Source organism: Saccostrea cucullata, unplaced genomic scaffold (assembly GCF_032062105.1).
Source record: "Saccostrea cucullata isolate Sc308-1 unplaced genomic scaffold, CSIRO_AGI_Scuc_v1 ctg3761, whole genome shotgun sequence".
Lineage (NCBI taxonomy): Eukaryota > Metazoa > Mollusca > Bivalvia > Ostreida > Ostreidae > Saccostrea > Saccostrea cuccullata.
Window position 1 is genome coordinate 1 of NW_026939680.1, and position 72,089 is coordinate 72,089.

The window sequence follows — 72,089 nt, forward strand, 5'->3', positions numbered from 1 at the left end:
ACACACATCACAGCTTCCTTTCATGTCTTGTAAAACCTAAGATTGAACAATTTTGCTTAAATTTCATTATAATTTAAAAGCATGTAAACATATAAAAAAGAAATAAATATATTTATTCTTCTTTGGTTTGCATGCTTTTATCCTTGCTGTGGAAAGGTTCTAAGGAAAAGTCTTAAGATATGACTTGCACATTGGCAACGTTTCTGACTTTCGTATAGAATTTTTTCAAAAAATATTGAACAGGTTTAATGGTATCAAAGATGTTTAATTCAGGTTCTTTTGCCCATCAAACCAGCCTTCTTTTATAGATTTTGTCGAATCAATATTTTTACAATTCTCAATGCATTTCCTTTGTAAAATGCTGATAAAATGGACCTTTATTATTTTAACCATAAGTTTTCTCTAAAGCCCATTTATTACATAAAGTTTAAAAATAAAATACGTTGTTGTATCTTCATTTCCGATGGCATGCATATACTTTGAAAATGCAAACATAGAAAAAAGACACAGAAATATCAGCACCTTTCTTTAATTTGGAGTTACTTCCCTTAACAACGTATTAAACAGTTGCTAGTGACAAAAGTTAACGTGTTCTTCTTTGGTCCACGAAAGGAGATATAGTTACCAAATAAACTTACACTTGCACGGGTAATGTAAAGTCAGGTATACACGGTAAGATTGGTATTATAATATTCGTTATAATATTATAATATTTGTTCTTGCTTTATAACTAATATTCCTGTGAAATTGTCATATATCTCGATTTTATGTATCTGCATTTTCACTAGCCAAGGGTTTTTGATACGCTTCCTTGCCATATGGTGCTCTGAAAAGAAGGGATTGTTTTCGTCATATGATCCCAAATTTCAACAGGTACGCACAAATTGCATCATCAACAGAAATAAATAATGTATTCAAGTCATGAAAGATTTAAAAAGAAAAATCAAGAAGAATGTATTGAGTTTTCAAAATTTTTTATACAAAGTGCAAATCTACATCTTCAATATAAATTCTTAATCATATCTTGCACATATTTTGGTTGACACCATATCAATTCATAGAATAGCGTGTGATTGTTGTTGACGCGTTTTTCATTCCCTAGAGTGAAGAGTCAAAAAAGTAACGCAGATTTCGTTATTTACACAAAAAAGGAAAAAAAAAATCCCATCTTTTTTAACACCGTATACCAAGAGTTTATGAAGAGTGAAGCGAAAGAAAACCCCCTAGGCTAGCAAAGATGATATATTTTCGGATCATTCGATTCTAATCTGTTTTCTTCTAAATTTACAAATCACCCATTTTTTTTTAAATTCCGTAATTCGATTTAAATTTATTCTCTAATATATGCCTTAGAAGATTTGAAGCATTTTAAAGATGCATGGAAACAGATTCGAAGTTAATATTTTCTGTATAATATTACGACTTATATATTTTAAAAGCATTTTACACAAAAATAAATTAAAAATCTTTTTTCATCAAAAAATTATTAAAACTTCAAAATTTTAGACGGGTTTGATTGACACATCATTGCACTTTTACAACTTTTAATTTTATTTTAATGCTTGGGAAAAGTGAAAATCTTGTGTATAAGAGAAAAATATTAAAATATAATCCAGAAAATTCAGAGTAGAAATGTCCGACAGCAAAACATACACACAGTATATTGTCAGTACATATCCTTCCCACGAAATTTAATGATTATTCCCATGTACCGCTCTACCCCCAGGGGTCTTGATTTGAACAGATTTGAATCTACACTACCCGATTATGCCTCTATATATTAACTAACCAATCAGAACTTTACAGTTGATACCCCATTGTGGCCCACTCTACCCAGGGGATCATAATTTGAACAAACTTGAATTGCTTCCACATAAGTTTCATCTTTCCTAGTCCACTGGTTCTTGAGAAGAAGATTTTTAAAAGATATCACTAATTCTCACTAATTCATAATTATTTCCCCTTTGAACAAACTTAATTCCCTTCACCCAAGAATACTTTATGGCAAGTTTGGTTGAAATTAGCCCAGTGCCCGTGGTTCTTGAGAAGAAGATGAAAATGTGAAAAGTTTGCAACAACAACGACGACGACAACAACGACAACGACGACAACAACGACGACAGACAACGGACACAATTTGATCAGAAAGCTCACTTGAACCTTCGGCTTTGGTGAACTTAAAGCAGTGATGGTTTTTTTTGTACATTTTGTTAAATGGAATACGGTCAGCAGGTCGTCATTTACGGTAGCTGCTCAGTATGCTGGGATGGGGAATGGTGGAGGGTGCATTGAAAGGTTGGAAACTGGTAGCTACAAATCTGAAGTTCGCTGATCTGAAAAAATTGGGATAAAACTGGATAAGAACGGTTCTTTAGCTCATGTGAAAGAGGCATCATTTAGTAAACGAATGAATAAAATATAATAATTAGATACCGAAATGTTTTTTGACAATTTGTTTCCATTGAAATAAATTACATGTCAGAAGCAAAGAACAAATCTCTTGACAACAAGAACAAACATTCAGAAAATATTGCATAAGCAATACATTTCCTCTTTCTCTTCAGGATGTCATTTAATTAGATCCTGTATGAAAAAGTGCCCAAAAATTTGAATATATTGATAATCACTTGTTTATGAATAGATAATCTACAGTTTGTCACTTAGAATATTATTACTGTGCTTTGAAAAAGATCTCACCACAAGCAGTTAGAATTCCTCCTATCATAAGAATGAGAATAGCTTCAAATTGATTTTGATTGATATAAAAGAATTTGCCTTAAAATTTTCTACCAAATTAAGTAATTAAAAATTCTGAAGTTGTTTATGTTTCAACTTTTAAAAAATCTAAATAAAGACGATATTTCATCTTATTTTTTCAACGTCTTTTTCTCACTTCAAATTTGCACAGCATGTTGACATTCGGAACCAGTATGCACTGAGTTAGAGTTATCTCTTTTTCCCCTCGCTAGATTGCCAATTCACAGAATGCATTCCATCGTTAAAACGAGTCTGTATCATTATAACGATAGAGCATTCTATCTAGTTCATAACTATAAAACTATCACGCAAGTTTCAAATAAATAATTTTAACATGATAATATCGTTTGTAATATTAATTTAGTACAGCACGAACCCGATCTGAAACCATAAATTAATGAAGCGGAACGATATACAATCTTGATCTGTAACTCACCAAGATACAGTCACGATAGGAAATTTAACAAATGTGCAGATTTGCAGAATTTTCTGCTAAATATCCTTCCACCATACAAAAATAGTCCCTCATAAATCTGGCTTCTTTGTAGGTTTTTGAGCAGTGTTTTCGTTGAATATTTGAAAATTTACATTGTTAGGTTTAAATTTGTTATAAAAATTGAATTTCAACAAACAGTTTCGAAAAAAGAGGTTCTGCGCGAATTTTTCTAAAAAGTTGACGAGTGACATACCTTAAGGGGAGTTACTCAAAATGAAAGAACAATGCGGGTATTTTTTTTCTTGTTTTTTTTTTTTTTTTTTTTTTTTTTCATTTTTAGCCACAATATCTTAATGTCACCGGAAATAAGGGTACAACAATTAGGGAATAACTGTCTTGTAGTTTGGTATTTGCAATCGTTAATGCTGATTTAACGGGCACAAACTCCGACGCGTAAACGGAGCCAGTAAAACGGATGTTTACGACCGTTAAATCAGCTTTAATGGTCGCAAAAACCAAATAAGAAGACAGTTATTCTCATTCTAATGCAATTATTGCATTCTGTTTGTTGTTTATGTCTTATTTTGTTGCGTTTTGTTATATGAAATACGTCGCAAAGCATTGTGTTTTTGCGTCGCTCTATTATGACGTCACAATGAAAAGCTTTCAATCTCGTTAATTGTCATTTTACTGCTTCCAACATCAGCGCATTAGCCATTGAAAGTTTTTTTTTAAATAAATGGGTTTTAGAGAAATATAATGGTAAAACAATGTAGGAGGTTTAATTAACTACATTTTCTATTGGAAAGCACTGATATTGGTAAAAATATCGATTTGACAATCTAGAAAAGGAAGGCTGGATTGGCGGGTAAAAGAACAAGAATTGAACATGTTAAGCACCATTAAATCTTGTCAAAGATAACATTAATTAGTATATCGAAATACAAAAATATATCACAAACAATATAAGTTTTCATAAAATCGTTAATTTGTTGCATCGAATTCAAAAAGTTCCTAAATTGGCTTTTATTACTTTTATTTGCTTCATCTAGCATTTTGATAACTTCATGTTAAAGTTGAACAAATGAAATAGTGTTTACACAAGGTTTTATTTTTTGAGGAGTCCTTGCCTCTGTGAAGGGAGTCGACAAATCTTCTTCATCTGTCAGGGACGGCTTTATCATCGAAAGTAAAAAAGGAAAATAATCAATGATCAAAATAATCATTAATTCATTAAGTGGAAAATCTGAAAAATCATTAATTTGATTTGTTTTTCATTGAGGAAAATTCAAATATACCAACCAGATTTCTTTCATTAGGCTTATTATACCCCGTTTCCTTTGTACAGCCGGTTTTCTGATTGCGATTCTGCAATGTTTTAAGCATGAATAAATTAATCGTTGTTTATAATGATTAGTGTACGTAATAATTAGAATTGAGCACATTTTTGTCTAACTTTGTGGCTCCCATGTCTCATTATTGCAGAAAATGTGTAAATGAGTGGATTCAGCGCCGAGTTTATTGGAAGTACAGCGACAATAATCCACGCATAAACTTGAACAGTTACATCGATACCCATAAACGTCAGAAGCCCTTAATATTAAAAAATTGCAAGATATAGCAACATAAATAAAAACAAACCGAAAATAATGTACATTTAAATCTAACATTATCTCATGTGAAATATTTCTTACCAATAGCTCCAATTGGAATCCAACAAAACATATCTGTAACTGCAACTGTGATTAGAGTCTTTGCTATGCCCACTTCTCGTTTTCTTTGTCGATTTACGGAATGCAAAGCCGTCTTCTTCCCCATTCGAACAACATCCATAAATATTACAATTTGTCCGATGAGTGTTGCAATAAAGATTAAAAAGTTTGCTCCAACGAATATAATCATAGAGTATTCCCATCCCGCTTTTCGTAGAACAGACAAAGGCAAATAAATACACACTCCGGAACTTGAATAGTAGTCATCGAAATATTCACTTCCGGTAAGGGGTATTACAGACAAAAAGAGAGCGATAGTCCATACCAAGCTGGAATTGAGTTTTGATACCCTGATCCTTTTCTTGAGCGTTGAAAACGGATATCGCACTACAAGTATTCTGTCAATGGTGATCAAAAGTACAAATAAAGCAGATGCCTCACTAGAAAGAGTAGCCAGGACACCAGCAAAGATACAATAAGGACTGTGTCTCCATGAGAAATCTTCAAAACCATAACGACCACTAAACGCTATGTTAGCCCCGGCTATGATGTAAAGATAAACACCCATAAAGAAGTCTGCCAGACCCAGATTTAAAGAATAAATGTCAAATGTTGTGACTGGTTTCTTCTTAACACAGTAAAGTCTGTAAAATATAGCAGACATATTCCCAAACAGAGCAAGGAGAGCAATATACCAAATAATTATTCTCAGAATATGTAAATGTATCAAATTGTGGCAAGATGATATTTCATTCAATGGAGCTACACACTGAATCTTGCCGACGGCTTTAGGCTGTGCACAACAAAGCGTGTAGGAGTCCACCTGAAGATAAAGGATATTCATAAGACTGTCAAACATTCCCTCCACCACTTTAACATCGTTATTCTGCAGGTTGAGATATTGCAATCTTGACAGATACATGAAATGGAAGCGGTTAAGATTTCGTAGATTATTATTTGACAAATCTAAATGAATAAGCTTAGTTAATTTATCAAAAGCTTTCTCTTGGATATGTGTCAAACGATTTTCATGAAAAATAAGATACAGAAGATTTGGTAGATCCTCCAAATCTTCATTATTAATACTGATAATCTTGTTGTAAGAGAGATCTAAATACTGCAAGCGAGCCTCTGACTGTCTGTCATAAAGAGTGTGGTTCAATGATGTGATCGAATTATGATGCAAATAGAGCTTTTTTGTGTATGATACCAGTTTCCACGTGATTAAGAAGTTGTAACTTAAATCAATTGTAATGACATTATACATGTGATTGATCAAGTAGATATTAGATATAGAATCACTAAACTTTTGTTCTTTCAGATTACAAAAACTGTAATTAGCAACCCAACAACGCAGGAAATCTGCAATTCCGTAGAAACTTTCAGACTCTGATAATCTAAGGTGGGTCACATAGAGTTTCCAAATACGTGTATTTTGATCAACAACTACAGAGCTTTTATGAACATAAAATTCTTCAATATCATAAACGTTACCTATCATTTGAAAGTCAATCCTTTGAAACGAACTCTCAAGTATATGAAAATATTGTATCACATATGTATTATAATAAAAGAAAGAAAGATGGTCAATTTTGCTTTTTTTGATTGAAATGCTCTCAATCTTCGGATAATTTCCAATTTTGATAAATCTAAAGGTACAATTAAAAATGTTAATCGTCTTCATATTGGGAAACCTTTCCTTGGTTATTTCCAAGTTTTCTTGAACAATACTTTGCCAGGTTATAAAAGTAGCATAGGAGGGAACGTTGTCAGAAGAACACGTTACAGACAGACCATTGCAGAAGCAGTCACGTGGACAATATAAAGAACAAGTATCAGAAGAATTCGATAGGCACTGGTCTTCTTTTTCACATAGATTGGAAAGAAGAATGAATTGTCTCAATGAATCATTTTCACGAATCCTTTCATATGTCTTTCTTTGAAGACTGTTCTGTATTTGAGGCAAAGTTTTATTTAATAGATTTGAACTTTCATTTATCCTGCATGACGATCTAATAACATCCCAGTCTGGAAAATAATCATTGCTAAATCGTGAAAACATTTCATATATTTGATCATTTAATGTTCTGATTGTCATCATTTCGGATTAAATTGTGCAAATCAATTTTGCAGATTTACTTTAAAATCTTTAAAATATTGACGTTATCTAACTTGAAAATTGTAACTTGAAATTTAAAAAAAATATTCTTTTTTTCATAAATCCTGTCCTTATGTTTAAAAAACTTACTGTTAAATAAATATTTAAAAATTATTTTGTATTTTTGAAATAATCTATAACAATGTTAACGAATAAATAAATGAACACTATATGATACGTATGGACATATACATACTGCAACTTTTTTCATCTTCTCCTCCAATACAATCGGGTTCAAGATCACACACCTTGTTCAATGGAATACACTCATCACTTACATCACTACATTTGAATTCACTAGTACCACACTTTTCTGGAATTAAACAGAGACAATAAATAAATTACATCGCGTCGATATATTATTTAACTATGAAAAGTTTGTTTCCTTTCACACATTTAATTGTTAAAAAATTTGTAAATTGATTCCAAGTTATTTTAAATGTTGATTTGTAAAGTATTATCAGCATTTTATAGTTTATTTACCACATTCTCCGTCAGTGATTGTTACGTTATCGATAAGAAGAAATCCATAGGTGGATTTTTGAAATATTCCACGGAAAACCACCTTAAATAATAAAAATAACAGAGTTTACAAGAGTTTTAAATTAAGCAAAAATTTATGTATTGTTAATGCAGAGGATGCATAATAATAAAGCTTAACCTTGAATTTTACTCCAGTAGGAAGATTGACAGATGCACTGTTGAATTTGCCCTCAAGTGACCCGTGAAAACGTAAATCCTCTGTCAGATCATATGGATTGAAGTCATCTTTTATATACCCAACTGTAAGGGTGTTTGATTCAAACACAAAAAAGTTATAGCGGAGGCAGCGGTGATCCATTGACATAGTGATTTCTGGAGTGACTACGTCAGTGATTTGTAAAATGATTTCATCGTCAAGGTAATTTCTGGCAGCGGCAAGAACATAGTTTTCGTCAAAGTCACGAAGTATTTCAAGAACAGAGTGAGGAATCTTAGCTCCGAGCGCTATAAGATAAAAAAGAAAATCAAATAAGTGTGGTAGTTGTACTTTTTATATTTTTAGGATATGTATTTTAAAATTGTACACATTACTCTCATTCTTTATTTTATTCAATCATTCATTCATTCATTCAGCGCTGCGCAATGCGATTTACTAGCACTTTATGTTGTCTTGTTCAGTGTCTGTTATAAACCTTCACACCCGTATTTAGTTATGTGTTGTATTCCAGGTAGACTACCAGGTAATGTATTGAATGGGTTATTCCATTATTTAGTGCTACATTGATTTCTATTGGTCAGTGTGGTTAAATGGTTCTTAAGTAGAATTGGCGGGAACTACTGTCATAATTTCCCTTATTCTGAGAACTGGTTTTTGAAAAGTGTATGCCTGTATATTGAGATAAAACATAATTCATAGTGTTGGAAACACCACCCTTATTCATGTAAGTTATTTAATAAATAATTAAACTACTAAATATGTATCTAAATAATTTATTAATGAATGAGAAATCTAAATGATTCATTTTAATCAAAACTTTCTAAATAAAGTGTGAGTTTGTTCAAGGAATCTATACAAAGATTGATAAATAACTATAAGAGAAGGTTAACTATTTTAAATCTATTCTTGCTTCCTAAATAAGGGGTTTGAGAGCTTGTTATAATTTTTACATATTGTTAATTAGGTAAGATATCTGAAGTGAAGTCAGATTGGTTTAGCTAGGAGTTAGGAATTCACCTTATTCCATAAATGGGTAAGTGTTGATGTAAATTACAAAGGTGTATGTATTGATCAGATTGATTAATGTAAATATTGTTTATTAGTTATTTCTATAAATTAGAAGCAAAGTATATTGGTTAAAAGATAATCAAATTGAGTGAAATGTGAACTACCTATTTTAAACGCTATAAATGTTAACGGACTATAAATGATTGTATTAAAGATGTGATTATCTTTTTGTATTGTCTTTGTATTGTGGCGGTCAGCCGGGTTCGATCGCCGGTGGCCAGATGGCTCAGTTGGTAGAGCACCTGACCGGGGTTTCAGGGGGGCCTGGTTCGAATCCCGCTCTGGTCCGCTGCATTTTCTCCTCTCCCGTTACATTTGGTGCCGTCCCATGACCTGGAACTGACAGGTGAGAGGCCTGCCAGGAATGAGCCTGGGTTGGGGTCTTTGGAGGGCCAAAGACCTTTAAGGAGGGAGGAATGTGGCGGTCAGCCGGTGGCCAGATAGCTCAGTTGGTAGAGCACCTGACCGGAGTTTCAGGGGGCCCGAGTTCGAATCCGCTGCATTTTTCCCTCTCCTGTTACACTATTGTTTTGTGTGTGTGCTTATATGTTACTGTTATTGTAGGGTAGATCTTAATCCGACCCTATCGTACACCATAATAAATTTGGATCCACACCCTGAACTATCTTAAAGCTGACATGAATTCTTAAAAACGCAACTTTTTCATCTATGTACGACTTGTTTCATACCAACTATAGCCGTATTCCGCCATATTTCTTTCAGATACCTTGTCTTATTGTAACGATATATACCCCAATACCCTCGTTACACTTGAATGATTTTTTGGCTTGGCTATCGACTTGTGCACATCTCCGATGGTAAAACATTTGAAAACATATGGGTTGATCAAGACATTTCAAACCACACAACATAATAATCATATTTCTGAATAATTAAAGATTTGAATCAAATGTTATAAAAAAGAAAGAAAATGCAAGTTTGAAAGAAAGAGTTAGTTGCACGAGTACGCATTTTTACACTGCGCCAATTTATGCAGAATAAACATGAAATAAAAAGCACTAAAACCCGTAAACACACTTTGAAATTATTATCATTTGAATGGAACAAAACAATCAGCGTCTTTGATTTGCATGTTTTATGCAGACTTTGATGCATGTCGAGAAAACGCGTCGAACGCTGTAAACGTACCCATACCTGGTAATAAGATCACTGCATCGGTTCGAAGATGTGCACAAGTCAAGTGATATACACCTTGAATTCCATTTATTGAAATATGCATCACAAAAAAGAAATAAACTCCATAAAAACTCAATAAACACACTGTATCTACTCCGTACAGTCTAGCGCGTCGATACACTTAGTCCGTGCTGATCAGATTTTGGTCAGGGAAAATACCACAAGTGGAAAAGAGTGGTATTTGCGCGGCTGAAATGGGGGGGGGGGGGGTCTAAAGTATAATTATAACGGCTTTATAAGGTATAACTGAAAATTGTCTATCTAGTTCTAATAAGCATTCTTTATATAGTCTGCAATTGTTTTGCATCGCAAAATTCATTTGTCAATTACAACTGATTATTTTAGTACTAATCTCAAATCTAAACCAAATAATTTGATATACGGTAAATATTTAGTTCAAGACTTAAAAACATTTCACCAGAATATAAAAGTTTATGTGTACATCTGTACGTTCTTTAACATACCGCGGAAAAAAAAATCCCCGTTTAGACTGATATTGAGGCATTCGTATTTTTAGAGGGGGGGGGGGGCAGAAATAATTACATGGCCGTTACCTAAATATTCTTGGAAGACAGACATTTCTGCCAAATCCATTTTTGAAGATTTTTTATTGTCTCACTCCGACCACAAAGTATGTACAGTTTTGCGGAATGTGGCTGTTTTATAATTATTACAGGAAGTCTTTCGAGATTTCAGTATCCCTGTCTGACAGTCTAGTTTTTTTTTTGAAAATAAAAATAATTTCTGTCGCAATATTTGGGAGATACTTTTAAAAACTTGGGTAGGGATACTTGAAACCTGGTTGAATACAGATAATTTTTAATTACTCTTTTATTCATTGAACTCTCTCGCTCTCTCTCCTCCTGTAACCATCTGTAAGCGCAATAATAGATATAAAATCATATGTATTTTGTGCTGTACCATTTATTAGATCTTGGGACAGATCAAAGATTTTTTTTCAGGAGGGGATGTCGAAACTTGTTCAAAAATTGAAATAATAATTTTACTTTTGACAAAAAAATAAACCTAAACGCCGAAATTGAAAGGAAAATTCATGTAAACGTGAAGTCTACACATCATAGAAATGGGAACATTGGGAACTTTCTCAAATACATGTACCTTCTCAGGTAAGGAATCTGGACAAAAATTATGTAGACAAGAGGTATAAAAAAGCTAATTTTTGGTAGAATGTGGAACTCTCATCGGCAGTTTGCTTTCCCTTCCTATTTGCTTCGACTATTAATAATTTATATCCAACCCAGATATTTCTTGACATGCAAAATACCCCGTAAACTCGCCCAAACTTCAAAAACTATTTCGGGGGGGGGGGGGGGGGGGGGGCGTGTAGCCGATGACTTTTAATGCTTCAAACCTTACACTTTTCGTACCAATTTAACACAAATTCGCGTTTACCAGGGAGTCTACGTTTTCCGAGGGGGTTCCAACGTAACTTTTTTTTCTAGCTTTTGTATATAAATTTAATAACCTTGCAAATCCCAGGAGGGGGTGTCCTAACCCCCTCTAGATCCGCGCATGGCACTCATGCATAGAATCACAACACAGCCACTTCAATTTATATTGATGGGGGACCTCCAAAATCAGTTGACAAGCAAAAAAAAAACCAAAAAAACAAACAAACAAAAAACAAAACAAACACAAAAAACAAAACAAAAAAATCTATGCACCACACTCTATGCAATCCTTTTTTGTAGGGGATAAAGGAGGCTTCCTGTAACTTTTCTGTTCGGTACATTACTTTTACATGCTTGAATCTGCGTATTTTCCTGCAAACAAAAAATGTGGAGAGAGCTTCCAAATCAAAATTTTAATTTATTTAAAACTGCAGCAAAGATTATCCACAGAAAAAGTGAGCCCCCTCCCCTCTTCATCTGCATACTACGGGAACATTTTAAACCTTTATCTTTAACGAATCGAAATATTGCATGCATACTTCTTAAAGTTAGTTACTTCTAAAAATGGTCCAAAATGGTAAAAAAGTTAGCTGGAATCTTCCTTGCATGCTACTTGTGGGTGGTCGAAGCCCTTAGCCAGGGTTACCAAGACAAGATAGAATTTGTCCCCATTGTAATTTAAAAGAACTCGGAGATGAGTTTCATTACATACTAAAGTGCAGCTCGCTACTTTCAGAAAGAATGCTATGCTTAACAGAAAAAAAGCATAAAATTTCAGAAAGTGATTAATTTTAAACACATAATGAATAACGATAAACACTGTTTTCTGAGAAAATTGTGCTCGTTTATAAAGAAAAAAAAAATAACAAAATATGCCCACCGCCTAAATTCCCATACTTCACATTCATAGCAACGTACAATTTTTTTTGTTTAGTTTCTTATTCACGCATGCTTTATAGATCTACTGTTATGTATAAAATCACCTATATATTTTTGTGATTTTTGTATACTGTTGTAAAATGGTGAAAGATTCAAATAAGATTGAAAAATGATTGAAGGCACGCAGAGGAAAGCAAATCCGCGAAAATTACAGATTTAGAGAACTGAAAGGACAGAGATTTTTTTTATGTCTTCAAATTATTCATATTATTAGACGTGTAAATATTTATATATTACAGAAAAAACATTCTCTCTCTCTCTCTCTCTCTCTCTCTCTCTCTCTTTCTCTCTCTCTCTCTCTCTCTGTATGTGTGTACAAAAATAAAGGCCGGGGGTTCCAATCCCTGGAACCCCACTCCACCTCTGGATCCGCCAATGAATTCTATTTTGATTATTCATGTACCACAGAATCAAACTCGTTTATTGTTTATAAAATTATTTAAAAAAAAAAAAAAAAAAAAAAAAAAAAAAAAGTTTAAATCAAAGTTATATAAGGTCTTTATTTAAAAAAAAAAAAATAAATAAAGCCAATACACATTATTTATAATGAAAATATATGATCGTAATAAAATCCGATCTTTTTCAGAGAGCGTTATGCATTCCCCCCCCCCCCCATTTCACGGGAGAATCTCGTCAAAGGATGAATGATTCGTAATGTTGCATGCTTTAAAATAAATTTAATGTAATTAAGCCATGTTTGTAAATTTTGTTTACATTTACATATACAGACAAGAGTAATATTTATTTTTGAAAAAAAAATGCACTTTTTCAGTCAGATTTCCACCTTTGAAATTTCCCCTGACCAAATAGACTGATCGTCGTGGACCACGTGTGTCCAAGTGCTATGTGGTGACAATTTTTTACTGTTCAGTTAGCAATGGATTACATGACTTCTGAGATGCATATTTCAATAAAAGTAAAATAGGATATTTCTTTCGACATGTGCACATCCCTGTAGCGATAGCAGTAGTCAGGTAAATATCTTTATCACTGCGTTCGATGCGTACTCTCGACCTGGATGCGTGCATATCCAAACGGCTTTTGCTGTTTTCTGTATTATTTTTTCTAAATTGCAGCAAATGCATTCAAAAATAATTTACTTCTCAGTATAGTTCTAGTTTTTTTTTTGGAGTTTAACTTTTAAAACATGTATTTGGTCAGTTTATGGATTTATGACAGCTATGCTTTCGGAGATGTGTACATGTCGACAGCCAGGCTAGAAAATCACTCAAGTGAAACAAATGCACGAGGCTTTATATAACAGGTACAGGTGGCCAAAAATTTTCGAGTAAATATGGCGGAATCGAAGAAATATGGCGGACAGGAAAGGCGTACAGATGAAAAAATAAGAGTTCATGTCAGCTTTAATGTTTTATTCAAAACAAGAACCGATTACAAAAAATCGATGTCACTAAAGATGGAAAAATGATGCCTTTTAAAAATGTAGATCAAATACCAAAGTAATTTTCTTCGGTCAACATTCAACATTGAAATATTTTTGTCTTGTGTGTTTATTAAAAGTTCGCTTGCTTGCTGCGATCATTCATTAGTCACTCATTATTAGTATTAGGTAGGATATTACATACATAGAATTAAGATTGTTTAAAGTAGTTTTTTCTGCTAAGTTCAATACTTCAGCAAAAGTGCAGTAGAATTATATTAGCAGAGACACTTCAAGTGATGGACCTTAGGTAAGAAACACTGAGAGAAGTTTGTCTGTGGTTATCCGTATTTTGTTTATTTATTTCCCCAGAGTTTGTAAACTCACAGTTTAGATTCCTTCTTCCTCTTACAAATATTTTGCTTGACATTCCAGTTCAAAATTTAATATCAGACTTTAAAAAAAAATCTTTCATTTTCAGTTGTTTTCGTGTCGGTTTCTTTATAACAGCAGTAGTACGTGTCGGTTTCTTATGTTTTTCAGCGTGTCGGTTTCTTAAGGTATACCTTTACTCAGATAACTAAAAATTCCACTGATAAGAACGAAAAACGACCTATTGCACATTGTCCACCTACGATTCTAGTGCTAAATTGCAATTTCAAATAACTAGGTCAATGACCCCGTTTTCATGCTGGGGGCCCCGGAGTATTTCTCGGGAAATACCTCAATTTTTCACACGATGACCATATTTTTCTTCACTCACAAAATATTACAAGCAATAAAACTCTTTAAATAATGAAATATCATAGCAATGGAACAGAGTTGCGCCTTATAAAGAAATGAGTAGAGTTTGGGCTATAAACGTGATAATTATTACAGTCCGAATTTCCTCTGTCATATTTATGTTTTTTCTCTATTTTTAATCAAATATGGCAAAAAACTGACTGATAAGAACTCTAAATTATTTATAGCCTCAGGTTACTTTTGTTACCCTCATTCCCATGGTATAAACATTATATGGGGTCAATGATCAAATTATTGAGATATGTTGACTGCAGTGATTTTTGTACATGTTTTTGAATTTCTTTATTTCATAGCATTCATTTATTTGAAATAATTTATGAGCTTAAACACATTTAAAATTTGCTAAGTGATTAATATTGCAAGAAATAAAAATTTTGACAAAAATGAAAAATTAAAAATTTAGTCCGAATTTCCTCTGCATAGCCATACATTGAGTTTTATTCCTGTGTATTTTCTTCAAGTACTTACATATAAATTTTTTAAATTGATATTGTGATAAAACTTAGTTATTTTATCCATTTAGAACAATTTTTGATTTAATTTATTATACTTTATAAAATTTTCTCGCCTATTTCTGAAACCTGAGTAAACGTCATCCTTAAATTCAACTGTAAGTTTAATTCATTAAGACTCATAGTTACTTAGTCTTATTTGGTCACTTAGTATGAATTGGTTCCTTAATAAGTTGCTTAATTAGTCTTAGAAGTTAATTAGAATTTTTTTTAATTTCACTTAGAATTTTGCTCACATTTTATTTTATTTGTTCATACATAAATAATTAATTACTGAAATTATTTATTGACATTTGCATTTCAGGAACTTCTTTTTCATTATAATTTTGATAATTTTTATTTTACAGATGTTTTTTTCAGATTACATAGCAACTTTGATTAGTATATTTTGATAGTATTTATTTATTCTTCAAATCCTTTTGCAGGTTAATTTTAGAGATTAATTAGATGTAGAGATTAATTATATTACAGCAATTAATAAGTGATCATTAGATAGTTTTGTTAGAAATTTAGGATACATTAGAGTTTGATAGTTACTCTTGATCAACAACAGAAATAGATATCTTTGGCTAACTATAGCAACCCCATTTCTAAAAAAAAAAAAACGTGTTATTGATGTAACAATTGAAAGAGCAATCAAATTACAATATAGTACATTATTATGACATTTATTAATGCTACCGTTTTTGTTGTCTTCAAAAATACCATTTTTATTTGCATAACTAATGACAGTACAGCTTTGGTTATTAACAAGAGAAATGGATTGATTTATTGATTATTATTGTTAAACGCCGAATATTACATACATAGATCTTTGAGAACTTAAAAAAGAGCAGAGTATCACGGAGAAAAAACATCTGCTGTCGGCCTGTAACACTTATTTGTCTCTTAAATTCATTGTTTACCTGATGCATATAAAGAGTTCACGGCGGATGTTAAAGCCGCTTGGTCCGATTCTAATCGCTAAAAAAATATATTCGTTTTTCTTCTTGAAAAATAATTGTCCATCAATTATTTCAACTTTTGTCAAATTATATCCCCAGTCTTTTTATTTTTAAAGATATCAAAATTCAAAAGTTAAAAAAATAATTTTTGTTAGGTCACACAAAAAATAATCCTTTGTTTACATTGCGTGAAATCACCTTCGAAAAATTAAATTTATCGCTTACATGTATAACTTATGAAGAACAAACCCGAGCATTTTTTCCACAACAAAGTGTACACGGGCAATATTCTAGCCCTCGTTACTAAACTCCCTTTTTAAAAAATATTTTAAAATATCTGATTTTCCTTCATTCTGTAAATATGCATATTAATATAAAAATAACTATGGATTATATTCAGTTAATTTCTTAATTTTTATAAATCATGCCTTAGGATTCTATTAATGGAAAAAAAATACTCGGGTTTGAAATCTCTTCATAATTAGATATAACCGATAAAAGTATTTTTTTCAAAGGTGACTTCAAAACAGATCTTCAGGAACTGCTGTTTGTCAACAAGGTTTTTGATTTATGTTTTCCTTGTAAGGATTGTTGTAATAAACTATTAAATCAATCTTATAATTAATTTTTATATATTATCTATTTAATGACATACTTTTATTGTTTGAGATAATATGTACCTGTTTCGGGTGAAGCGGCTTTAAAGGTCATCGTTTGACTATACTGAAAGGAAAAAGAAATGCAGGGTAACATAACGTACGAAATGTTACAAACATTGGTGAGGTGAGAATCATGGTTACTATGCACTAACATATGTGTTCAGAATTACGCAACTGTGAAATGTATGACGCCAAGTCGGAAAAGTCTTAAAAAGCCAAAAACACATGCAACTTGATTACGCTAAATTCGTCAACGATCTTTTTGTACTATTTCATGCACTTAAGGTATACACATTTATTTTCAATATTTTTAGACGAAATGCATTCTTGTAACAATTGAAGAAAGTTTCATGGAGTCTGGCTTTTACATTGCCTAAGTAAGGACAAAGACAACAGTGGCTTAATTTGCAGTCGTTAGTAAATTTTTCCCCACAGAAGATCTTAACTGTCGTCAGAGAGGGCCTTGGATGGTTTTCAATCATCCAAGACGATGACGTTGACACGTAACAGAGCCAAGTCGATATCGGGTTATTCGTCCTGCCACCTGTTTAATCGCCATTTTTCTACCACAAAACTGCTATTAATAGAGTATGTTTTCATAATCATTACATTCACCATAAAACTGAAATAAACCGATTGAGTTATTTGGATTTTTGAGCTGGTCAACTTTACGTTGGGATTCCTCTCAATACATAGTTCGCATTTCACAAAACTTGAATGAAACTATATTCGTATATTATGTGGATGTTTAATAATCGTTATTTATAGTTTTTGGTCTTAAACTATAGATAATTTCATCTATACCCATAAACTATTAATATCTAAGAGAAGTAAGCTGCAATTAACATTATTTCGTAAACTGAAGTTTTGATAGTCAAAATGTTGATTTTTCATGTTTGTCACTCAAAATTTAGACAAAAATTTAGTTCAATTCTTAAATTTAAAATTTCGTCACATAAATTCTTAAAGTGAAGTTTAAAGTCAATTAACATTAACATTGGCTCATTTTTCTTTTTGTGAATTTAATATATTTTGATGCTAAAAACAATTATATGATATTCATTCTTCTACTACTATCAAGCTGGTAACTTACACTTTAGATATGATTCCAGTAATGCAGTATTTATTCTTTGCCATCCTACTGCATTTTGAAAATTGCCATGGAGTGAGCAAAATTTAGAAAATCTTTTCTCCCATCTTTGCAATCCACAAAGAGAAACATTTGTCGGTAATTGTACAGGAGTCGTATGTGATATCCAACCACAATTGTCTATTTCAAAACCACATGCCACTGTTTGTAAAGAAAACATCTTGCAATTGAGAGAATTTCACTTCAATTCATTTTAACAAGTTAAAGAAAAAAAAATCACATCTTAATAATACAATAAGTTGAACGAGTATCATGCATTTAGCTAAGTAAATAATAATTGTTTTGAATAGAAAAAATATTTTCAACATTCCATAGACTATAGTCTGCAAAATTCTTTTGAAACATTTACTCTTTGCATTGATTTGAAAAGAAGAAAAGAAATGTATGATTGCATTGTCATTTCAAAAAATATATTGTTAAAATATTGTATAAAATGTGGTAAGAAAATTACACGTTTAAAAATTAATTTGATAATAAAATAAACAAACCGGTGTGTTCATCTAAGTTCGCCTTTGCACCTTTCCACAACACAAGGACAAAGCAATGATAACTAAATGGTTGATTGTTGGTCTTCTAATCATTTTCTCTATCCTGCTTCAGAATTGTATGAGAAAGAATCAATAAGTTACCTAAGTTATATTCACGAAGTATGTAGATCTCTTCCTTTCTATCAATAAAAAGCTATATAGAATCCAATAAAGACAATTTGAATACTATAATATTAAAATGTTTTAAAAACTGGAGCAACTGTGACCAGGCCCCAAGACCATAAACTAAGAACAGACTTTAGTAAAAATTTCAAATCAATATAACTTTGGAAATGATTTTCATAATAAAATGAAATTTTCGTCATATGTTTGAATTGACATGTTTTGAAAAATTGCAAAATTTTAGGCTAATACATTGGATGAAATTTAAGATATTAAAAATCAAATATTTGACTTAAGTCTGTTCTCAGTTTACTGTCTTGGGGCCAGTTTTAACATTTGTTTTCTTTTCTCAACATTACTTATAAAGATTAGGCTTATTATGTCTAATGATATTCTAAATTTAGGATTTGTGTGTCAGCTGTACAAGTTTTTGTATTTAAGTTAAATTTTGGTATCTTATGAAATATATTTATTCTGAAAATTTCACATTATCAAACTTAAGTCCGCACTTAAGTAATTACCGAAATGTCCACATCAAGGGGCATTTTTTCATAGACAGGGTATTATAAAATGACATGTTAAAGGAAAGGGGAACCCGGTAGGAAATATGTATTGCTTTAGCAATCTCAGAGTGCTTCTTAATATCCTTGTTTCAATAGTAGTTCTCTAAAATATGGTAACAGCACATTTCTGAAGTTTCTCCTCCACTACTGAAGGAGAGAGCTTGGCAGAACATCCACTATGGTAATTTAAATTCAATTTGATAGTTGAAGTGTACATAAACAAAGAGCTTCTGAAAAATCTCTCCCTTTTCAAAGGACAAAAATTAATATAAATTTGATTTCCACCGGCAAAATTAAATCTTAAGTCCTATACATGCAGTTATAATAATGAACCTTTTAAGCAAGGACAAATACATGTTCATATAATTATCTTGACTACAGTTATAAAAATGATCTATTTCATTTTACTTGTTACCAATTGTAATTTGTTTCGGAATACTGTATCAATAACGCTTATAGTTTTCATTGTACAGATAACACATGGAAAACGGTGAGGGCTATCAAACAATCAAGATTTTTCATTTTTGGTGATATCATTTAATTATAACACTGAGATATTCAAATAACATTTCCATTACCAAATTGTACTATATGCAGAATCAAAGAAAATGTAAATATATCTTATTATAAAACTTATGAAGCAAATCATATAAATAAGGAAGGGAAGAAAGATTAATTTGTCGAAAGGCATAAAGTTAAAAAAATCTGTAAAAATTATCCTCATCCTGTTTTACCTTTAAAAGGGGAAACTATTAATAAAAGAATCACGAGGAACTTATTAAAGTGCAATTATCATCTAGATTTAAAAATTACATTTTTCTTGTCTTTAATCATGTTTATTGTCGTGAAAACATTGCCTCTTTGAAATTTTCGTATGCAATAAGGAAAATTTATCCAAAGAAAGTGCTCATGCGTGTTGAATGATCTGGGATTTACATGGATAAACGCCAGGTGCTCATAGTATAGGAGGATTGTCCAAAAAATTCCTGGACAATGAGGTTTTTGTCAGAATGAATGGTTCAAGATATACTTATTGTATACCGATTATTATATGATTGAATAATTTCTATCTCTCTAATTGGCAGAGATCCAACTATGTTTGAAAAATACTACATTGTATTGACCTGTATGTGACGATCCAGGTGAATACAAGGATTTATTTCCTCTACATTGATCTAAAAATAGATCAGGTATTCCAAATTGATACAAGTTGTTTTGGATGGCTATTAATACAACTATGGCTTTATTTTTTTTTTTAGATGTGAACAAAACATAAGCGAATATATATTTTTTGGGTGAGGGTTGTAAGAGGGGATGCAGGAAACCCCTCCAACACTTTTACTGAACAACATATTTTACTTTTTGGCAGTCAGTTTTCCCTGATAATATTCTTTCCTTTCAAAATCTATCCTATAAAAACAACTCACATTATATATTTTTTTTCATGGCAACTAAAATTGGTAATATGTACATTTCAAATTGATACGACTGGTAAAGTTTATTTACATTTTAATTCTGCTTCTCTCTTGTATTTGCCTATAGGACTTAATTAAATGCAAACTAGTAATGAGCTGTATCATTTTATTAGTGAATCATATAATTACACAATTATTACTGTTTTTTGAGGTCAATACAATGATGAAACAATCTGAGAAGTACAATATTCACCGAGCCCGAAGGTATTGTATAATATTAGTTATGAAAATCCAACTCAGAATAGATTGGTTTTTATTGTTTGATTTAATATTTTTTAAGAATTTCGGTCACTATAAAGGTCGCTTGTAGTGGGCTATGCCCAAGGCTATAATGTCATAGACATTTAATGAAGAGTTTTAATTAAAATTTTCATTTTCGATGTAAAACAAATCAAAGATGATAAAAATTAAATCAAAACTACTAAACTAATGCTTAATGACAATATATTTCTGGAATTAGAGAAACCTGTAGGCACCTTTCATTTACCAGACCTTGACCTTAATTAAGTTGACAAATGCAAGACTATTTTGTGTAATGAAATTACAATGTATACAACTTACTGTAATATTGTGAATGGTGTGTAGCCATTTTGAAGGAATGCAAAAATCCTTAGAAATCTCTAGTAGCCGACTCTTGATGAAATGCGTCTAAGTCAAAAATGTACGTGTTGCTGATAGTGCTTCGTTTGTACATTTTTGTGCTATCTATTATGAATTATATATATTATAATTATTTGTTACTTATTCATATTCTTGGTGTTTTATTACATTTTTTCTATCAAATATAATTTGAAATAAAAAGTACAAATTTTGGTAAACATTTTAAATCTGAAAGTAACCCCAAACAGAGTGCAAATTAAAAGGTCAAGAATATTAGCATCGGTAAAAAAACCTATATCTCATTAGTTAGAGGCGAAAGGTATATATTTCAATCACTTTTTTGTAATCTTTTGGATATGTTCTTCATCATATTAAGGATTGAAAACATTGTGACAAAGACCTCTGAAAAATATTTACAAATGTAAAATGGAAAATTGACAAAAAAATTAGACTCTATTTACCTATTTTTTTTAAAATGTGGACTTATCTTTCATGTTAACTGAAAAACAAAAGAAATTATTTTTGAGAAATATTGCTTTATATTGTTCAGATAATAAAGTCTATAAACTTCGATGTCTGAAAAGGTATTTTTGTGATTTTTCATTGTCTCTTCTTGACAATTATCCCTAAAAATGTGTAGTCGCAGTATGTGATTACCATTCCAAGTTCCACAGGTTGTACTAGATTTAAAAACAAGGAAACATATCATGAACTTATAACTGATTGATAAACAAGTACTAATTTATCATTTTGAAAAATTTGAAAATCTCGTGACAAAGACTTTTCCGACAAAGGTTCTGCCTTCATTGTTAACTAAATCTATGTATTTCATGATCAGTTTTTTCAAAAATTCACAGGGCCAAATAAGACAAAAGTGAATGTTGTTCTTTAACTAAATAAATTCAATTCCCTTAGATCTTAAGGGACTGCGACCCTCGGCCAGGAAGGACAACTCTTAATTTATTATTTAATTCAAAAAAGTTTTTAAATGAAGTTTGAAAATTAAATCTTTTCATGCAACAATTTTCACTATATACCTCTCAATTTGCTTCAAGGTTCTTTGAACTTCTCAGAAAGGTATAATTAAAAGTAGAAATTTTTATCCCGAAAAAGCATTTTTTGATACCAATGTTTATTAACATGACATGAAATTAGTAGTAATTTATGGAGCTTTGCAAACTTTGAAGCACATCAACATCTGGCTGAGGGTCGGAGTGCCTTAACTCCAAACTAAAATGTATCTTTATGCATTCTGTTTTAAAATAATACTTTTTAACTACCTTATATAAGGTACTATAATTTTCCTGTATATACGGGAAATACAATACACATCGAGAACACATCGAGAACATTCTTATTATGATATTATAAAGATCCTCCAAAACGTGCAAAAATTATATTTTAGTGAATAATAGGGGCGTTCAATAAATAATGTCATTGGGGCTCGGAAAGAAACAAGCAAATGCTTTTCTATGATTTAGTCTGAATGATTTAACTAAAATATTCTCTTTTAATTAAAACACATGTCTGTAACATTTTTATTCAATTTCTAATTGTTTTTAGAACACATTTTTGAGTATGAATCTTCACATACTGGAATATGGCAGATCCTATGCTTTACTGTACTTCTTTTTTTCTTATTGACTGATGTTATCTAAGTTTGGGAAAGGAAACAAGTCAAAGGTTAAAAGATCTGGCAAATTGTTGTTTAGTTGTGACAAAACATTAACTTTCTGTTTATCCTTTACTCTTCATGGCCTGTGGGTTTGGATGCTGTCATAAAGAAATTTAATGTAGTGAATAGCTCATTCTGTTTCCTTCTTCTCATAAACCTTTCAATTTTTTTGCAAAAAATTGTTTTCTAGACTCCTCCAGAAATTGCACTTTCTCCCCGAATATAAATTTGAACAATAAGACCGCTAATATAAAAAAAATACAGCATATCAAACTTGTTGTGCTCTTGCAATTATTTGCTCTTTTTAGGCCTTTCCAGTTTTGTCAAGTGCATTTCATTTTCAATTTGTTTTGAGGATTTAAAGCAAAATGGATTCAAGTTTCATTATCTGTTTGAATTTCAGACAAACGTGGATGAGTACATTTTTTGATTTTTTTTAAGTAATTGTTTAGATATTCCTACACTTTGTTGTTTTCACTCATTTTTCAAAATAAAGGGTGGCCTTTGAGTATTTAACTTTTTAACTATCAAATGTTTCTTTAAAAATGTGAGAACTACCCCCCGAATGATTTCTATCAATTTTGCTATGTGTCTTAGAGTCAATAAAACATAATCAGTTAAAGATTGTTGAATTTTTGCAAATATACATTGGTTGTTGTTAGTCCTTGTTGCCAAGGAAGGTACCCGTTTTGATGCTTATTATATAATTTTTGTTTCTTAAAATGTCTCTATAAAACAGACATTGGTTGCTGAAAATTTCACATATTTCAGTTTATATATTTTTGGGATATTAACAAGTTTTACAGCTGCTGAAATGAAGCATTTAATTTTACTCTAGTTTAATGATTCTTGAACATTCATTTTCAATGCAGTGTCTCGAATAGCTCTGGTTTCCCAGCTTCCACAATTAAATAATGCGATGAAAAGTGGTCATATAAAATGTTATCAATTCATTCAAGAAAAATTAATGAGAGAAAGCCAAGCTTAATGTAATATGATTTCTATAATGTATGTCATCGAGCTAATGAAATTATTTATTGAACGTCCCTCGTATCTTTAAATTCATTAAATCACTCCCCTTTTCAACACCTTTTAGCCCAGAGACACCTGAAAAATGCTTGCTGTGACATCCCCTTTATCAGGTTGGGCACACCTCACCAAATAATACTTTATCCCCCGTTTGTTATACTATCTCCCATATCGGTGACGTACATTGTATTTTACTTACCAAATGGTGGACTTTTTTTTATTCTTATACAATTTTTATCCAAATAAAGCAAAAGCGCATTTTCATAGGCATTGGGGCATTTTAGTGAACATATTCCTCGCACAATTAACATAAAGCGGTCGAATTTCTATGTGCGATTTCTCCGTAGCTTCGTAAAAAACAATACCCATAGTTGTCTGTAACAGAACTTCTTGATCAATCGATCAAAAAAAATATTTAGTGTTCATGCATTTGACTGGTTGCCCTGATAATCATGGAAAGTTGCCTTCAAAAATTTATCTCTCCTACTATAAGAGAGAAATTACACCTTAAACACGATTGTTCAATCATAAGCTTTACAAGATAAGACAAGAGGGTACTTAGGCACAGATTTAAAGTTAATGTTTTTCGCTTTAATATTACGACTTATATATTTTAATAGCATTTCACACAAAAATTGATTAAAAGATTTATTTCATATAAAAGATATTAAAATTTCAAATTTTTATTGGCGGGTTTGATTGACACATCCTTGCACTTTCAAAAAATTTAAATTTGACAGGTCGGCAGGGGATGCTCACTCCTCCATGGCACCTGATCCCACCTCTGATGTTGGTGGGTTTGTTCTGCTCTTATATTGTATTGTTTTATGGACTTCGAGATTGAATACTTTTCGTTATCTCCATATCATATTTGACGATTGAACGCACCCAGTGAATCGTAAACATCAACAATAACAGAGCTCGTGCCCTGTTTACAAAAACTGTGTACATAAAACGAGTGTGTTCGATTTGCTAAACTTTGTTCACAACACTTAGCTCGGAATGACGATACTTGTTAAGGTGTTTTGCTTTCTAACATTTCTACTCTGAATAAGATTATTTTCTGGATCAAAGTTTTAATATTTCTTATTAATACACAACAAGATTGCACCTTTTCCTAAGGATTAAGAATATTTGTTAAAATTTGTAAAATGCAAAGTTGTGTCAATCATCAAAAAAATTGAAGTTTTAATAATTTTTAAATGAAGATTTTTTATTAATTTTTTGTGTTAAATGCTATTAAGATATTTAATTTTGTATATATTATTCGTGATATGATACAGAAAATATTAACTTTAAATCTGTGTCCAAGTACCTTTAAAGTGTGTTCAGACATAAAAGTAGTGCCATAATACATACATTATAGATTGATTATTTACAATGTCGCTTTTTGGAACAAATAATATGGTCCTAAGAAAATAAAACAAGGGTAGGTTTGATTGTTATGAATTTATTATACAGAGAATACACGAAGACACGTTCACAAACAAAAGCGAATCAAGATCTATCTAGTGGGATTGTAGTTATAACTCACAAATATTGTGGCATATACACCATAACATGAATTACAAACTCTGAATATTTTCTATTAACGATTTTTTTTTTCAATGTAGCAATATATCTTTGGCTAGGAAGAACATAATTGTTCTCTGCATAAAAATATACTAGTAATCAAAAATCGGATCACACCATCTTACTAAACAAAAGCATTTTAAAGCATAGAAAAAACTATTCAGATTTTAGATGTTGCAATGAAATGACTTGTATGTTTGATTTCCTTTGTTTTTCATCATTTTGGGCCCATGGCTTGACAAAATTGGTTCCTTTTCCACCCGATTGTGATACCTAAGAAAGAACGAAACATATCAGTGTTAAAGAATGACGTTTACGTTTACTCAGGTTTCAAAAGTCATGCATGAAATTTTATAAATTATAATATGTTAAATCAAAAGTTGTTCTAAATGGATGAAATAACCAAGTTTAAATTCAAAGTCAATTTTAAAAATTAATGTTTTATTTTTTAAAGAAAATATACAGGAACGAAGAAATGTCACTATAAGATGATGCAGAGGATATTTGAACTAAATTTTTATATTTTAAATTCTGTCAAAATAAGTTATTTCTTGCAATATCAATTGCAATGTAAAAGTTAACAGCATTTACAATATCATTTTGCAAATATTATGTGTATTAAAGCTAATGAATTATTTTAAATAATTGAATGCCATTGAAATTAATGAATTCAAAAATATGAACAAAACTCAGTTCAGACAACATATCTCAATAATGTGATCATTGACCTTATATAATATTAATACCATTAGAAAAAGGACAACAAAAATAACATGAGACTATAAATAATTTAGAGCTCTTAACCTTCAGATTTTTATAATATTTGATAAAAATTGAAAAGAAAGAAATATAACAGAGGAAATTCGGACTGTAATTATAAATAAGATAATCGCCCAAACTCTTATCACTTATTTCTATGAAGCAATGATGTTCCGTTCCTATAATATTTCATTAGTTAAAGAGTTTTGTTGCTTGTAATATTTTGTGCTTAAAGGAAAAAACTGGCTATAGGGTGAAAATACCACTAGCATAAAAAGTAGGTCATTGACCTAGTTATTTGAAACTGAAATTTAACACAAGAATCATAGATATATACAATGTGCAGTAGGTGATTTTATGTTCTTATCAGTGGAATTTTTGTTATCTGAGTATATTCCTTAAACGACATTAAGTGAAAAGAATTGCAGCATTTGAAAAGAAAAAAAAAGAAATTATGTACCTGATACTTGTTTGATCCGCCCTTTGTTTTCGCGTTACTTGTGAAGCTTGATGCCAAAGAAGATATCTGAAAAGATATTATTAAATATTTATTTATTTATTTTTATATAAATTAAGTCGAAGGGAAGACAAATCATGTTTAAAAGATATGAACATTATTTTAAAGCATAAACATGTACCTTTTGTCATTGCGGATCAAAACACAGTCAAAAGGTAGATAAGATTTACTTGGAGAACTACGACAATTACTATACCTAAAACAACTTACAACGTAAAATAACGTACCTGTTCATTAGATTTATATACATACAGTACCTGCACATTATCAAGTCTCATTATCACAGACAACGGGTAGATTAGGGGGTTCAATGTCAATTTTATAGGAAGAATAATGACTATGTTTAGACAAATGTACTTGTTCATCAGTTATAGAACTATATACCTGTTCATCACTACGGTTCATAATCACAGACAACAGGTAGATGAAGGGGTTCACTGCCGAGTTGATAGGAAGAACCATGACAATGACCCAGGCGTACATCTTGGTGGTGACGTCAATTCCCTTAAATGTCAGAAACCCTACAAATAAGACAAATAAGTTCTAAAGAAAATGCAAAATAAAATTAATTTTTACGGTTTATACGGTCTTATCTGAAGGACCGGTCTCCTCCACGTCCCATAGTGGAATTCGAACCAGCGATCGAAGGATTAACTCTTACTTCGCGACTCTAGAGCAGATGCTCTAACCACTCCGCCTCGAAGGCGACATAAAATAAGATAGTTATTGAGGATTAAGAGTCTATTTCAGCCTTTCCATCGCATCAAATTTTGATGATAGTTTGAATTGCCTTGAAATAAGATTTTTTTCCGGATAATCTACTAGTATACCAAATTTTTTTATACAGTTTTAGATATAAAATATATTATTATCAAAGTCCAAGCAATTCTATTAGGCTATGTTTAAGAAATTTCTAAATACACAAACAAACTGCTAAATGCCATACCTTGGAAATGAACTTATATTGTTAGTTAAATGGAATACATAATGAATACTTCAATGGTAAAATACATGTATACATTCTCTTACCTATAGTTCCAATGGTAACCCAACACAGCACATCTGTAAGGGCAACAGCCATCAAGGATTTTGCTATGTGTATTTCTGTTCGTTTTGGGGAAAACCATTGTTGGCATGCTTTCTTTTCAAATCGAACAACATCCATAAATATGAGTATTTGCCCAAGGAGAACAATTACAAAGATGACAAAGTTTGCCCCCACAAAGAGTACCATAGAATATTCCCATCCAGGTTTCCGGAGAACTGACAGAGGTAAGGAAATACACACTCCAGAACCGGAGTAATAATCCTTAAAGTACTCAATCCCAAATAAGGGCAGTAATGACAAGAAGAAAGAAACCATCCACACTAACATGGAAACGGTCTTTGCAATCTTGATTTTCTTATTCAGCAATACATATGGAAATCGAAGGGCCAAAATTCTGTCAATGGTGATAAAAAGTACAAAAAGAGCAGATGCTTCACTAGATAGAGTAGCTAGGACACCGGCAAAAGTACATAAAGGACTATTTCTCCACGAGAAATCTTCAAAACCATAGCGATCGGTGAATTTTAAATTTGCCCCTGCTATGATGTAAAGATATACACCCATTAGAAAGTCTGCGAAACCAAGATTGATAGAAAAAATATCAAATGGTTTACTTGGACTTGAATTCTTGTTCAGCAAAAGCAGTTTATGACATGAACCGAATAAATTTCCAAAGACAGCTAAAAGTGCCATATACCAGATTGCTATACTGAGAAGAGGTATGTCTATTAAATCATTGCAGGAAGAAATTTCGTTGACTGGTGCTAAACACTGAATTTTACTGACAGCCTTTGGTTGTGCACAACAGAGGGTGTAAGAATCAACCCGCAGATACTGAATATTCATGAGACCATCAAACATTCCTTCCATTACCCTCAGGTTATTGTCTTGGAGATAAAGATAGCGAAGATTTAAGAGATTAATAAAATGGCTTCGTTCCAAGTCACTGAGTTGATTACTTGATAAATCTAAATAAATCAGCTCAGATAATTTTAAAAATGCTCTTGGGTGAATATAACTTATAACATTGTGTTTAAGTTTAAGGTACATGAGGTTGTTTAAGACAGCTAAATCATTTTTGCCTATACCTTTAATTTTATTATACGATAAATCTAGATAATGAAGCCGGGCCTCGGATATGCCAAGGTCAATGGTGTAATTGATCGAAACTATCAAATTATGCTGAAGATGTAAAACTTTAATTAAAGACAGAACATGCCATGCGGTTAAACGATTCTGGCTTAAATCAAGCGTATATGTTTCATAGTATAAATCTGGCTGATCAGTCAAATAGCTATTACTAAAATTAACCACAGTATAACTAAGTTTCTCGAACATGTGATGAAATCCCTGTGATTCCACCATTTTTAGATGAACACCCTTTCCCTCTTGTATTTTAGAGTCTGTTTCATTCAATAAACCAGTGAGAACATGGGATTCCAATGTAAAGTTATTCCATAAATAATATGGAACATACAAATCAAAAGTGTTCTTAAAATGGCTTTTCTGTACATTGAATTCTAATGCATCAAAGACATACCTTTTAATATAATGAAAAAAGTACATGTTTTCAAATGAAGATTCATTGATATTTATGTATCGGAAGGAATTTCTATGAAGGAAAACATTTGTAATCTTACTGTTTTGGATGGACATTATCTCTATATGTTCTTTACTAATGTTAAATGACTCAATTATAGAATTTCTAATGATAATTCGTTTCAGATTTGGAAACAGACTATCACTCATTACTAGGTCCTCATGCAATAAACCATTAAAAGATACAGAGACAGCATAAACCGGAGCATTTGCAGACGAACAACTAACAGACAGACCAACACAGGAACAGTTAACAGGGCAATATAGGAAACAAGTGCTCGAGGAATTCAAGGGACACTGATCCCAGTCATTGCAAATATTTGTGTCAGGGGCATATTGTGTCTGATCCTCCTTATGTCGTCTGGATAAATTTTGAAAAGTCAATGCCTGGCCTTGACTGCACTGGGATCTACTGATATTTTTTTCTGAAATTAAAAACTATTTACAATATATTTGTATCTTTATTAGAGAACTCAAATATTCAGGGTAGATCCCAATGCTCGCAACAGATTGAGATAATGTTTTAATGGAAGTGGACAACTAACAAAAGCTAAACTCCTGCCAGAAGATGAGCGGTAAACTATAAATGTGTATTATATTCACCACAAAGCGCCTCATCCTCTTCATTCAGACAATCAGATGCAAGATCACAAACTTTATCTAGTGGAATACATTCATCCCGGTCAGCGCTGCATCGGAATTCATCAGGACTGCATGTTTCTAAAATCATACAAATGATAATCTTATTGGTGCTTTCTACCATAAAAATATCAATATCATAAAGCAGTTTAGTTATATTAATTTTTCTGCTTAGATATCTGACTTCTGATTATGATGGTGAATACGTTGTGAAAACCTACGTCAGATGAAACCTTTGCAGCATTGTTAAGTCTTCAAAGAAGGGGCGGGACCTAATTTTTACGGAAAATGTTAACTGTGACATCACAAAAATACATACATTGTATTACTCATATAGTGCTGCGTTGTTCCCATTCAGTTACTGACATATACATTGATCATACACTGTATTATGTTATTACCAATCACATTTGAAAAAAAAAATATTTCGCAAAGGAGACCGTCATTAGCTGGAATGTGTTGATTGGCGATTTTTATAAAACATTAGTAGACGATTATTTGATAAATTCTATAGCAATTAACTTATATCATGTAATGTTAAGTGTACATTCCTGGGTTATGACGTCACAATCTTGATGATGTCATAATCGTGATGACATCAATGAAACTTTGTATTGTATATTGTAACCATGTAAATAACTGAGTTTATTTTAGATAAAGTATTTGTACCGAACAGATGTGTTTTATCTTGCTCGTTATAGATTCTTTTTACGCTGAATTGTTCATGACATTTTCCTTTACCCGATCATGACACGGAGCACATAGCAGGTATACCTAATTACTCCTACATGGTATTTAATACTTCATTTTATTATCATACTTACTACAAATTCCTTCTTTTATAGAGATATTGTCGAGGAGGACAAAAGAAGTAACTCGAAGATAAGTTTGAAAGAAGGCTCGAAAAACCACCTGTTAATATATAAAAACGGATCAAAAAATAAACCCACTTGAACACGTATATATAAACATTCAAGTTGGTAATTTATAGTTCAGTTATAGCAATATAAAGTCGGGACACGATTTTTCCTGCATTCAGTATCTTCTGTAAATATGAAGATTTCAATTTTACTTCATACAGAGTAACATGAAAATGATCATTTAGACGAAAGACCGTTCATGAAGCACTTTCCTTACCTTAAAGTTGGAGCCAAGGGGAAGAATAGCGGAAGCCCTTCTAAACTGGATCACAGGGCTCTTGCTATGTATCTTTAAAAATTCCCAAAGATAATACGGCTGTAGATAGTTAGTTATGTATGCAACGACTAGCGCGGCCCCAGGTCCAAATACAACGTAGCTGTATTGAAGACATCGGTGGCTTCTGATTGCAAGAGGGATTTCTATACTGATGACGTCCATGGTTTGGACACGGGTAAATGTAATGCTGGGATTTATTGACGATAGTAGAACATAGCTATCGTCAAGTTTAACCATCTGCTTGCGGGTAGAATTAGTAACCTTTTGTCCAACTAGAGCTGTAGAATAAACAAAAAAATAAAAATAAAATGTACTTATCTTTAACTGAAAAGGAGTGAAACTCACTACTGGTTTTGTTTCATATTCATTTTATTTAAGTATCTTTGGTATTTAGAGATGTTTTATTAATTTACATTTCATCTCATTGCTTTTGCAGTATAGTGTTGACACATCAGTTATCTTAAGGTATTCAATGTATAACGACCATATTTTGTACCTAATAAATGAATGGTCCAATGTTTTTAATCATGGTGGCATTTTGAAGATGTTATAAAATGATTATGTTCCACCAAATGAATTTACAAAATTTTGATTACTGTCCAATTAATTGCACCTTGAATTTTACATTGAAGTTTATGGGCAGCGCATGTTTTTATCAGATTTTATAGAAAGTAATTTGAACTTGTAATTTGAACAAATCTCATGGTGAAAATATGCATAAACTCCCCCTAAAATAAAGTATGAAATAAAATTTATAATAAAGGGCAGATAACTCTTCAAAAACTTTTAACATGCAAAATGATGACTGTCTCCTTACATGTTTTCAGTCTTGTGAATTTGGTTCATTTATATCTTATCGTTATTTAGTAATGCATTTTAACCAGTTTAAAATTATTTGAAATAGTTCAAAATCCCTTCATTATACATTGAATACCTTTAGTCTTTTTTCTAAATGCAGATCAAAGTATTTTCATTTTTCATTTTTTTTAAAATAAAATCTGTAATAAAACTAGAAGGTCTGCCATTGCAAGCAATAGTGTATGTCACCCCGAACTGGACAAGACTTTCATTTTTTCATCATTAAAACAATATCCATTAGCTGAGCTTGGAAATCATCAACTCGTAGCAGTCCTTTCAGTTCTTTGATTTTAAAATCCAAGTTTTCACTTTTCCCCTGTTTCCATGGCAACTATTGACAATTTGCAATTTTTAAATGCAACAAGCACAATTACAGATACTAATCATTAAATCAATAAAGTTTCATGACGAATGTTCAAGAGACCAGAGAGAACATTCATGGACAAAATTCGTCGCTTTTTGCAGGTTTTTTGCAGATTTCCATGGCAACGGTATCCAATTTGAAACTGAATGACCACACAAAACAACTGCAACCAGGAATCGTTCTTTGAGGAAAGTTTCAGGAAGATTGTCCCAGCTGTAGCCATCTCCGAGAAACAGCCCATAGAACAAAAAAGGGGAAAAATCGCAATATGTCGTCCGACTTCGTTCGGGGCGACACAATTCGTCTGCGATGGTCCTCGTTTCGTCACTATCCCTTACTTGCTTAAATATTCTTTGGTAGGATATCGAATCAACTGATTTATATGTAAAGTTATATACACTCCGTATGCATGTGATGAAGGTATATTGCTGCATAAGTAAGGGAAGTTGACGATAGAAAAGTTAAAGTGTATCACGTTTATCATATAGCTTGGATGTTAAATTACCATTAATGTCTTTTTCAAGTAAAATATCCTGGTATGAAACAGATGTGTCAGACTCAGTGGAATCTTTAATTTTAAGCTCTCCAGGATATATCGTATCAACGTAGGAATTGAAACGACCATAGTTAATTGACAATACATACACATGTAGTCTTTGAATCTAAATGTCGATTTGAAGGCCACAGCAAGTTTTTCTTCTTTTCATGCATATGATTTTGCACAAACTCTGCTTCATATGAATACGAAAATACGTCTGCTAATAACGGAGCGCAATTGGTTCCTATGGGAATTCCAATAGATTGTTGGAAGACATGGTCTCCAAAAACAACATATATATATTGTCAATACTTACAGTTAAGATATTCTACAGCTGAAGAAATCCTTATTCGCTTCCACGTAGTTGCAGTTTGGACAATGTAATCCCTTTGACAATAAAATCTATCATGAAAGAGTCCACATAGAGGCATCATTTTCTCGAGGGTTACCGCCCTTCTTTGCCACGTCCATCCACATGTACCATTTTCAAAATCACAGTTGACTTTATTTGGAGATAAAAGAGTCAAATGAAAACGATAGTTTTAAAAAGTTATGTATGATTTGGCAAAAGAAACAGGTTATGTAGAGCATTTATATTTACTGACATGCTCTGTGATTTTTATACTCATTTGAGCTCAAGACTTTGTACTTTTCACACACTTTACGCCCGCTTATCCACCCCCTCCCCCCCCTTTTTTTTTACATATTATTTAGTTAAGAGGGTGTTAATATATTTATTATAAGAATTGAATATGTATAAATATTGAAATGTGTTTATGCTGTAGATCTATGAAATCGAGCCCTATTCAGGAAAGCGAGCAGATATTTGCGTGTTCTCTGTAAGGAGTTGGGTGAACATGACAAACGATAAGCCTATAGCGCAACAAACATTAAAGCTGAATACGATTCGTAAGAGGAATGTGTCCTCCATTTTTGCTCCTTACCTGCAGAACCCCTATATAAAGGACAAGACTAATTCTCTTTTCAGTGTAATCAGTCGACACCGATGTAGACGGACGTATGCTATACTGTACTCGGTAGAGACAAAGATAAAGTAATGCTTCGTCTAATGCAGAAAAGTAAGATAGCAAAGAAACTTAAAATTATAGTTGTACAGGTCAGTGCAGTATACAAACAAACAAACACAGATACGTGTTACTGCTATAAAATGTAAACAAAAGCAATGCAAGATAACCAGCACGAACACGGGTCGCCATTCCACGCCGATGCCCGTGACAATAAAGCAGTCATGTGTGACGAATCTGAAGAGTAAACCATGGTGTTGATGTATCGTAGATAACAAGTAGAGCTTTTTAAAAAAGCTTACCGTCTTAGCAAAAAACTTAAACAGTAAACTAATCTATACCTTTCACACCGTATTATTCTGACTTGTGAATTTCTTGATTTTGTATTTCTACATTAGCTTTTCACTGGCATTAGCCTTACCACGGTTGTCTCTCGGTCATTTCCGTAAAATTGCCGAGATCTTTCGGCAAACCTCGGCTGATCTTTTATCTTCTTCAAACACGAAAGGGGAAAAGAATAAAAACAAATTGTAAAGCCTTCAAGCAATAAAAATCAAATTTTATTTAGAATAAAATTAAAGAGACCTTTTTGGTTATTGCTATTAATAAAAAATATCATGTTATTCAGAATTAACTACCGCTGGTTTTGTTGTTCGTTTTGTCATTTTTTTTAAGATTGAAAATCTTGCAAAATTGTTAAGTCGTACGAAAATTAGATCATCAGAAAGTTATCTCCCTTGCCATGAACAGCATTTCAACCAATGAAATAATTGAAAATTTTCTCATCATGCAATTTCTACCAATCACGAAAGAGAGGAAGTGTATAGTCCGAAGACTGTAAAAACTTCAACTATATAATACCGTCTTCCAAGGAAGACAGTAATGATATCGAAAATGGCGTATGCCTATTTACGAGTCGTGTTCAGCTTTAAGGTGAAAAATTTAATCTCTAAATTTTCCTTATCATTTCATGTAACATTAAAGTATACTCTATGTATTAAATCTCTACAACTTGCTATGATCTCATTTATATTGAAGTTATTTGCCTATGAAATATTATATACACGCAAAAGATTGTAAGACGAGTCCTTTTTCATGCTATTTTTCTATATGAGTGGGTCTTCTCTCTACTTTTTTGAAAGTTAATCCTAAAAGTTTGCATACAAATAACATATTTTGGTTTCCAAATTTATGGAACCACTTTACCTAAAAATATAATTTTTTGGCATAACTTTCGTATCTTTTCGATAAATACTTGAAGTCCACTAAGTCACTGGTCATATCACAAACATGATTAAAGGTTTCGTCAAAGGTCAACATGTTCAATAATTCATTTTTACAATAGCCCCAAAACTATGTGAGGTATAAAGTTAAAACTTTTACAGTTTATAATTTTTTTTATTGATTAACAGATAGAAAGTATCACTTGATAAAAAAAAATACTTGAAAAAAATATTAATTGAGAAAAATGCTTCTTTAAAATGCATATATTTTCAAAAAATACACCTAATTAATTCAGTTCTCAGTGAAAACCACCATTGCAAAAACAGAATATGTTTATCAATGAAGGGCAAGTTGGACTTGGATAGCCTCTGGAATGTTGTTTTCCCTGTTTATTTTGTCCAAATTTTAAGACATGAAAGTGAAAGTATATTGGAAATGGCGGATTCTATAGGAGTCTTGTCTTTATACATGTCATGCTTTCAATAACAGCTTCTAGAGACCATTCACGTCCAACTTGCCCTTCAATGATAAACATATATTATTTCTGCAATGATGTTTTTCACAAAAAAGACAGAATTAAGCAGGTGCATTTTTTTAAGATATGCACATTTTTTGATACAATTTTTCTAAAAAAAAAAAAAAAAAGCTTTTTAAAATATTTGTTATCAAGCGATTCTTTCCATCTATAAATCAATGATATATTTATAAACTGTAAACGTTTTAACTATATACCACACATAGTTTTGGAGATATTGTAAAAATAATTTTTTAGACATGTTGACCTTTGACGAAACCTTAAATGCCAATCTTCATCAGGACTTGTGTAGCGTAGTGGTAGGCGTGCTAGTCTCAATAGAGAATGTTATTTGGGGTTTTTATACCCCGCGCTTGAAAAGCGGGAGAGTGTATAGTATCATTTATGTATTCTTATGCTTATATGCAAGCTCACCGCAGCTTGTTTTTGCTAATTTTGTATAAGTCAAATAAAACACTTTCATAGAGATGAATAATGTCATTTATTAAAATGACGGTAAAAATGTGAACAATTTAACAAGCAAGAAGGGGATCAGATTCACAAGCTTTGATTAGCAGTTACGTAAAATATGATAATGTCTGATCCCCCAAAACTGACTAGAAAAAAGTATCTGTAAGACAAGACAATGAAAACTTCATATGAAAAAGTTAGCAAAAAGATGGCACATCAACACAAAATAGGCCACAAAATAGAATCAAAACATCATATTAAAAAGTTAGCAAAAGATGGCACATCGAAACAAAATAGGCCAAGGATAGTAGTGAAACAAAATGCATAAAACAGTATAAACAAATCGAGTCAGAACTAATGAAATATATGATTTTACATGACACATTAATACACATTTTTAGGGGTAGGAATGTAGGGGTGGCGGAGGGTCTTCAAAATAGACGTGCCTCATTTTAGCTTGGGCAGCATGCGGGTTATCACCATACAAAAAATGAATGACTCGCTGAGCTGACCACGTGACCTTACACCTTCTATCACACGTAATCCATCAACCAAGGCGTGGATCAAAGAATTTTCACATTTTACCAAAATTAATCCTACCGGAAACCTCTAACTAAGTTATTGCATTCAATACATAAATACATTTATTATTCTAATAATTGTTGTTTTATGTTTTCTTATGCTTATATGCAAGCTCACCGCAGCTTGTTTTTGCTAATTTTGTATAAGTCAAATATAACACTTTCATAGAGATGAATAATGTCATTTATTAAAATGACGGTATAAATGTGAACAATTTAACAAGCAAGAAGGGGATCAGATTCACAAGCTTTGATTAGCAGTTACGTAAAATATGATAATGTCTGATCCCCCAAAACTGACTAGAAAAAAGTATCTGTAAGACAAGACAATGAAAACTTCATATGAAAAAGTTAGCAAAAAGATGGCACATCAACACAAAATAGGCCACAAGATGTGACATGCAAGTCACATCCATGTTAGATGTGACATGCAGATCACATCCGTGCCATCCAAGGTGAGCTTGCACACAATATGAATTATTCATGGAAGCAGTTAATCACTGGCCTCTCCACACATTTCATTTTTAATGAAATGAAAAATCTTCCTATTATAATTCCAAAATCACGGTTTACAGGAAAATGTCATATGTAATACAAAACGACGAAGAACATCTATTAATATAATATCCGAGAAATGTTAAGAACTATAAGCATTACTAAGTAATTAAAAGTATGAAAGAACAATAATTTCAGAATAAATGATATAACAATCACAAAGTATTCTATGAGCCAGCAAGCAAGCTAGGTTAAGAGGGGTGTATTTTAATATCTAACAGCAGTTATTCACTGACCTGTCAGTGTGCAAATGAACATGTTCCTTAAGGTACTTAATCTTGTAGGAGTAAAACAAAACAGCAGTTAAACACTGACCTGTATTTAAACTACATTCTATTAGCTGACTATTTATCTTGAGTAGAACAAAACAACAGTTAAACACTGACCTGTATTTGAACTACCTCCTAGTATCTGACTATTTTTTGTTTATAGAACAAACAGCAGTGAATCACTGGCCTGTATCTTAACTACATCCTAGTATCTGACTGTCTATCATAAGTGGAACAGAACAGCAATTAAACACTGACCATCATTTGAACTATCGGTACATTAGAGAATCCATTCTAGAATCTAGCTATCCATTGGGAGTAGAACAAAATTTATATGTTTGAGGTCTAGTAATTTAAGCAAACTTAAAGTTTGCAATTTCTACCTTGTGATGAGTGATAGTGTCCATGAGTATGACACAAGGTTAGTGAAAATTTTACATACTCAACCTTGATTCATTTAATTTTCTCTACTTATACTACTTTCAACTGTTTAGTTCCAATTTGTAATTCATAGATTTGAAATAGAAATTGAACAAAATCTTTAACAATCCCAATAATACCTGCAAAACAACTGTTCCTCTTAGAACTGTAGAACCAACTGTGGTATACATTAATTCCATGAATTATTTCCTTTTCATGGAGGAACATACCATGTGGCTATTCCAGACAGTATGATAAGTTTTACAAGGTGGAGGTTAATATTATTGTGATCTTAAGCAAATCTTGAATATAATGTGAACTTCTTAGATTATACTGAATTTTGTAAATAACATCTACAGGGAACTTGAAAGTTTAAATATGAATATAAGCTAATATCCCTAAAAATAAGATTGCATGGAAAGTGGCCTTAATGTTAAACTAGAGAACTTAAAGGTGTATAAAGTCTTAAAATCTTATTACTAAAGGCATAGTACAAAGGTAATTAATTGAAGGGGTATAATTAGCCTATACCAAAGCCTATTTAAGCCATCGATAAAATATTTTCTTACGAAATACATAACCCATGATTTTATTTGTAAGAATACCTTGTTTAAGGACAAATTCCTTCCCTATAGATTATGTTTATTAATAAAGACACATTCTTTAATTTGTTGCCTTAAAGGAGCATTAATCCTGATTCTGTCATGTTAAAATTTGTCACATCTTTAATCTTGATTCCAAACAAGATTACTCATTCTTTTGACTGGATAATCCTAGCATATAGAGTGGATTGTTTAGCTGTTGAAGGACATATCCCTCCCATAAGTATTTAAAACTGAAGAAGTGAGAATCCTTAATTTATTAATAGTGAGGTCAGTTGTATAAGGAGATCATTTGTGATGTGGATAATTGGAATCTGTAATACAATTTGCTTGCTGACTCACCTGCAAATGTTTTATAAGAAACCAAGTTCATGATCTAGCTAGTATGGATGCTTTCTCATTCAACGTTAGCGGATATCCTGGTCATTCAGCTGATCTAGGGCACATCCATGGCAGCACTGCTGCAGTTTTGCTGGCACATACATATATCTGCATCTTATATAAGGTTATTGCATGGTAAAGTCAAAAAGTGTCAACCAAGTTTCGAACTTTTAAATATAGATATAACACATAAAATTCACGTCATTAGGCACAGCTTCATTTGGTTCCCCAGGCTATGGAGATTATTTCCGTTCCCTCTTAACTGGAATTAGTGGAATGTTATGATGAGGGTTGTAAGGATTCTTTCTTGAGGATCTGTGTTCACACCGATTGTTCGGGATGTATCTACAATGTACTTAAAAGTTAATTTTTTATCATTACTCATCCAAGTACAAAGTGCTCACAAAGGAGGATACCACCTTAAAACTGTGAAGCAAAATTAGGTCTACATGAGCAAACAATGCAGCAACAAAAGAAAGGAAACTTTCTTCAGGATGAATGAGCAGGTCCTGCACAATTATTATAATATATGATAAATTCAGGATGACTTAATATTTGCAACAATCTGGCAATATGACCAAGGACATATCAGAAGAAATATTAACAACTTAGCAGTATATATCATGAATCCACACAGGGAACAATACTTTGTATAGATTTTTCCAGTGTCACCTCATAGATATTTCTTACTTAACAGGTATATAAACTAAAACATGAATAAACATTTGAACTCTAAGAAAGAAGGCATATACTTCCAGTGAACAAGATGGATTAAATGAATCAATACCTTATCATAAAAAGTTTTGTCCCAAAACAATGAAATATATATGGAACTTTGACCCTTATGTATAAGAAACTCTTAACCGTTGAAAATATGTCAAGAGCAATTAACAATAGATATCTCTGCCTCATTCGTACATGTAAATTTCTTAACCAAACCAATACATGTTACTGTGATTCATAGTATCAGTAACCGCTGTTATCAGAATATTAAGCGACATGGGCATGATGGGTAAATTTAACCCTATGGGTCATTCAATATCTCTGTACTATTAATGACATCAGTATTAGCTTCACTAGGAAAAACCGTGCCAAGAGTCAGATGTGCTTTATAAGACACAATTTGAATGATATTTCGAGCAATTAACAATCAACACTATAAGTAACTTTGACCCAACCAACAGTTGTGCTTCATAAGACACCATTTGATCAAGTTGATTGTCTTTATAAGTGAATAATACTAATAATAAAAACAATATTGGTAATTCTGACACAACCATAAACAGATATGATATGCTACATAAGATGCCAATTGATTGTTATTAGAGGCAGTAAACAATCAACAACATAGGTAACTCCGATTCAACAATGAATAGATATGCTTCATAAGACGTCAATTGATTGTCATTATGAGCAGACAACAATAGACACTATGACCCATCAATAAACGATATAGGAAACTCTGACCCAACAATAAATAAACAATATGGGTAACTCCCAGCCAACAATAGACAAAATGGGTAACTGTGATCTAACAATAAACAATATGGGTTATCCGACTCATCGATAACAATATGGGTAACTCTGACCCAACAATAAATAAACAATATGGGTAATTCCGACCGAACAATAAACAGTATGGATAAATCTGACGCAACAATAAACAATAAAGGTGACTCCGACCCAACAATAGCAATATGGGTAACTCCGACCCAAACAATAAACAATATAAGTAACTCCGACCCAACAATAAACACTATGGGTAACATCGACCCAACAATGAACCGACAAGCTTCATACGACGCCAATTGATTGTCAGTATGAGCATCCAACAATAAAACAATATGGGTAACTCCGACCCAAACAATAAACAATATAAGTAACTCCGACCCAACAATAATCAATATGGGTAACATCGACCCAACAATAAACCAAAAGCTTCATACGACGCCAATTGAATGTCAGTATGAGCATCCAAAAAAAAAAAAAAAAAAAAAAAAAGAAAAACAAAAAACAAAAACAATATGGGTATACTGACCCAAAAGGTACAAATCTACTGTGTACCAAAACCAAACAAATTTGGGTATACTGACCCAGAAGGTACAAATCTACTGTGTACGAAAACCAAACAAATTTGGGTATACTGACCCAGAAGGTACAAATCTACTGTGTACCAAAACCAAACAAATTTGGGTATACTGACCCAGAAGGTACAAATCTACTGTGTACCAAAACCAAACAAATTTGGGTATACTGACCCAAAAGGTACAAATCTACTGTGTACCAAAACCAAACAAATTTGGGTATACTGACCCAAAAGGTACAAATCTACTGTGTACCAAAACCAAACAAATTTGGGTATACTGACCCAAAAGGTACAATCTACTGTGTACCAAACCAATATGGGTATACTGACCCACAGGTACAAATATTGTGTACCAAAACAATATGGGTATACTGACCCAACATGTACAAATCTACTGTGTGGTGTACCAAACATAAACAACAGAGGTAACTATGATCCAATAAGTAAATATCTACTGTGTACCAAACCAATAAACAATATGCCAATGAATAACTTTGACTCAATAGGTAAAACCTTGTACCAAAACAATAAACAACTTAAGCAACACTGATCAAATAGCTACATATCAACTTTTTATCAAAACAATAAACTTGAAAGAGTAATACTGAACCCATTAGTACATAATTATAAACTTTGTACAATGTACTAAAATAATCAACCACTTGAGTAACACCGATTCAATTTGTAAGTATCAACTTGGTATCAACAGTTTAAACCATTAACAACGCCAACCCAATAAGTACATAAATTATCCACTATGTACCAAATGATAAACATCTTGAGTAATCATGTAAATATTGTCTACACCAACCAAATTAGTACATATACTTTGACTACATAGTACAATCGTCATGTAACAATATCCATTCAATATTTATCAATATACAAAACATGAAATGTGACCTATAAACTTTGTACCAAAACTGATCAAACAATAACGGGCAATTCAAGAAATACCAAAGCATAGTAACTATCTGAACTATGTATATAAAGCTCAGTCCACAACCCTTAAACTCCCAAGAGTGAAAATGAGATATTGGTACCTGTATTCACATGATTACAATACACATTTCCCAACTAACTTTACAAGATAGCTGACATTACCTATTAGATGCCTGTTAAGGAGGGACAGTGTCTTAACAATGCTGCCTAGCTGTTTTACATCATGTTGAATGCAAAAACTTGAAATATGCAAACTATGATAGGTACTTCTCCTTGTAATTCAACAAAACTAAATAACTTTGCATAAAGTTGCTAACTTAAAAGCTTACACCATAGAGTATACATGATTTGAGTATTAAACAATTGAAAGTGATAACTTGTACACAAAAACTATTTGGGAAACCCCAAGCGCGTTATGTATAATTGTAAATCACTTATAAAGTAAACATGATACTGGCCTTCGTCCTCAATTACATGGGAAGGCAAACTCTCTTATGCACGCGGAGAAGCAGCACAGGTGTACGCCGTCTGGACCTAAAACGCCCAAGTTGTTGAGGTTCAGGGTCTCCCGCTGTGGCCCCAGCTGTGAAATAGCGATGCTTGCAGCAGATACTTGCAGGATGTTCGTTATCTATCACAACTCTTTGTTGAATCAAACTCTGTGTCCACTGATCATGGAGATCGATATAGAGATAATAATCATTAAAGGTATCCATTTGTTTCGTTCAACCAGTAACAAATAGCTGACTTTGAAATCCTTTCGAAACTCAGGCTGTAGGAAAAAGTTCCACGTTTGATGTCGCAATAAAATAGCTCCATGAAATGTGTTCTTCTCATGAATATCTGCTTATAAACAAAGTTCATATCGGCAGAGAAATACACCAAATGTATCATACAGTAATCAGGTAATGTATATGATAACCCGCGCACATATTATGTACCACCGCATCAGTAAACAATAAACCAGAAACTCCACGCCTTCTTGTAAACTGCACTTTATAACACGGACAATATTTTGTTCCTTTCAATTCTTTGGAATTTCATCTCGACAGAAAGCCAGGGCACGTTCAGCTAAGTTAAACAATCACAGACGTTGTAACAAATCTTCAAAATAGACGTGCCTCATTTTAGCTTGGGCAGCATGCGGGTTATCACCATACAAAAAATCAAAGTACTGAAAGTACTGGGAAGCGCTAAGCATATTGATTTGGAATTCGTCAGAATTATTTTAATTTAAAATGTGCTGTTGTATTGAATTCTAAGCGATATTTTGACAGTGCGATAGCCCTAGGTTGTCAAAAAGTTTGTGAGTCGTGAATAAGTGAACCCCGTTTGGATATAAATTCAACATTGTCTCATGCCTTTTTTTTTTCAAGCATTATACATTATCCTCGTACATCAAAAGATCAATCAATTTCACCTACAGTGCTGTACAAGAAATTGCAAGAAAATATTTTTTGTGTGTAAAATTATTTTCTTTCGAGATGGTAATCGAGTTTTCCGATCAAATTTAAACTCTAAATGTACTGTCTTCCCACAAATTTTTATTAAAATAGAAAATTTGGTGTTAACACCAAATTTTCTATTTTAATAAAAATTTGTGGGAAGACAATACTTTTGCTGGAAAATATATACATTGTATTTGGAAAAAAAAATTTAATACTTGAAAATGTCGCTAAAATTCTTCACATTTACGTGTAACACTGAAAGATAAAATCTTCTGGTGATCATATTTAATAATAAATTCATTCTGCGTTTACAAGTTTTTCAAATTGAAGATTGGCATCATGTTTGTAACAATGTCATGTAAAAATTAACATCCGTAGAATTAACGCCCTTTATGTCAGAGATAGTATGTAAATATACATTTTAGTATAAAGATATTATATTTATCTTTTGATGCTATCCTGTAATCTCTGATTTTCAAATATATGATTTATAGTGTACATGTATTTGCAGTAACATTTGTGTTGATATACAATATGTGTCACTCATTAGTAAATGATACGTTTTTGCAATAAAAATTTTACACTTTTCTTCTTTGGATTAAAAATACGTCAAACCCGTCATACGTTAAACCCCCAAAAGTATTTTGACTTTTGTTGAAATAACTTAAAATGCTTCAGTATTTTTTGCGGACGCCTGGTGCTTTTCACCATTCTTTACTTGTGTATGTATCATCTTCACTACCATGCAAAACATGTTGAGAGGAAAAACATATCTACGGCATTGTTGTGCTAGTTAAAAAGGAATACTGAAAATAATTGCTGATAATATTTCTGCTTTTTCAATGATTAATAATTCAAGAGTCCAAGAAAGAAAATACAGTATTAATCTCAAGTATCAATAAATCTTCATGAAGGTATACAACATTACCCTTACCAAAATATTGACCTTCTGGCAACATCTTCTGGCTTTATTGCCGCAATATTGCAGCAACATTCTGGCAATACATTGCCGCAATATTGCGGCTATATCGTTTTTCGTATGTAAATTAGTTTTGCGGCAATATTGCCAGAAAGGGGTTGCGGCAATATTGCTGCAAATCATGACCAAAATATTGATCTTCTGGCAACATCTTCCGGCATTATTGCCGCAATATTGCGGCTATATCGTTTTTCGTATGTTAATTAGTTTTGCGGCAATATTGCCAGAAAAAGGTTGCGGCAATATTGCTGCAAATCATGACCAAAATATTAATTGATCTTCTGGCAACATCTTCCGGCATTATTGCCGCAATATTGCGGCAATTTCGTTTTTCGTATGTAAGTTAGATATAAATTGGTATTTAATAGAAATAATGATCTATCAATCTAACAATTAACAAACTGTGCTGAGGAATATAACAAACAATACCAAGCCACAGGGTCAATAAGAAATAGCTACTTCTGCTATTCTTTGAACAGATAGAAAATTATGTTGATCATCATAATGAAAATCAAGATATGTTTGTGAAACACTGTGCGCCTGGTGGCAATAAAGTTTGAAAAAGCTATTTATAGCATATGGGTCACAGTCAACGTCACAATGTCATTGATCTTGGTGTCATTTGAAAGAACTTAATTAGTGGAGTATGCATACTAAATATGAAGTCTCTATCTCTTATAGTTCAAAATTTATGGCAGAGGATCAAAATGGCTATTTTTAGCATATGGGTCACAGTAAAGGTCAAAATGTCATTGACCTTGGTGTTACTTGAAAGAGTTTAATTATTGAAGGGTGCATACCAAATATGAATTCTCCATCTTTTATGACTCAAAAGTTATGTCGAAGTTTCAAAAAATCTATTTTAAGTATATGGTCACAGTCAAGGTCCCAAGGTCATTGACCTTGGAGTTATTTGAAAGAGCTTAATTAATGAAGGGTGCATACGTAATACAAGTTCTCTATCTTTTATGGCTCAAGATTTATGTCAAAGATTCAAAAAATCTAGTTTAAGGATATGGGTCACAGCCAAGGTCTCAAGGTGATTGACATTCAGGTGTCTTTTGAAAAAGCTTAATTAGTGAATCATGCATACTAAATATAAAGTCTCTATCTTTCATTAATTTTAAGTTATGATGAATATTCGAAAAAGCTATTTTTAGCATATACATGTAGGTCACAGTCAAGGTCAGAAGGTCATTGACCTTGATGTCATTTGAAAGAACTTAATTAGTGGAGTAGACATACCAAATATGAAATCTTTATCTCTCATTGGTTCAAAAGTAATGGTGAAGGTTAAAGTTTACAAACAAACAGACAGGACAAAAACAATATGTACTCCCGATCTATCAAGACGGGCGCATAAAAAATGTTTATAGAAACAACATTAGTATGCCACTGTGAAAATGTCCAGCAACTCTGCATTAATTTTCAAATAACATGCTTTAATTCATCTTTTCCTGCTACTCTAGGATATATAGACATACAAGTCTAGTATGCATGCATCACAAGCACTAATTGAAACACATATAATTTTTCCAATTTTATCTCCATTGAATCATTCATCTCAAAAAGAATATTGGTTTTGACTCACCAAGTCTTATGATATGGAAACAGAGTACACATGCATTTCTATAATTCTGCTTAAATTCTTTTTTCTAGTCATTCCACACTATGCAGTCTTACTACTCATCTTGACTAATCCCACTGTACACAATTAACAACTCTAATCAACTTGATACAAGTCAGTAATGAAGCAAAACATGCTTGCCTTTGAATTCCCTCCACTTTATTTAAAAAGAGGAAGTAAATGACTGAGCATGCTCAACAAATGGCTCATGGGTAATCCTAGATGTTGCCAGAAAGTTTTTTTCTGGCAGTATTGCCAGAATGTCACCGGAAGTTGTTGCAGCTAGCGGTGATATTTCATTTTTTCTGGCAGTACTGCCAGAATGTCACCAGAAGTTGTTGCCGCTAGCGGTGATATTTCACTAACCCAAAAAGCTTGTTTCTGGTGACAAAAATGTGTTGCCGCAATGTTGCCGCAATATAGCAGCAATATTGCTGCAATAATTTTACTTTGGTAAGGGTATTTTATTCTGTTTTTATTTAGTCTTCATAAAGAATCGGTAACACAGCTGAGACACATCTTTACATAAACTATATAATCCTAGTTCCCTACTTCAAGTATTACACCGTTTGCTTAACATTTCATTAGCCCTATATCTGTCCATTGCTAAGAACGTTATATATAATTAATATAAGTTTTAACATTTTTCGCTATATCCTGCACACTACACGGACAATTTTAGAGCACAACACATGTATTCCGAGAAATAAGTTTTACTATATGAGTGGATTCGTTGAAAACACTTTCACCACATGCTCTACATGTCTGTACAGCCACAAACTGCCCTTCCTTTCGAGTTATGTACAACACAGTATAAACATTAAAAAAGATCGTCCTTGAATGCATTTTAGTCTGTTACTAATTGATATTTAGATTCGAAAATCAACTTCACTGATAAATCTCAGCATGGTGCAAGATGTTAATAGACAGGCTTGTTTTAGTGCCTGAAATAATTGTCTACAAGAAAAAATAATTATAGTTTATATGGATATATAGAACGTACCATATTATGTAAGTAGTACATTGTAAATCAATTTTATGTGATTTCTTTTATTGAATAACTCACTTCCAGTTTGAGAATAAAAAACTTATCAAAATCCCATCTGAGTTTTAAATCATGTACCGGGTACGTATCGAATATTCAATCACTATATTGCATGTACATGATAAATAATATACTGGTTTTATAATTAAGTAATTGCGCCATAGAGGCAGCAATTGTAAGCTACGTGGTACCAAATAAATGTGTGCCGACATGATTTAAATAAACTACAATGTATAGAGAAGAGCATGATAAGAACTGCTCTTATCTTCTAACTGTGGAACTCCTTAAACCTTACTAATTGCCTTGTATTATTAGAAATGCACGCGACGCAGCATTAGACTAAAATAGCATAAAGAGAGTCAGGGATTTCCAGTTGCATATTTTTAGAATAACAAGTGGAGTTATCTAACTTGCTTATAGTGGCGCTGGATGCGGAACGGAAGTAGATTTACGCTGACAGAAAGCGCTTTGCGCTGCGCTTAGCGCTTAATGAATGACTCGCTGAGCTGACCACGTGACCTTACACCTTCTATCACACGTAATCCATCAACCAAGGCGTGGATCAAAGAATTTTCACATTTTACCAAAATTAATCCTACCGGAAACCTCTAACTAAGTTATTGCATTCAATACATAAATACATTTATTATTCTAATAATTGTTGTTTTAGTGAGCTCATTGCTCACAGTACTTTTAGTTGTTGCTAGGGTTTGAACCCAATGGATTATTTTATAAAAGAGAAAAAAAATTCTCAAAATTTTTTTCTCAGAAGTCTTCGTTTTTTGATTTCATAAATCTGACTTTTATAAAACTGAAGCTAGTGAGCTTTCTGCACGCTATGTTCGCCAGTTTCCTTTATATGTTAATAAATGCGCAAGTCTTGGGGCATTAACCCATAATCAGTGTTGTTATGATTTTGAGTAAGACTGGTAAATATTTTGTGTTCGTTTGAGATTGTTTCGAATAAGAACACAAAGGGTGAAGATAACGAACAAAATATGTGAAGAAGACATATCACGTAAAAAATTCCAGAGATGGGATCAGGTGAAGCTCCGAACAAGGTTGCTACGTTTGAAACACATATGTATTCAATAATACTTTTTTTTAAGTTTGCAATATTAAAGTGTCATTTGTTTTTATTACGACCAACTTTCAACCAAAAAGTGTAGAAAAAATTAGTGTATAAAAAAAAATAAAAAGAAAATGTACTCACCTGAAGTGTAGTCCTTCGCTGTATACAACTCACTTAGTCCATATGAAACTGTGCAAATAAGAGTAAACCGCCACCAAATGGCCAACATTATCTTTATACATGTATTTACTGTTATCTTTATAAGTATGCACTATTTCTAAAGACGATTATGCTACTGTGAAGTTTTAGCAAAATGGATTGAAAGTTATCGGATTTTTCCTGCTGTCAATAGACATGTCAGTCATACAAAATAAACATCAGATGTTCATTATTAGTAAAGAAAATGTTAATGACGACCATTACATAAAAAGATATTTATGCGATTTTATCTCCTTTAAGATTCAGGGATTTCGTCAAATACATGCCTATATTTAAATTGATTTAAACAATTCATTCATTAATTTAGTCTCAATATCTTCTTCACAAAACTATTTTGTCCCTTTGGGTAGGTTGGGGCTCCAATATGGAATCAAACAGTTACATTCAACTTAACTAGAAAATCTGCAACTTTTTATCTTAAATTCATTCTACTGGATATTTTAGTCCAAATGAATTTATAGGAAATGTTGGAAAATATTTACATTTAAATTTCTTAAGTTTTCTGATTCAGAATATCATAATACATAGCCTTCTGAACTTTTTAAAACTTTTTTAAGTCAGGAAAAAGTTATGAAAGAAGAGAAATTGTAAATTAATTAGATTTAAGAGATCTACAAAGGCTAAAATTTAGAAATAAAGTTGAAATTTGATCAATTTCAATTATAAAGTACATCTTATTGTTCCACTATTCACCTTTTCTAACATTTTCTTCAAATTCTTTGATAAACTAATTTCTTTTTACAAATATTTAATAACCTTCCTTATTACATTCGCAATTTTCAAAGTTGCAATGTTTTCACGACAGTACATATGATTGAAGAGATGACAAAAAATAATGTAATTTGACAATCTAGATGTTCATTGCACTTTTATTATTTCCTTGTAATTCTTTATAGTTTCCCCGTTCTAAAAGTCAAAACGGGATGAGGGTATTTTTTTATTGATTTCCTTTCAAAGTTATACCTTTAGACAATATTAATCTAATCTTTCTACTCTTCCTAATATGATTTGCTTCATAAGTTTTTTAATCAGATATATTTACATTGTCTTTGATTCTGCATATCATACAATTTGCAAGTACAAGTGTTATTTGGATCTTTCACTTAATTTTCGCGACACCTTATTTTCGCGAGATAGTCATTGACTCTTTATCAGCGAGACAAAATTTTCACGAAATGTGATCATTACTCTATATAATCTTAAGAAATTATATTATACGAGAGAATGAAAATTTCGCGAGCATATTGTCTCGCGTAATTACGCGATAATAAAGTTCTCGCCAATAAAAAGTGATTTACAGTATATGAAAGGTCATCACCAGGAATATCTAACAAAAAATGAAAATTCGTGGGTTTTTATTAGCTTTGTTACAACGCAAAATGTAATAACAACTCAAAATGTAATAATCCGGGATTATTGTATTTTGTATTATTACATTTTAATAACGCAAAATGTAATTGCATGATTTTTGGAAATTAAACAAAAGAAAAAATAAAAATATGCTAATTCTTAAAAATATATCGAATTTTATATATTGATTTCATTAGCTACATGTTTTTAAAAATAAATTTAAGGTACATAAACCCTCTCATTACACATATAAAATGTTGGTTGAACCTTAACGATTTTCCAAAAGAAATGTATTTTAAAAGTAAAATACAAACAATTATAGCATAGCTTGCGGGGCACAATTAGACAAAAAAGACACTTCAACTTGGCAATCTACAAAGAAATAATAGATATTCATGTTATTAAGAGTTATTTCTCTTATCAGAGTATCAATGAACCTTAACATTCTATTCATAGGTGTTGCAAATTACGTGCGTGCAGGGCGGGGGGTTGTTGTTAGAAATGGTAAATTTGCTTCCCAGTGTGTTTTTGCTTTTCGATTGGCAAATACAATGGATCTAAATAAAATCTATTAATTTGTACTGGCGTGTAAATATATAGCGTGGAGGGGGTTTATTGATAATTATGATTGACCAGTGGCGGATTTAAGGGGGGGCGCACCCGGCGCGCGCCCCCCCTAAAATTGTCAAAGTTAGTGTAAATCGGTAATACTGTAAAAAAAAAAATGAATGAATCTACAATCTAAAGACCCACCTGTGAGTGAATGAGTAATAAGTATTATAGTAAGGATAGGATATGTTTTAATTAAGCTTTTCTAGACAGGTTCCCTGTGCGCCCGTAAGACCTCGTTACTATGCGATTTTCACTGTAAGTACAGATAATGTTCTGCCTGAGCCAGGAATATTATTGGGGATTTTGTAAACTTCTCTTTGTACGTGGTAACTAAAATCTTTTTCATGATGTCATTCTGATTATTTTTCAGAAAGATATATAACATAAACGATGTCATAATTATTAACATGCGTGATGGTCAAACATACTGTGATTCAATATTTCTAATTTCCTTAGAGTTTTTTTTTGCAAACTTAACATTTGTTAGTAGTATATATACTTTTGTTTAAGTTCTTGGAGTATATTTTCCCATTCTTTTACCAATTAATTCCATTGATTTTCGAATCAAATTATAAACAATGGACCCATTGTCAACTGTCAGTGTGCTGAACAGCATGCGGTGAGTATGGCCGTATGCAGGTACAATTCACATAAATCAGTCAATAAATCACATAACAATTTGTTTATTCTTAATTATCAGAATTCCACGAGGAGTGAAGAAAAATCTGACATTTATATCTTCAGCAGCTTCACATTTCAGGCTTTAATAGGCACTGAATGTCACAAACAATCTGCTGATTGTAACTCAGCTAAAAGCTTAAAGGTCAAGTCCCTAAATTAAATTTTAATTTGCACACACAAAATATATATGATATTATGTAGACCGGTAGTTCATGTTAATTATTGAAATGTGTATATTAGTTTACGTACCTAACATGTGTAGGGATTTCGTTAAATAATTAGCTCTTAAACTTTCCTTTGATCCGCCTGTTCATTTATTACGCATCCGAGTTCGCTGTACATGCACACGAGAGGTTTCCTAAATTATATTGTCGATCTAGTTTCCGATCATGAAGAAAAGAAAAATATTCGATTACTTTAAAACAAAAGACTCAGAGGATGGCAGAAAAAGGTATGTTTTAACCCTTAGTTATGTAATAAATTATGTATGCCTGATTTTTTATGTAATTTTTTGCAATGGGCATTGGCCTACAGATGTCGATCTTACAAGTTTCGTGAAACTACTCACAAAATTTTGTATGTTTAGATTTCAGCAAAGCAACAGCATGCATGGTTTAACTTTTATAAAGGAATGATTAGATGACTGTTCGAAGCTTTAACAATTTTCTCACATGATATACACTGAAGCGTATAATCACAGGCACCTGGATAATACCCCCCTCCTTTTTTAATGAAAATACACGTTTATTTTTATTATACGGAATAGGGCCATTTTTTAAAGTGAGAAAAAATATAATATGCTTGCATATAACGACATATAGATGTGTTTAACGGGGAAATTATATTTTTTGAGGTATTATACACTCTTACATTTTTTTTTCATTAAAAAGGGGGGGGGGTATTATCCATACTTCAGGTGCCTGTGGTACAATCTTTATTCACACGCTGATTTTCGTTTCCTCCATATACGTAGACTATTCGTTTACACAATAATAATGGTCAAATACAACATCGAAAAACCATAACCGATTCAATTTTTTGACTAAATATTTTAATAATTTAACATTATTGACCAATTTTCTTTATCACATTTACAAAAAGAATCGTGCATTAAATAAACTTTTTTTATTTTTTCGACTTCCAGAAAGAGTCTGAAATCTTTTTTTTAACTTTTCATTTCAGACTTTTATGCAAAGGTACAATACACCAGGGCCAGCTTGAAGGAGGCGGGAAACAATGTGTTTGTATATCAGTTTGTTTTCTTGCTGCTTCACGAATTCCAAAGACTTCCTTGGAAATTGATAATATTTTAAAAGCAGGGACACATCTGTTTCATAAAATTTCCCAGCAAAACGAATATTTAATGATTGCGGATCTTCAGCAGAAACTGGTTATATGTGGAATTGAATATTCATTAACCATCCTTGATCCAAGAGCTGGTTTGATCTCCTACACCGATGATAATCCCGATTCCCTTGCATTCACACTGGAGTCAGCTATGAGATTCAGCTTTGAAGAGACAAATGTATGTTTTCTCACAGTTGGGAATTCTCCAGGTAGTACAGTTGGAATTCGAAAAGATGCTACTTTGTACACAGTTTTTGATTCTTATAGCAGGGACAATAATGGGAGATGTGTTCCAGACGGAAAAGCTGTTGTACTCCAGTTCTCTAACTTATCAGAGTTGATAACCTACGTTAGAGAAATGGCAGGAAGTTTGAGTCAAATTGATCAACAGTTTGAAATTACCCCAGTCAAGATTGTCATTGAAGAAGCTCATAGCGAACATTTAGAAACTGTCCCTAATAGCCAAAGCACAGATACTGAAGATTTGCCTATTAGAAATTTAGTAGATAAGCAAACAGAACCTCAAGATAACTCTGTTATTCAGACGCAAGAAATACCTGATGTCATATTACAAACACAAGACGTCGCTGTTGAACAAACAGAAAACACTTCTGTTATGCAGACACTGGAAGAACCTTTTGATACATTTCTTGTCCAGTCTACTGATTCCCAAACTGAACATGCTCCTGTGCTACAGACACAAAATGTCTCTTTGCAACAAATACAAGATGAACCTAATGCATCAGGGGATTGTTCAGGAATCAATTTGCCTGACATAAGTTTGTGTGACCATAAAGCCAATGATCAGATGAAGTTGTTCTTTATTGACAAACGTATCCCAGAACGCAATTTCAAGTTCCCATCGAAACTCTACAAGGATAGAAGGAAAGCAAGCGGCGAAATAAAACGACACTGTCAATGGGAGTGGTTCAATATTTTTAGTTTTATTGGCTATTCTAAATTACAGGATGGCATTTACTGCATTGCTTGTCGTTTTTTTCCGGACAGTTCTCATCTATGTGGAAAGAAATTTATAACGGAACCATGCAGAAACTGGAAGGATGTGAAAGAGGATTTAAAGAACCATGCTGTAACTGAATATCACTTGTCATCAATGGCTAGAATGAGAGCTTTTGTAGATACTTACCAAGTTCCTTCAAAACGCGTTGATGCTTCACTAGACGTATGCGCTGCCGAAAGAATAAAACAGAATCGGAAAATTCTTAAGTCGATTACAAAATCATTGATCTTTTGTGGTCGACGCGGAATCGCTTTACGTGGTCACAGAGACGACGACACGGAAAAATGTAATGAATACAACCATGGGAATTTTAAAGAACTCTTGAACTTTCGAATAGACTCTGGGGATCACATTTTAGCAGAACATTTTGCAAACTGTAAAAAAAATGCAAAATACACCTCTAAAACATGCCAAAATGAATTACTGGGATGCATTAAGAGTTATATTCAGAATGAAATTGTGAAAGAAATAAATCAACAGCCGTTTGGACCACACTTTGGACTACAATGTGATGAGGTAACTGACATAAGTAACTGGGAACAACTGGGAATAGTCTTGCGTTATACACGTGACAATAAACCTGTGGAGCGATTACTAGAGTTTGTGCAATGTGAAGGCACAAGTGGGTTAGAAATTTGTGAAAATGTCATTAAATCTCTTTCGACAGCTGGCATTGATGTGAAATGCTGCCGTTCTCAAACAACGGATGGGGCAGCAAACATGTCCGGAAAATACAATGGTTTTGCTGCAAAATTCAAAGAAGTTTCTCCAAAGGCAACATATCACTACTGCAGTAACCACGATTTGAATTTAGTCCTCTGCAAGAGTTGTCAGGTGAGGGAAGTGCATGTGATGTTGGATGCACTGAAGCAACTTGGAATTTTCTTTCATTACTCTCCAAAGAGGAGCAGGCGTCTCGAGAAAGCTGTAGCTACCGTGAATGAAGGACGACCAGCAAAAGATGCCATTACAAAATCAAAAATGAAAATATTTTGTGAAACTCGATGGGTGGAGAAAATAACAACACTTCAGGATTTCGAAGACCTATATGAAGCCTTACTTACTTGTTTAGATGCCATTGGATTTTCTGAACGTGGATGGGATGGCAAAGCAGTTACAGAGGCTTATGGACTTATGAAGCGCATAACAGATTGTACATTCATTGTCAGTTTTCAAACAGTGTTGCATCTTTTTGGATATTTGATGGGACTAAGTAAAAAACTTCAGGGAACTGAAATGGACGTCATTCAAGGCTACGACATGGTAGAACTGGTAAAGGAAACAGTAAAACTTGCAAGAACCAGTGAAGCTGATTATAATATCATATATGCTAAATCAGAAAAAATGGCAAGAACAGCTAATATTACAATTGAAATTCCTCGACGATGTGGAAGACAAACCCAAAGAAATAATATCGAAGCAGAAGATCCCAAAACTTATTTCAAACGTTCAGTTTTCATACCATTTTTGGATAATATCATTCAGCAAATGGACATGAGATTTGGTACTCTTGCTAAAGCAGCTCTTCGTGGGTTTTACCTATTACCAAACAATCTTAACAAAATCACAGAGGAAACAGCCCCTTCTCTAGTTGAATTCCATAACACTGATTTACCATCCCCATCTACTTTTTCTCAGGAATTGGAGCTCTGGAAGAGGTTATGGTCGAGCCAGGAAGACCGACCAGACACCATAACTTCCACACTATCAGACAGAAGAACATGTTCAACTCTATTTCCAAATGTTACAAAAATTTTACATTTCCTACTGCTAACAGCAGTTTCTTCAAGTGGAGTAGAACGCGGAAACTCAGCTTTAAAATATATCAAACGGGCGTCGAGGAGTTCTATGGGAGAAGAAAGATTAAACGCACTTCTTCTTCTTTATGTATGTCAGGACATCAACATTGATGTCGAATCAGTCGTTGAAATGTATGCTAGGCAGCAGCCACGAAGAATGCTACTTATCAATCCTCTAGCTGAGAAATAAATATGCAAATTAAATTTAATTTTGTGATTTAAGCAATAAACTACAATTCAAGACCACTGCCTTCTTTACCTATTTACTTGTTTTACCTAATAATGCTAATCAGATGATTAAAAATGTTGATTAACTGAATCCTTATATATGCTTTATTTGATAAGAAGATACCCTATTAACTGCGTAAAATTGGAACCAACGCTAATTATTTTGCATAAGCGTCAGGCTTAATCATCAAACATTAAACATAAAAAATCCAAAGAAAATTTGAAAAGAAAAATGTAAAAATGTCTACTCGGTAGGCCTCATTTTTACCTTGCAAAATCTCCAAAAAATCAAAAGAAAATTTGAAAAGAAAAATGTAAAAATGTCTACTCGGTAGGCCTCATTTTACCCTTCAAAATCTCTAGAATCCAGGTGCTTCCGGGGGCTTCGCCCCCTGAACCCCCACCAGGGCTTCGCCCTGGACCCACTGGGGGCCTTAAGGCGGCCCCCAAACCCCTTGCCTAATTTTGGCGCCCCCCCTAACTTCAATTCCTGGATCCGCGCCTGGATTCCATTCTGTTCTGAAAAATTCTCTCTGTCTCTCTCCAGTAATAAAATAAAATGATTCTGCTTGTGCTTAGTAATACAATGATCAACATACGAGGTAAACAACCGACACGATCCTTCCCCTTTCTCGCTAGACACTCACACACGCATTCTTTTCTTATGTGCACATACCGAACATGCATATCAAGAGATTTTAAACCTTTGGTCAATATTTGGTAATTAAAAATGTTATTGGTTAGATATTTAATAAGAATAATTTATAAAAAGGCATGTCAATCAAAGTGTATGAAACAAGATGCCATGAAATTCACAATTTTGAAAGAGGCACCACTGCTTATCACAACTATACACTTAGCATGCCTGATTACTTTATACCAAGAGTTAGATCGGAGTAGCAAAGAGAAAATCCTTTTTACTTTATAACCAGTTGTGCACCCAACCCCTCAGAAACCACTGGTCCTGGGACTAGATATTTCAAAATTTTGGAAATTTTATCATAAATTTTATTTCATTATAAATGGTTAGTTAATACTTTTATAATAATATATAATTCTTGTAAACTCTGTTATTTTTATTATCTAAGGTGGTTTTCCGTGGAATGTTTCCAAGATCTACCTATGGATTTCTTCTTATCGATAACGTAACAATCACTGACAAGGAATGTGGTAAACAAACAATAAAATGCTGATAATACTTCATTAATCAAAACTTAAAAATGATTTGGTATCAATATACAATTTTATGAAGAATTAATTAAAAATTAATACATGGAACAAAATTTTATAGTTATATATAACTTAGACGGGGTATATTTTATTTCTTGTTTCTGTTTACAGAAAGGTGTGGCCCTAGTGAATTCAAAAGTGAAGTAAGTGATGAGTGTATTTCATTTGACAAAGTTTGTGATCTTGAACCCGACTGTATAGGAGGAGAAGATGAAAAAAGTTGCAGAATGTATTTGTCCAAGCGTATCATAATATGTGCACATATATTTATACTTAAGTATGGCTACTGATTATTTTGAAAGTATAGAATACTTTATTTATGTAAGACTCCAAAGTCCGATGGTAACGCCAAAGTCCGATGGTCCCGCCAAACCCCGATAGCTCGTCGACTTTACGGACGCTAAAGTCCGATGGTCACGCCAAAGTCCGATGGTCACGCCAAAGTCCGATGGTTCGTTTCCCATGAGAGGCGCGACGCTAAAGTGCGATGGTCTGACACGCCAAAGTCCGATGGTGCAGAGGAACAATAAACGTTTATGACGTCACGATAGACGGATGTCATGACGTTATTCAGCATTCGAAATCCATTAAGTATTCGTCTCACATACATTAATTTTTACTAATATTGCTTTTTGTTTTCACCCAGCAGAGGTATAAGGGTTAGTCCTCGTACACCATTCGAGTGATAAGGGTTAGTCCTTGAACACTAATGTGTTTCTTCGATCCCACCCGAGAGATTTAAGGGTAAGTCTTCGCACACTATTGGACTGATTTAGATTAGTCCTGCACCCACCTATGATATTTAGGTTAGAGTTGATACTCATTGTTCTACTGATATGTCTTAGTTTCGCACCTATATCCAAAAGACGAGGGTAAATCTTTGTATATGTGATATTTTGTACCGGTATTTATTTATTGGCATGGAGTGGCATTGAATTTTTGCGCAGTAGTACTATGACGTTATAACGTTAATTACTTTCTGCGCCATCGGACTTTGGCGTGTCAAACCATCGGGGTTTGGTGCAGACCATCGGACTTTGGCGTGACCATCGGACTTTGGATTCCCATCGCACTTTGAAGTCCTACATATATATATAAATATATATATATTCATTAAACAGTCATTATTCTTGAAAAATTATAAAGGAATGTATGAATTTATGAATTGAGAAGATGTTAAGATTTCATGTTACAAGCTTCAAGTTTCAAAACGACAGTTTTTTAAGAATTAAAGTAAATCTACAAACAAAGTCGAATTTTTAAATAAAAAATGACAAAAAGGTGGAATAAAATATATTTAGGTGTAAAGTTTTATATATGTACATAAATCTTGCCTTTGGTTACAAATTTCTTAATTGTAATTTTCTAACATATTTTAATGATCTCTTTTATCTAGGCCTAAAAAGAATATAACATTTCAGTTACATTTGGTTTTCGTAATGATTTTGCACAATTCAATCTTTAAAGATGCACAATCATAACTCTCAGAAATCAAATACTTGAAATGTTTTCACGTTTTGCCAGTTAATTTTTTCAGATTGGAATGTCATTAGATCAACATGCAAGATGAATGTGAGCTCAAAGCTATGAAATAAAACTTTGCCCAAAAAGGAGGGCAGTCCTCAGAAAATAGAAAAGCAATCAACGAGGCAAATCATTACTCAAGATTCAGTGCGTAGCTCCAGTGAATGAAATATCCTCCTGCTCCAATTTGATAGATTTACATATTCTTAGAATAATCATTTGGTATATTGCTCACCTTGCTCTGTTTGGGAATATGTCTGCTATAGTTTACAGACTGCATCATGTAAGGAAAAAAACAGTACAACATTTGACATTTATTCTTTAAATCTGGGTCTCGCAGACTTCTTTATGGGTGTTTATCTTTACATTATAGCCGGGGCTAACATAGCATTCAGTGGTCGTTATGGTTTTGAGGATTTCTCATGGAGACATAGTCCTTACTGCATCTTTGCTGGTGTCCTGGCTACTCTTTCTAGCGAGGCGTCGGCTTTGTTCGTACTTTTGATCACTATTGACAGAATATTTATAGTGCGATTTCCATTTTCAATTCTCAAGAAAAGGATCTGGGTATCAAAACTCTATTCCAGCTTGGTATGGACTATTGCTCTCCTTCTGTCTTTAATACCTCTGACAGAAATTCAGTATTTCGATGACTACTATTCTAGTTCTGGGGTATGTATTTATTTGCCTTTGTCTGTTCTATGAAAAGCGGGATGGGAATACTCCATGATTATATTTGTTGGAGCAAACTTTGTCATTTTTATTGCAATACTCATCGGACAACTTGTAATATTTACGGATGTTGTTCGAATGGGAAAGAAAAATGCCTTGCATTCATTAAGTCAGCAGCTGAGAAGACGAGAAATGGGCATAGCAAAGACTTTAATTACAGTTGCAGTTACAGATATGTTTTGTTGGATTCCTATTGGAGCTATAGGAAAGAAAATATTTCACATTTGACTGTTTGAGATACTAGTAATGTTAAAAATTAAAATGAAACTTTGTTTTTGATGGAGACTGTTACATCTTTTAGCTTATCTGTATTGTTAAAGGGCTTCTAACGTTCATGGGTATTGATGTAACTGTTCAGGTCTATGCGTGGATTATTGTCGCTGTCCTCCCGATAAACTCGGCACTAAATCCAATCATTTACACATTTTCTGCAGTCATGAGACATGGAAGCCACAGGGAAATATACAAAAAAAAATAAAAATGTCTTGAGTTTTACTTATAATGTTAAATAGTGAACAACTAATAATTTTTTGATATATAAAACATTACAGAATCGTAATCAGAAAAACGGCTGTACAAAGGAAATGGGGAATAATAAACAAGAGAAGAGAAACCTGGTAGGTATATTAGAACATTCCTCAAATGAATAACAAAATAAATATTTTTTTTTTTAGATTTTTTCCGCTAAACTGAGTGATGATTATTAGCGTATTTGTTTTGTTTTTCGAACAGCCTTCCCTGACAGAAAAAGAAGATTTGTCGATTTCCTCTAGAAAAACTGGGACTCCAGAAAATAAAAGGTCAAATAAGACCTAGTGTGAAAACTTCTTTTTTTTTTAATTGACAACTTTTTTTTCTCAAATTTACTATAGATAACTACACTTGTGAGAACAAAGGCAACTTTGTCCTTGATGATTTATTGACAACTTTGATATTTGGTATAGGAAATCAAATATTATTACCAATTTTTAAAATGTTATTAATTTTTTTGAATAAATAATATTTGAAAACTGAATTTGACGTTTTAATATCAAAGCGTCTTCAATGAGTAATGTAAATGTTAATTTGAATCGTCTGAAACAAAAATGCGCATTATATAGTGAAAAGGGAGATATTACTCTGTGTTTTATTTTATGTGTTTATTTGCATTCGGAAAGATATGGGCTATCAAAATTTACCCAGAAAAATCATTTTGTAACTTTTGATCCTAAGGACCCTTTTCTCACGACTTCACAAATTTGGAAGAGATACCTTTTCTCATCAAAGCTATGCACATTGTCTATTGGTTTAATCCCCAAAAGCAGAGGAGAAGATTTTCAAAGAAATTTATGCATTTTCACCAGTATGTAATCAATAGAGCCAAGCCCTTACACCAGAAACCCGACCCAGGGCCCATAAAATTTATAATTTTTAATTGGAAAAATGAGCCATACTCAACATAGATATGTACTTGGTTAGTGTGTTTAATACCCAGGAGCAGAGGAGAATATTTTTTAAGAATTAATGTAAGCCCCTCCCTAACTCCAAAACCCTCAACCCAGGGGCCATAAAATTCACGATTTTGGAAGAGGCATTCTTGCTCATCATTAAAGGGGCATGGACGCAGTTTAAGCTTAAAATTTTCAAATTTATTTTTCATTTTTTATCAAATTATTAACTAGTTTTACAATCATAAAAAATTTGAACTTCGGTTGTCGAGATACAAGACAGATTTAGAGCTCCAATCCTTTGTTATTAATGTAAACATGGTCCGTGTCATGTTTTGTTTACATAATGTTAATATACTAATATATGTTCGTACAAAGTAGATAATTTCAATAAAAAAGTTAATTCTAAATTCAATTCAAGGCTCGTGCCTTGTTTGTGTTTACATAAACTTTAAGTTCTCTATCTCGTTTGTTAATAAACAAATGATGTTCAAATTTTGGCTGATCATTAGATGATGCCATACTTAGGAATTGTAAAAATTAGAATTCATTTAAAAAAATTTGTTGAAACTGTGTCCATGCCCCTTTAATATGAACTAAGTTGGGTTTTTTTTTAATACCCACGCCAGGAGCATAGACGAAGATTCATAAACAATAATAATAAAATAAATAAATAATCAATAGCCCCATCCTAACACAAGCTGACCCAGGGGCCAGAAATTCACAATTTTAGAAGAGACTTCCTTGTTTATCATAACTATGTACGTGGTTAGTTAGTTTTTTTTAATATAAAGGAGAAGAGAAGATTTTCAAAGAAATAATGTATTTTCACTATATAATTTATATAGCCCTGCCCTAGCGCTAGATCCCCTCACCCTTGGGCCATGAAATTCACAAGTTTTATTCAAGATAACTATATATGTACTTGGTTAGTTTATTTAACGTCAATGAGTAGAGAAAGATATCAAAGAAATAATGCATTTTCACTATAATCTATTTAGCCCCGCCCTAGTACTACAACCCCTGACCCAGGGGCCATGAATTTCACAATTTCAATTCTGCAAGCCTGTTTTTTTTTTATGATCATGAGATCTTTATTTGAATTTCGTTTTCTTTATTTAATGATTTTGTTTATCTTTATTTAATAATGTTGTTTTCTTTATTTATTTAATTCGTTTTTCTTTTTTTTTGATAATTTCGTTTATTTATTTTTGGTTTGCACAATTGATCTTCCGCATAAAGTTGATTCTTTTTGTTTTGAAATCGTATCAACAACGACGCACGGCAGATCGAGTTATTTTCCCTTCCCAGGTATTGCACCACTCCATGAATGGACATTTAAATACTACTATTAAAGCTGCATTTCTGTGTGAGACAAGGCCTAATGGAATTGACACTTTTCAAGTGTTTAAAGTCCAAAGATCTACATAGGTCGAGTGCGCCCTCTTGGTACGGGAGGTCCATTGGACTAAATTGACACTCACCCATTTTTTTTCCGAAAAACAGATGTAAGTGTTCCTTTATTATCAATCAATTAAATATTAATTAATTAATGGATTTACTTGTTTCATTATTTATTTATTTGGAATGTTGATAAAAAAAAAATTAAATAAATAAAAGACACGAAATTTTTAGCGCCGCCCTTTGTTGGAATGGGAGAGGGGGACGTACGTTGATAGCTTTTTTCATTGTTTTAAATCCATTTTTAAAATCCATTCATATATCTTTATATTTTTTTTACGTAACTTAATAGACAATGCGTTCAGTTTTTTAAAACTCACCTCATTCCGTCTGTATGAATCAAAGAAGAAGGTATGGTTTTAGCTTTATTGTGCCCTAAAAATGTATAATGTGATCAAAAAGTTTTGAAACTGGCTTAAATATTAAAAGTTTAAACCATATTTTATTTGAACATGACAAGCAAGAAATACAGGCAAGAAGTACAAAGATCAAAAAGGATTCGGAAACAAGTTTCAAAAACTTATACTAATCCGTTTCCTAATTATTAATGATAAAGATGACAGACCCTTATTAGATAGTTACATAACACGGTTTTGAGCTGTATTACAACAATATTTGAGATTGACATACATATTGAATATGAAATCATGTTAAATTACACAAATGAAACACGTTCTAATTATACGGAAGGAATCTTAAAGATGTACAATATGTATGTGAAGAAAAAAAAACAAACAAAAGAAAGTGGTTGACATAAAGTAGAAGATAATTAAAGAATAACTACAGGTGCAGTTACAAATATAAATACTATTTTGGGAAATATAACAATAAAAGATTGGGGATATAATGAAGAAGAAAAAAATGAACGACGCTTGCTACATGCAGTTGACAGGATGTAATATACCCAAGAGAGATGGAGTAGTGAATATTTACTATGGGGAAAACTGATCACATGAATCTTTTTGTAGCTACAATAAATTTTTGGACAGATTTAAAGATCAGAACATTATCTGCCAATGAAAGATTTTGGTCACCAAATAATAATATATTGGAGTTTATGTAATACGGAAGAGTATAGATAAATCTATCTCTGAGATCATTGAAATAGGGACACTGTAGGAGAAAATGTTCGGAAGTTTCAATCTCACCACAATTACAGTTAGGGCTATTGACAATATTTCGAGAAAATAAATGACTATTTAGTGAGCTACATTCGAGACGTAGTCTTGTGTGCAGTATTTGTTCCTTACGTTTACCAGTATAATAATATTGAGGGGGTTTGCGATTTGGATTGTTTACATTTAAATAGCGTTTTAAATTAGAAAGCGAAGGGTTCTGTTTAATAGAATCAGGTAACTCGTTCCAAAGTTTGATGGTTGACGGGATGAAGGAATTACTATAGTAATCAGTTCTACATTTGACTTGCTTTATGTTACACTTTTGTCTAGTGGAATGATTGTGTATATCTTGATTTTGCGGTGGCACTAGATCTGAGAGATATTGGGGAGTTATGCCGTATACCATTTTGTGAAAATGTATAATTTTATGTTTATATCTCCTGTCTTTTAAAGATTCCCATCCAGTCTCCTGATAAAGACGATTAAGACTTACAAGTTTCGTAGATCCGGTTACTATGCGAGCGGCTTCGATATTGATATGCTCGATTTTATTGACTAGATCACTAGACATATTATCCCATATGACATCTCCATATTCTAATAATGGTCTAACGTAGGAAAAATACAATTTTTCAAGCGATTTTCTATCAATAAGAAATTTAAGTTTTCTTAGTATATGTAGACGTTGAGATGCTTTCAGGAGAGTTGTTTGTATGTGCATATCCCAATGGCCATTTTTTGAAAAATGTATACCAAGATGTTTATGACTTTCCACATTTACAATTTGTTGGTTGTTCAGAAAAAGTGGAGGATGTGTGATGGGGATTCGTCTATTACTAAAAAGTAAACATTCAGTTTTTGAAGGATTGAAATCGACCAACCACTGCTTTGCCCATGCACTTATCTTTTCAAGGTCATTGTTTAATATCTGACTGGCTGTACATGCGTTTTCAACAACTATATACAGGGTTGTATCATCCGCAAACAATTTAATAATACAGTTAATTCCACATACGATATCATTTATGTAAATTAGAAATAACAATGGACCAAGAATAGATCCCTGGGGTACACCAGCTTTGATGCTACCCCAGGCTGATGAGGTGGAGTTGAGTATTACTCTTTGTTCTCTATTTGTTAAATAACTTTTAAACCAATTAAGCAAATTCCCGGTTATTCCTGCAGATTTTAATTTGTAAAGAAGACCCTCATGCCACACCCTATCAAAGGCTTTACTTATATCACAAAAAACAGCTCTCACTTCTTTTCCGGAATCTAATGCTTTACCTATGTCATTAGATATATCAAGTAATTGATTTATCGTAGAGTCACCTGGGATGAAACCTGACTGATTTGAACAAAAGAAATTATTGTTGGATAAATGTAGATATACACGATTGTAGATACATCTTTCCATTACCTTTCCAGTTATGGAAATAAGTGATATGGGTCTATAATTAGAAACATTGTTTCTGTCCCCTTTCTTATATATAGGGGTAACGTTTGCTCTTTTCCATTCCATTGGGAATACTGCTTTTTTAAGAGACATGTTGAAGAGTTTACATAATGGAAATTTTAGTATAGAAGCCGCCTCTTTAAGAAGACGGGGATTAATGAGATCTGGGCCTGTAGCTTTAGAAGTATCCAAGGACAGAAGAACTGTTTCTATTTCGGTTGCCTCAAGAGTTAAGTCAAAAAGTGTTTCGTTATTATTAGAAGCTATATTTGGTAATGTTGTTGAATGATCATCGATTGATGACTGTTTTAGGAAAAAAGTATCTAGTAATTCGGCTTTTTCCTTGTCATCTTCGTATGTTTTACCTTCGAAAGTAAGTGGAGTATTTGTAAAAGGTTGTTTCGAGTTTAAGTTTGTTAACTTGTTTACTAATTTCCACCATTTTTTAGAATCATTACACTCGTTAATTTCAGATGAAAGCTTGCTGTAATACTCATCTCTAAGCTTACGGACAAGACTGACACACTGATTACGAGTACATCTGTAATTTTCACGGTCACTATCTCTCTTAGTCCGTTTAGATTTTTTATGGAGACGACGTCTTTTCCGAATAAGTTTTCTTAAAGTACTGTTAAACCATGGTGGGTCAGATTTCCGAATTATCACAGTTTTATTAGGAATTGACAATTTTGCACTATCAACTATGATTTTGTTTATATTATTAAGACTGTTATCAATGTCTGATTCAGTGAGTAAGTCGTCCCAGTTTACGTTGGCTAAATTTTGTTGGTAGGTAGTGTAGTCACCTTTGTCAAATAGCCATATTTTCCGTTTAAAACAATGAGACTCTAAAGGGGGGTAACTGAGGAGGCCATAAGTAGGACAATGATAACGAACAAATTGGTCTAAGAAGCAATCACCAACCGAGGACCTCTCCACAAGTGAGGTGTTACTAACGAGTATAATATCAAGAAGTGACGTCGAATGTTCAGTGAAGTATGTGGGTTCTTCAATAATTTGAAACATGTTATAAGTCTGTATAATGTTCATTAAATAATTGGTCTGTGTGTTAGGTGATAGTAAGTTGGCATTAAAATCTCCGACAATAATTATATTGCTTATATTAGTATTGTAAGCTTGATCTATGGAGAGTTCAATGTCGTCCCATATACTTGAAGGTGAGTTTGGAGGACGATAAAATGTGCCGTATAAATAGATTTGTCCACGAATAACGATTTCAAGCCAGACGCATTCGACCGTGGCAGGTTCTAAATCCGATCGACGTTTTGCAAGTATGTGATCTTTGACATACACGGCTACGCCCCCGCCCGTTTTATTTTTCCTACAGTAGCAAAATGGTGTTAGAAAATTTTTTAACGAAATGTCCGAAAGTGATTCATCGTTGTTCAACCAGGTTTCAGTAAATGACAATATACTGTGATTATGTAGTTCACTTTCTAGAATATCTAGCTTGGGCTTTAAGCTTTGGACATTTAAATGTACAAATGATATCCCGGTTGAAGTACCGTCAATAATTGACGAAGATGAGTAAGATGAAACAAGAGAGCCTTCATTTATGTTTGTTGGAGGACCAGGATTTGATTCAATATCTCCTGACAATTTTAGGGTAAGCTCTGACAATTTGGAAGGCCAGTTAACATTTTCAGTGATACAAGCATATGAAGGCATTAGGAATGGCGCAAAATATTTATGAGTACGATTTTTTTGTAAAATTTTACCATACTTGTTAGAATCGGAGAGTAATATTATCAACATGACAATTAAAACTCCATTACTTTTAAAGCTTAATATAAAGTTGATGCAAAAATATTCAAAAACACTCAAGTTCGTGATTGAACGTGTAGCTTTTAAAAAGAAGTTTCCCACCCTGGCTCTATATTGTTCTATTTCAATACACATATCTTAAGTCACACCTCGACAAAAAACAAATATAATGAAAGAGCCAGGGTAAACACTGCATGAGCAGACATATAACCAAAAGCATGGGTATGTGAAAACAACTAAATAGCAAGCGATTTGGGGACATTTTCTAAGTGGGTTATAAAGAACAGAGCATGAAGTAAAAAAACCAGAAAAACAAAAATATATACAGAGGATCGTAAGAACAAACATAATAGGAGTAGTGCAAATGGTTTAGGTGAATGGGAAACTAGTGTGAAATGGCTTGGATGGATATACTTTATCTACTTTTGTTTACACTGCGTACAAAAGAGTGTTCGAAGAACAAAATGCCACAGTCTAGAGTTATGATTTACATGATGTGGCCGAAGGGAGTAAGATCCGATTCTTGTTGAATTACGAATACATCGTCGTTTTGGTCACGGATGCGGATCTTCCCGTTAGAGGACCAGGCTTGTTTTATGAACTTTTTGCGGCTAAGCTGCCTCGCATGAAACATCAGTCTATCGCGGTATTTTGTCAGGTCCTCGTTCACAGAGATGTTTTTTGTCTCCGGGTGTTCTTTAAATTTAGCCCAGCTTTTGATCAGCCTGAATTTTAGATCAACACTTTTCATCTTGGCAATGATCTGCCTAGGACCGTTACGGTTGTTGTTGTTGTTGTTTGTTGTGGCTTAAATATTAGTCAAGTACTGCAGTATATCATGACTGTGATAAATCAGGAAAGAATATGGCACAGAAGATTACATTCTGCAAATATGACGTCATTAATGTGATCCATTTCTGTATTTTTAACAGAAAAAGTCTCAAATAAGCCAATTTCAAGGGTAATTTTACTTTAGAAAATAGTGTCCACAGCCGTCGCCCACTTTATTATTTTTTTATTTGTTGTGCAAAAAAACAATGAAAAAAAAATCACATATCTCAAAATTTTTATGGGCGATGCCTGTGGACAATGTTTTCTGAAAGAAAATTCCATTGAAAATTGGTGTATTCTGCAACTTTTGAAAAAAATACGGGGAAAATGCACATGTGTATGACATCACAATTAGCATTTAAAAACACATGTGAGAAAAATGATTTGTGTGATTTTTCAACAGGCACCAAACTCGCTTGAATATTTGACCCCCTAGTATATTAAATTATGTATATATATATCAAACTCTTTATGATATACTAGGGGGTCAATTATTCAAGCGAGTTTGGTGCCTGTGGATTTTTCTGCATGGAATTTCAATGATTCAGAAAGCGTTAGTTTTCATGACCTTTTACACCAGTTTCATTTTTTAGAAAATCACATGACAAGATTTGTATGGAAACCATATCTTGTTCTTTCATAGCTTATCTGATAAAATCGTTTGTTAGAAAATTAAACATTCTTTAATACAAATTGTTAAGTTAGTTCAAACTCTCAACAATACATGATGAATTGAAAGAAAAGTTCAAATTGGTTTACTGGAATGGCACTTTATACACTGTAACAAAGATTCTATAAAATTAAATCTCATTAAATTTCATTTGGTGGTAAAAGAGGTGTGGACCGTATGGTGGATAAGAGATGGGTTCCCCAAAGCGTAACGGACGGACATCCCGATCACTACAAAAAGAAAGATATGGACCGGACACGAATTATGAAATATTTCTTCCAGTGACCTTGAACTTCCTCAAATGACCTTGGGGTCAAAATTCATTTATGAGTGAAGTTATTGCATAAAATAATTATTATTGGAGAAAAAACAATATGTTTTAAAATTGTGCTGTTTTTCCGAACCAAGGATTTTTTTATGTTTGTTATTCCAATGGTCAATGATGCTTTGTTTTATGTTGGGTAAAAGGCGTTAATTAAATGGAGCTTTTGAAAATCCAAGATTATTAAGGTTTAGAAGGGAAAATAATCACGTAGTCCAAAAATTACAGTAAATTGCGGAATGGTAAAGTTTTTTTTTTATTTATTCACGCAACATACAGCATTATATACATATTTCAAAAGAAACAGAATGATGTGGTAATGTTTGAAGGCTTATTGATTTTAAGATTATATCTTCCTTGATTTTCGATCAACATTTTAAAACATTACATTTGCACTGGCTTCGGCATAATAATAAAAAAACATTAATGAAATAAAATAAACATAAAAAATAAACCAAAAAGGCAAAGACAACTAAACACAGAACGCAAGCATGATTATCTACCCCCCCCCCCTTTCGTACCCCTTTGTATCGGATGCAATTTATTTAAAATGGGGCCAGACCAACCTTCCGTTCTCTTCGAAATTGTTGTAGTTAGTATTGCTTAGCAAATTAAAAAAAAAAAACAACCAGCCATTTTCCTTTAATTATGAAATTTTTCATGTAAAACGTCATTCATTTAGGTTGGAATAGAAATCGGGATCGCGATACAGAAAACCCTTGAACTTCCTTTTCCTATCGGTAGCCATTACTAGTGAGTTTCACGTTGTATATGGAAATAAATCCATTAATATCTCAATAAATAGTCGTCATCTCTGGTGTTAATTCGGTTTACATCACTAAATACTCATTGTACCTCAATTTAAATAAGTGATGATATAGATACGCGACGCCATATAATGAAATTATGGGTCTAAATTTTGGTCAACAAGAAGGGGAAATGTTAAACGTATTACAAGAATTATTTTTAAAAAACGTTGATTAGGTGTTTAATGTATCAATATATTGTAGTTACCACATTTTTCTAACGTTTGTCCAATGAATAATCGTAATTTTATAAATGACATTGCCACTAGACACTACCACACACTTCACGGAAAACGCGAAGGTGTAACTTGACCACGACATGTAATGTATTGACTCTTGTGTGTATTATGCTGGGTTGGATGGGGTTATTTCTTAATGCTACACATTTTCTGTTATTAATTTCATGTCACTATTTACAGAAAAATGGGCCGAGTCATCAGGTCTCAAAGAAAGGGTCCTGGAAGCGTTTTCAAGGCCCGCACAAGATGTAGAAAGGGCAAAGCAGCCCTGAGAGCTGTCGACTATGCTGAAAGACATGGATACATTAAAGGAGTGGTCAAGGTATTAATTTGTGAAACTTTTTTGCAGGCTGTGAATCAATATGAGTGTTCAATGTGTTTCATGTGTGGGTTGCTTTCAGTTAAAAGCACCTGTAAAACCACAGGCGCTTGTTTCATACAGTAAGCTTAGTTTTCTACTATATAATAACACAAGGTATCCATCTTTCTCGAGACCAATTTATTCAAATTGACTATACTGAAATGTACAAATGTAAGTGGGTCCTTCTCAGATATTAGGAAATAATAATTTCCATCACTTTTTTAATTTTTTTCCCCTCAAAGAATACATGTGAAATTTAATGAATTATTTCAACATGTTTATTTCTATTCTTTCAGAAAGAAATTACAGTGTCTCACTTTATAAATAAAAAATGTATCTAAAAGAAACAATTAAAACTTGTTTTGTCAAGAAACATCTGCAGCCATTTTGGGTTGCAAGTGATGGCACTTATGTCTAAACCTGATTATTAAAATTTAATGCATCTTGAGAGATTCAAGTTATGAAAATTTAATTCATTAATAATTTATGGAAAGCTTTATTTTAAAAAAGTAAATAAATCTGTTACAAATACTATAAAAAAAATTGTTCAAATCTGATGCATACGCCTATTACAAAGTCTGTCAAAATGAGTATCTTGTATACATGAAATAAATCTGGTCAAATGATAATTGAACAAACAATATTTTGTGAACAAAATATAGATATCAATATAGAAAATAATTATTAAGTTCTTAAAAAATATTGATGGTACCCTGACTGCTTTAAAATTAACAATTTAATGACGAACTCCAATGTCGGTCAATTCCGTAATAGACGTATACATGATCATAATTTTTCTAAACCTATCCGGAGATCGTTTTTTTCGTGTTATATTTACTCCGAGTCCAGTTTCATGCGTACTACGTCATCGAAACGAGTTTATGTTGGGGACGCCATGCGATAATGGAGGTAAGTTTGATGTCGGTCAATTTTTCATTCAAGTGACTACCGTCACGAAAAATAACACTCAAGCCGTTTAAGCAGATAGAATTTATTTCTGGTACATTTGAAACTAACATGACGAATTGATTGATTTATAAATTGAAGTAAAGAGAAATCAAACGCTTTTCCTTGTCACGGTGCTGTGTATGACCATGCCTATCAAAACGGCAATTATAGTTTGACACATAAGGTGTTAGTGGAAATTACGTTTTGACATGAAATAATCCAAAAAAGTAATATCCGTTCATGTTTTATTTCTATCTTTATATTCAATTTTTTTTTAAAGATGTAATGCCATTAAAACATTTTATTTTATGAATGAAATCTAGTTTGATATATGATTTCGTATGTAACAAAAAAGCAATACTAGCACTATAAAATGAATATCGGAAGTTACGTTTTGACAAAGAAATTATGAAAATAAAAAGTGTCAACTATAACAGCCAAACACATAATGCCAAACAACAAATGCATGCTATGTTATGAATAAAAATACATTTAAGAATTACAGATGTTTACTTCTTCATACGGAATTGTGAAACCTTACTTATGTTTCTGTAAGCAGTAACAACATTATCTTAATAATGTTCGGATGTGATATTGACAAAATTTATTCTGCTTCAATGTCAAGATAATTTCCTGCCTTCGTAAAAAAGTAAATCATAATTACCGTACTACATACTGGATTTTTTTTTATTTTTAATGCCAACAAAATTAAGCCATATTCATATAATTTTATTTAATAACTTGACATTATATCCAAAAACCAATGCACACATTTGAGCTGAAATCTGAATTATTTTTAAAATGCATTTTGGATTTATTCTAGATTCGGAGGTTTCCGATCATTTTTCCATGCCAGGGTCCGACACTCGTCAAAATTTGGTCTCGCCATTTGGGCAACCTTGGTATGATCACAGGTTGCCCGAATGAATTTCAGGTTGTCCAAATAAAATATCAAATGAAACAAAACTTAATGTGCAATTAATTGTTTAAAATTTGTTAAGATAATTCACAGAAGTTGTGTTTTTGTATCAAAAATGTAAACCAGACATTTTTGGAATGTAAAGATGTCTTCTAGTATTATATCAAACAAAAATATAAGCAGAATCAGACATGTAGAATGCTTTTGTTTGTTGTTTAAAACATTCATTTTCATTTACCATGAAAGCCTAAATAAATGAAGTCAAAGAGTCCTGGACTGAATTAGCCAGGTGTTATATTACAGTGGACACCCAACATGGCTGTCTAGCAGCAGAAAACGATCATCAGATGATCAGAAAGTTGTAGGAGAAATGCAAGATGTTACAATGATGATTATTACTCTTTATATTTAAGGTGATCGTTGACTAAGTTGACATATTTTTATCTCAAATAAAACTTTATTAAAGACGTGGTAAAAATTGCATCAGCTGATTGATCGAACGCAGATTTGTCAGGAAGAAAAATCTACGCGGCTGCAATTTGAACATGTTGAATGGGTTGATTTTGTTACAGGAAAATATGTTTTCAAGGCCTTATGAAGTTTATTTTATAATATTAAATATCAGTATTAAATATTCCTAACTTGTCCCAGGTCGTCATTTGGGCGAGCCAGACTGAAAATCAAGTCGTCAAAAATCATTTCTGGATGGAAATGACGAGGTGACGAGCGCGAATGTCGAACCCTGCATGCAGTCAAGTCCTTTCAGCAGTAGTGCTTCTGTGCAGCAAGACAGGTATGTGCTAGTCTTTTAAGCAAATAAAAAAAGAAATGAATGTTTTGTTCAACCTTT

The 72,089-nt window shown here is 32.6% G+C and overlaps 3 protein-coding genes across 3 annotated transcripts in view; 1 reads left to right on the forward strand and 2 right to left on the reverse strand.

Annotated features, from left to right (window-relative positions):
- Window positions 1-4,495: 4,495 nt before the first annotated feature.
- On the reverse strand, window positions 4,496-26,800 carry LOC134253673 (G-protein coupled receptor GRL101-like; the record flags this gene model as incomplete). Its single annotated transcript, XM_062736254.1, has 7 exons — window positions 26,791-26,800; window positions 7,725-8,050; window positions 7,547-7,628; window positions 7,260-7,376; window positions 4,888-6,267; window positions 4,650-4,786; window positions 4,496-4,561 (listed from the first exon to the last, which is right to left on the reverse strand). Coding segments are annotated over exons 1-7 (2,118 nt in total), but the record flags the coding sequence as incomplete, so codon positions are not given.
- A 136-nt stretch (window positions 26,801-26,936) lies between these two features.
- Window positions 26,937-29,082, reverse strand: LOC134253672 (G-protein coupled receptor GRL101-like). Its single transcript, XM_062736253.1, has 2 exons — window positions 27,699-29,082; window positions 26,937-27,190 (listed from the first exon to the last, which is right to left on the reverse strand). The coding sequence occupies exons 1-2, from the start codon at window positions 29,080-29,082 to the stop codon at window positions 26,937-26,939; spliced, it is 1,638 nt and encodes a 545-aa protein (XP_062592237.1).
- Window positions 29,083-68,671: 39,589 nt separating this feature from the next.
- LOC134253674 (large ribosomal subunit protein uL2-like) overlaps window positions 68,672-72,089 on the forward strand; it is a 9,795-nt gene continuing 6,377 nt past the window's right edge. The window contains exons 1-2 of the mRNA XM_062736256.1: window positions 68,672-68,719; window positions 69,192-69,333. Of these exons, the coding sequence (XP_062592240.1) occupies window positions 69,196-69,333 (138 nt within the window). The 5' untranslated portion in view covers window positions 68,672-68,719; window positions 69,192-69,195. The remainder of the gene's footprint in view (window positions 68,720-69,191; window positions 69,334-72,089) is intronic.

What these genes read in the sequence shown, in the direction of transcription:
- LOC134253672 (XM_062736253.1), bottom strand. Translation starts at nt 29,082, where the DNA reads ATGGTGGAATCACAGGGATTTCATCACATGTTCGAGAAACTTAGTTAT. An exon ending in GGTTACCATTGGAACTATAG is followed by an intron (nt 27,191 to 27,698) that starts GTAAGAGAATGT and finishes TCTTATTTGTAG; the next exon opens with GGTTTCTGACATTTAAGGGA.